The 72,089-nt window shown below is 44.4% G+C and overlaps 1 long non-coding RNA gene across 3 annotated transcripts; it reads right to left on the bottom strand.

Moving 5' to 3' along the window:
* Positions 1-11,936: 11,936 nt before the first annotated feature.
* Positions 11,937-59,445, bottom strand: LOC140487217 (uncharacterized). Of its 3 annotated transcripts, XR_011962781.1 has the most exons (6): positions 59,380-59,445; positions 57,417-57,523; positions 50,998-51,086; positions 48,469-48,576; positions 27,828-28,400; positions 11,937-12,315 (listed from the first exon to the last, which is right to left on the bottom strand). It is a non-coding gene; the product is annotated as an uncharacterized lncRNA (long non-coding RNA). The 3 variants fall into 3 exon arrangements; XR_011962780.1 differs by lacking the exon at positions 11,937-12,315 and having other exon boundaries at positions 27,624-28,400; XR_011962779.1 differs by lacking the exons at positions 11,937-12,315; positions 27,828-28,400 and adding an exon at positions 47,505-48,202.
* Positions 59,446-72,089: the final 12,644 nt, after the last annotated feature.

Raw genomic sequence — 72,089 nt, forward strand, 5'->3', positions numbered from 1 at the left:
TTAAAATACCCTCATGATACCGAGCTATATGAAGTGAAATGTGGATTACTCAACCATGGAAGTGGGGTGCAAACCTTTTCAGTCATTACTTGACCCATAGCTGAGATGCTGATTTCCCCTCTGACAGTGATCCCCCTCACTGAGATTCTCTGGCTCAGTCACTCGCACAGTGTCTCAGGGGGTTATCAGTTCCTGCTACCATTGGCACAGTCTATTTAAATTAATCCACCTTCTCTCTGGAGTCAGTCAATTGGTCTATTGGATTCTGTTTAGCTGTCAGCCACTCAACTCTGTGATATTATAGGAGATAAATGATCTGGGATCATAACCAGTATCACCATGGTGCTCACAGGGTATGGCTCCCAAACAAAGACCTTTTGGTTCAGGGGAAATGTTGAAATAAAACTTCCATGTTCTGTCTATGTCTCCTCATGCTGTCTCCTGATCTACCTAATTTCATCCCCATTTCACACCCCTTCATTTCTCACTCACTCTGTCACTCCGTTTTCTCTCCTCTCTGTTCATCTCCCTTCACATTCTTTCTTTCTATTTCATTCTCTCTCTCTCTCTCTCTCTCTCTCTCTCTCTCTCTCTCTCTCTCTCTATCTATCTATCTCCAATAACTCTCTCTGCTTTCTGATTGCATAGTTGGAGAGCTCGTGAATGTACGAAGGACTGAATGGCTTCCGTCTGTGCTCTATTAATTCTGTGGTGCTCTGACCCACAATAAAAATATTAGTTGCCTGTAGAGACAATCTGATTCAGTGAAGGACACAGGTCACAATCATCCATTATCTCTTTCTGTTCTCTGGTATACAGCGACTTCGAAATATCTGTTCAAATAAAATAGATTGAAATTCGAACAGTCAAGAGGATGTTCGCCAGATGATATTGCAATCAGGGTTTAATAAACAGTTGCCACATACAAAATGTGGATTTGTCTGATAGTTACTCCTCCCAATTAACACTCCCTAGCTCCTGCCTGATACTGACATAACTTGCCTTACTCCAATTCCATAGCTTCTCAAAAGGTCCTGACTTATCCATGTTCTTAGCTATCTTAAAACTGAAGGAGTTTCCAAAATGATTCCACAATGCTGTCCCTGAAATGTCAGTCAACTGTCCAGGCTCATTAGCCAATACGAGGTCCAGTACGGCCCTTCCTGGAGTGGACTACCCACATACCGATTCAAGTAACCCGCTTGGATGCACCAAATTCTGCCCCGTCTAAGCCAATTGCTCTAAGGGAGTCCCAGTTCATATTGGGGATTTTGAAGTCACTCAAAATGACAACTCTGTTTTTATTACACCTTTCCATTACTGGTCCACACATTTGTTCTCAAAGCCTCGGTGGCTGTTGAACGGACTATAGTATCATCCGAACACAGTAATTGCATCAATCTTATTTATGTACTCTCCTCATATTGCATCAGTGGATGAGCCCTCCAGTACGACCTCTCTGAGAGCAAATGCAACATGATCCCTGATTAGTAATACAGCTCCTCCACCTCTTTTACCTTCCTTTATATCTCATCTAACACAACAATACCCTGGAATGTTGAACGCCCAGTCCTGTCCCTCTCCAAACTAAATGCCTGTAATAACTGCAACATCATGGTTCCATGTTTTGAATCAGGCTGTAAGCTCATCTGCCTTACCCATAATAATTATTGCATTGACATAAACACACTTCAGCCCAATGCCATCAGATCCTGAGTCGATAGGATATACACAAGAAGGACAGGATGGACCTTAATTGGCAGCAATCTCCGATATGGGGGATCATTGGGATTTTCAGGTCGGTAGGATGTTCGCAAGAAGAACGGGATGCACTGAACTGACAGCAATCTCCTGGCAGGCAGGTTTGCTGTTGTCAAACAGGAGGGTTTAAGCTAGTGTGGTCGTTGGGGGGAGGGGGGAACAGTGGGAACCAGAGCAGTAGGTCCACAAGTACACGACTGAGGCGGGGTTGGTGACTAGTCCCAGTACAACTAAGACCAACAACAAACAGACAGAGGTTACTGAACACAATGATCCTGGCAGTCTGAAGTGCACTGATTATAATGTGAGGAGTATGACAGGCAAGACGCATGAACGTGGAGCTTGGGTGAGTATATATCACTGCTATGTTAACATTATAGAGATTTGTTTGAGAGAGGGACTTGGGAAACACAATGATACACATATTGGAAGTGCTGCCTCCTCTACCAGTTCTTTGCCCATGTATTTAACTCTACCTCCATCCTATTCCTAACCTCATTGGCGCATTGAATAATCTTGTCGCATGAAAATGTAAATATCACTTCAGCACAACTCCGGCAATTACGTTGTCTTTAAAATGGACAGACTTGACAATAAATACTTAAGAGTGAGTTCATTAACTGGGAAAGAGGAGTCCTCTGAATCAGTCCAGTGATTACAGGATCTGATATCTATCACCTCCACCAAACCTGCTTGACAACAACCTCCATTTTTCCAGAGCGGCGGGGAGAGGAGGAGGAGTGAAGCGAGGGCTGATGGGAAGGTTAGGGCTTAATTTATATCTGGGCTGTGGCTATACCGAGATACCACACGTATATCTCCCTAACGCCCCGCTCAACTAACCAGAAGAAAATGATCCTGTATGGTAAGGCTTTTATATCTTATCCATCCTTTTCATTTATTTAAGTGCATTGTTTGGTTTTAGTTAGTTCATATAAAGTTAAGCTTACAATGGCAGGGGACCTCAGACACGTGCCATGTGACTATTGCTTGATGTGGGAGCTTAGGAACGTGTCTGTCGTTCCTGACTCTTACACTTGCAAGAAATGTGTCCAGCCGCAGCTGTTGTATGACCGCATGATGGCTCTGGAGCTGCGGATGGACTCACTGTGGAGCGTCCGCGATGCTGAGGAGGGAGTGGATAGCACATTTCGTGAACTGGTCACTCGGCAGGTTAGGATTGCTGAGCGAGACAGCGAATGTCTCCAGCTACCACATGATGCAGAAATAACACATCCCCCGACCCACCATCGTTATTGTATTGAATTTGTGGTGTTTTTATTTTTAAATGTTTTTATATCTCTACTTATGCAACTTGTAACCAATAGATGAACAAAATTCAATTTAAGGCAGATTCATATTTCGCAGAGTCCCAATTAGCCAATCAAATCACATCCTTTCTTGTCAAACTTGCACATTCTCATCTGAAATAATTCTGCCAGACTGGTCAGCGAGACCTCTCCTTGATGAAGTCATGCTGACTCAGCCCTATTTTACTACGCACCTCCAAGTACTGCATTCCAAGGGCCCAGTTCTGCAGCGAAATATCCCATGCCAAGCCATATCCAGCTGCTTCATCAATGTCCTTCCCTCCATCATAAGTCCAAAAGTGGGAACGTACAATGACAAATGTGCAATTAATACCACCCACAACTCCTCAGTTTAAATTTAACATAGCACAATCCATTAGAGATTGGGCAACTTTAGATTTAGTCCTAGCAATGAGAAATTCTAATTGCCAGGCCCCAAGGGATCTTTCCATATCGCCACAAATTCACCTGCACTCCACACATATCATTTACTGCATCCGCTGCACCCGATGTGGCCTCCTCTATATTGGGGAGACAGGCCGCCTACTTGACGAACGTTTCAGAGAACACCTCTGGGACACCCGGATCAACCAACCCAACCACCCCGTGGCAAAACACTTCAAATACCCCCCCCCCAACTCCACCAATGACATGCAGGTCCTTGGACTCCTCCATCGCCAGACCATAGCAACATGACGGCTGGAGGAAGAGCGCCTCACCTTCCACATAGGAACCCTCCAACCACAAGGGATGAACTCAGATTTCTCCAGTTTCCTCATTTCTCCTCACCCCACCTTGTTTCAGTCCCAACCCTCGAACTCAGCACCACCTTCCTAACCTGCAATCTTCTTCCTGTCCTCTCCGCCCCCACCCCCACTCTGGCCTATCACCCTCACCTTAACCTCGTTCCACCTATCGCATTTCCAACGCCCCTCCCGCAAGTCCCTCCTTCCTACTTTTTATCTGAGCCTGCTTGGCACACTTTCCTCATTCCTGAAGAAGGGTTTATGCCCGAAACGTCGATTCTCCTGCTCCTTGGATGCTGCCTGACCTGCTGCGCTTTTTCAGCAACACATTTTCATCCTAAATTATTCACAAGGTTTATAAATAAAACATGCAGAGCTGGCAGAGCGTACGTAAAACGAAAGTTCAGCTCTGTGTTCAAAATGCTACTTCAGGCTCCCTCAGAAATGACCTTAACTCCATCACTCTGTACATTCCCCCCAAAATAAGAACAGCAAGAGATTGTCCCACTATTTCCATCGCTGTGACCTTCATGTGGTGAGGAATACAATCTCCAAGGTTACACAGCATCCTGGCTTGAATCAATATCATTGTCCCTTAAATGTCACTTGTTTAGAATTCTGTGGCTCTCTTTGAAACATATCAGTTAGTGCCCCTGCACCACGAGGATCACTGGGGTTCACCACCATATTCTGAATGGAAATTAGACATGGGCAATAAATGCTCGTCTTGCTAACGGAATTCACCTTACAAGAACAACTGACAGGAATCTGCTCAATTAACGGCATCCATTCTAAACTATCTGATTTCTAACGCAGTTTTAATGAGGCTTTTACTTTGACCTAAGCATCTGATCTTTCTGTAACTCCATGAAACTTCCACGAGTGCTTTCGCAATGCTGATTAAAAATCACATTTGCGAGTTGTGCTCATCATTCTGAAAGGGAGAGCCTTTTTGCATTTGAGAATGCTTTCATTATTTTTTCAGTATCTAACGGCAATAGCAACAAAGAAACTAAGATCAGGAGTAAGTGATTGGACAACTTGAACCAAGTCTGCAATGTGATAAGATCATGGATGATCTGATTGTGGCTATGCCCTATAACTTTAATTCATAATTCATAGCCAATAAACTGTCTGACTGTGTCTTAGAATATTCATTGTCTTACCTTTCATCACTCTCTGGGAGGGAAGTTCCCACAGACAAAGTACCCTTTGAGATGGTTAAAACAATCACCAACTCCTTCACTGGGATATTCTCCAGTTTCCAGGAGTCCATCCATTTCTGGAAATCTCTCGCACAAATTGAAATATTGTTTCAGCATTCAACTTGAATAGACTACTCAGAATATTATGGGTTTAAAAGGGATCATGCGTCATTTGCCTAAACCCCAACTGATCCAAGGCCAATCTGACAATGTTCGTCCAGAGATAAATGCTCCTCACAGGAATCAGTTGAGTGAATCTTCTCTGGACTGCTTTTTATGTCATTGGGCCCTCAGCTCTCCTAATGTGGTCTCACCATACCCTACAAAACTATAGGATATCTTCCCTACTCCTGAATGTATTCTCTTTCAAAAGGTTTGAAAATTTATATCGCCTCCCTATGATGTGCACGCACTGTGATTTTTTTTGTTATCCAAATGTCTGATTCCTCTGTGCCTCAGCTTTGCGATCTCTCCATTCGATTAATGCACTTTTTTAAATTCAAATCACCAATCTATTCAAACACAGACACATGTTTCCTGCTATGCCCCATATACCAATATATCATTCACTCTCTATAATATAACGAAGTGGAGGTCAACATCCATCTGATAATTAAAAGCAATGCACCCAGCGAAGAGAGTGTGACAAGTGATGTAACCCACCTCCTTTTTGACAACCCAGTTTGTTATAAAGGAATGGTTCAATGAAATGGAATCCTTTCACGCATTCTGTAATTAACAAGTACTATTTGCTTGTCTAGGGGTGACACCGTGGCTCAGGGGCTAGCACTGCTGCCTCATAGTGCCAAAGACCCAGGCTTGATTCCAACCTCGGGCAACTGTCTATGTGGAGTTATCACAGTCTACTCATGTCTGCGTGGGCTCAAACACGTGCTCCTGTTTCCTCTCACAATCCAATGATGTGCAGGTTACTTAAATTGGGCATGCCAAATTGCCCATAGTGTTCATGGATGTGTAAGTTAGGTGCGTTAGTCAGGGGTAAATATAGTCAATAGTGTAGAGGAATGCATCTGAGTGGTTTACTCTTTGGAGGGTCAGTGTGATCCTTGTACGTCCGAAGGACCTGTTTCCCTACCTACATATTCTATGATTCTAACTTTAACACTGAACAAATCACTTACAAACTGAACAATCTCTCTGTAACTAATTACGTTTTCCGGAAAAAAATCAAGATTTTCCTGATATGCTGTTTCACTAATGCAGATTCCACTCATAAATCCATGATTACTAAGAGTAAAATTAAAACTTAGTCTCTCAAAGTTCATCCAGTATGGACTGTCTTCAAATTTCTGTATCTTATTCCCTCGTCTTTCTCTGTCTGAAATGCCTTCTCAGTTGTTTTCTGGTTTCAAGAATATTTGCTCAGCGTGTTGTGTACCTTTATTGATGGATAGAGCTTTTTAGGCAGAGCATGGAGATTTTTTGTGAGACCCCAATATTTCTTTCACAGATGACACTTCCCTGTCATCGTTTTTTCAGCTTGCAGTGGACTCTTCCCCTCGTCCAATTGCCTCTCTGTTATATATATCTCCTTGACACAAGAAATTCTTAGTATATGATTGGTTTCATATTGTTAATGCTAAAATGGATCCTTAATCTCCAAGTGCCTTTTTAAGTTAATTGGCAGCATTTGAACTGTTGCCTGGATAAAAATGCTGCTTGGGCCTGATAACTGAACGGGTTTGATCCATTCTGTCAATTTGGGCACCTGGAAACTGCTTACCCACAGACATTTGTTCTTCTGTTTAATCACCGAAAAGCACCTTACCTTTTCAAAGGTCATCATGGTATTGCCCAAAATTTTGCAAGTTTGCCGCTTTTACGCACCAATAGACTGATATGCACACGGATACCTCCACCTCGATAATAATAGTCCGATCAAAAAATCCTGATGAAGATTTTTTAAAAACTCTTATTTCAAAACCAGACAGCTGTCGATTCTTCTCCATATTCCTGTCTTCTTTTCTTATTCTTGGGGATTCTGCTTCCCAGGTCTTTGGTTGATAAAGGTCCCTGTCAGAGAGCAGATCTTTCTGCTGCCAGGCTGGACTTGTTAGCGGCTTGCTGCTCTTTGCCGCTCTGGCCAACTGTTCAAAATGTTTGATATTTATGCCCTAAAAGATTGGATTGTTTCATAGGTTTTAATACTTTAAAAACACTAAATACAAACTTGATTAGCATTTGGCATCTTGGCACATTATTTAAACTGATTGGCTGAATCTGAATTTGAATTTGTCTCATAGCAACCAAGATCCTGCTAGCTGTTTGACCAAATATTACATTTTTAATTGTTCCAGTACTCTGGCCAGCCTTTCAACTCTCTTGAAGGTATAGTACACTTAAAAATTCATAAAACTGTCCACCCTATCTAACCCTCTGATTATCTAATGTAGATCAATTCAGACAGCTCTCATCCTTCTTCTCTCGAATGAAACCAGCGACAATGACCTCAGACTTTCCTTATAAGACCTTCTCTCAAAATCAGGCAACATTCTTGTAAATCTCTTTTGATCCCTTTCCAAACGTTCTACGTCCTTCCTGTAATGCAGCAAGCAGAAATATACAGTACTCCAAGTGCAGCCACATCGGAGTTTTGTGCAACTGCAGTATGATCATGTGGTTCCAAAATTCTATCCCTCTTCCAATAAAAGCTAACATACTGTACGCCTTCTTAACAAGCCTATTAAACAGATTGGCAACATTGAGTGATCTTCGTACATTGACACTGAGATCTCTCTTCTCATGGACACTGCCAAGAATCTTACCATTGGCCCAGTACTCTTTATTCATTTTGTTACTTCCAAAATGAATCACCTCACACTCTTGCACATTAAACTGAAGTTGCCAACTCTCAGCCCAGCTCTGTAGCTTACCTATGTCCCTCTGTAACCTGCAACATCCTTCACCACTATCCACACTTCACCAACCTTAGTATCATCATTAAATTTACTACCACATCATTTTATGCCCTCATATAGGTAATTTATTAAAATGACAAACAGCAGTAATCCCAACAAGTTCCTCTGTAGGAACTACAGTTTTTAGTGTAGTCTGTGAAAACAGAAAACATTGCTTTTGTGCCTCTGCCATTTTTGAGTTTTTCATCGTTATCTTGTCAGTTTCATCCTGCAAAGAGCCATCACTTAGTTTCACTCTGCGATTCTTTTTTATCTACTAGTGAAAGCTAATGGTATCAGTATTTATGTATCTGTTCATTTCTTGTCATAGCTTCTTTTAATGTTGTGTGTTAACCCTTTGCTGATTTTTTTTGTTTGTTTTCATTAATTCACAGGAAGAGGGCATTGCTGCGTGGGCCGGTATTTATTGCCCATCCTTGATTTCCCAGAGGACAGTTTGGAGTTATCTACATTGATGTGGGTCTGGAGTCACATATCGGCCAGACCAGAGAAGGATGGCAGTTTCCTTCCCCATAGGACATTAGTGAAACAGACATTAGCTTCTCCTGACAATCTAGTCATGTTCACCATCAGTTTGTTAATCCCAAATTTGAATTCAAATTCCACCATCTGCCATAGCAAGATGCGAACCCAGCTCCCCAGAACATTATCTGGGTCTCTCGATGAGCAGTTTAGCTGTAATGCACTAGGCCACCGCCTTACCCAATCCCCCGGAGCATGACTAACTTGTGCAGTATGATTTGCCCTAGTTTTTGCCCTCATGCTGTCATTGAATTCCTTATCTAGACATGGATAAATTTTCTCTGTCATGCAATTCCTCTTCTCTCACAAATATACTTTACTTGAGACGTATTTAGTATCCCCTTAGGTATTTGCCAAATTTCTTCATCTGTCCTGCCTTTGACTGTTCCACACCTCCACACCTCCCCCCCCACCAACACCTTCCTTAGGCCACTGTAAGTATTATTACCCAGCACTAAGGCTCTCGTATGTGACTCTGTTCTCACCAGTATGTTGTGGTCATTCTTTCCAAGAGGATTCTTTCCTGCAAGATCCTTTTTCATTCCTTGCTTATATCAAATCTAAAGTACCCTGCTCTCTGGTTGGCTCCATGACATGTGTTCTTAGAAACAATCCTTCATATACTCTATGATTTGTACTTGCCAAGTTGATTAATTGATTCAATATGCACATTTATCCCACCGTTGTTCCCTTGTCACGAACCCTCATCATTTCCGAACTCAGAAGTACTTTGGGGAGACGGTGGCTGAAAATTACTCTTCCAAAGAGGTTTCTTCAGTTGCTTTTTATTTGCACCTGGACTGATATTAATTTTGTTCCCTCGTGCCAATATCATTTCTTAATATAGCCTTGATATCATCCTTCACCAACACACCAATTCCCCCTCCTTTACCTTCATGTCTATCCTTTCGGAATCCCGAGTACCCATGGGCAGTTCACTGTCCAGTCCTGATCATCCTGTAACCATGTTACAATCATCCTTACCAGGTCATACCCATTTATCTCAGTACCTACTGCCAGCTCATCAATCTTGTTCCAAATACTGTGTGCTTTTAGGCCTAAGGATTTTAAATAAGTCTTTTTTGATTTATTTTTCCCCGTTGTTTGAGTACGAGCTTCCTGATCTCAAACACCTCACTCCTTCATGAACCCCATACATTCCATCTTCATTTGTAAATCACTGACATACATCTCTATCATTTATTCCAATCTCCAACTCACATTTTGGACTGATTTGATTCCTTCTCGCAGCATGGTCATGAGACTGGCCGTGCCTGATGTCCTACTCACCTCGACATTCTGCTCCGTTCCTGACCTGCTGCTTTGTTTCCCAGCCTCCTGGTTTATTAGTTTAAATCCACCTAATTTGCACGAGAAAACCTCCCCACTAGGTTGTTGGTGCTCATCCAGTTAAGATGCAATCTCTCCATTTCTTAAAGCCCCCACCTGTCCTGGAAGAGGGTCCAATGATCCAGAAATCTGAAACCGTCGCCCCTGAACTAGCTCTTTTACCATATGTTAATCGTTACTTAATCCTTACCTCTTTTACACGAGGCACTGGGTGTAATTCATACATTACAGAGAATTGTTTTTTTTTTTGTCTCTCTCTCTCTCTCACATACACAAACACACACACCCTTCATTACTTTCAAGAAGAATACCTGGAACCTTATAAATAATCGTAATGATAAGTGGAATGAAGAAATTAGTTAAAGGTAGGATGCGAGAAATTAGAGTAATGAAATTACTCCTGATTGATCAGAACAGACGAAGATGTGAACTTATTGCAGTGATCAAAATTATGAAAAAAAGGGTAAAATAAGAATACTTCGTTTCTCTTAGCTGGCATTACAGCATCCCATTTTCAAGATCATCGGCACAAGACCTTGAGTGAGATAAGGCAAAAGCTGTTTACTGAGAGAGTTGTTAGGATTTGGAATGCCCTACCTGGGAGATTTTTAAAGAAGACTCAAGAGGGAACTGGATATATATTTGAACGTTCCGAAATTAAAGGGCAACAGTGATAGAGGTGGCAAATGGGAGGATTTGGGAGACATTTCACAAGCTGATGCATACACAGTGGCCAAATAGCCTCCTTGTGTACATTAAAGTTCTGTACTCTACCATGTACAGATGCAAGTCAAAGCCAGTATCAGATTATTTCCAGCTGTAAATGTTGGCAAATATCTGATCATTTTGCTGCAGCATAACCATTTATAATGCAAGTATTGCAAGTTCAGCTTGATGATGAAGTCTAATTAGTACTCAGCACACGAATATTTTAAATTTTGTATCCCAACAGATAAAACAAATATTTCCTTTGCTTTGCCACAAAACTCTTTCGAAAATGTCTGACTGTTCACTCACATGGATATGTTCTTCATTCTTTTTCACATTTCACATTAATACCATTCATTCTGAAAATTGCAAGGTTTCAAATTGTTGTTCACTTCAATTTAATAACACAAATCATTTATTTAATCTAATATTCTCTGTTCATACTGAATTATTGTCATTTTTCAATTGTTGGAAAAGAACTGAAGCTCGCACATTCAGTGAGAAATTAAACTGATCGATTATGTATAAATATGTAAGAACGCAATTTCTATATGACTGTTCAATCGTTTTCTCACTCGAAAAATACAATCATTCAGATGCCAACGACTTTCCAAATGTTGGAGCAACGATGTATTCATTTGAATACTGACAATGACTATGTAATTGTAGCGAGTTTTGAGAAGATTTGTAGCTCAGGTTGAAGTTTTGGGTGTAGGCTTCTTTGCTGAGCTGGGAGGTTCATTTCGAGATGTTTTACCATCTTCATCTTCAGTGGGCCTCAGGGGAACCAACGCTGAATATTCCTGCTTTCTATTTATATGTTTGAGTTTCTTTGGGTTGGTCATGTCATTTCCTGTGGTGAAGTCACATCCTGCTCCTTTTCTCAGGGGTGATAGTTGAGGTCTAACTCGGTGTTTTTGTTGATAGACTTCAGGTTGAAATGTCATGCTTCTAGGAATTCTCGTGCGTGCCTCTATTTGGTTTGTCCTAGGATGGATGTGTTGTCCCAGTTGAAGTGATGTTCTTACTCATCCGTTTGTGAGAATACTAGAGAGAGGATGATGTATTTTTGTGGTTACTTGATGTTCATGTATGCAAAAGCATGTAATTGTGATCAGCACTATAGTCAGATAACATGTTCTTTGTTTGGTATTAAATAAAACATACAATCTTTATTTTTGTATCATAAAATGTTGGCATGAAAGTATATTTTAGGTTGGTGTTATATTTATGGTACTAATTGTTTTCAGAGGTGATGCAATTATTGTTTGGTTGAATAATAATATTTCACACTTTTGTGAATCACAATTCACGAACATAGCAAATATCTGATTTTTTCAGATCAGATTGCAATCATAACCTACATTGAAAAAAGACTTTATAAAATTTGAATTCAGTCACAGCTGCCTGTGATACTGGGTAAGACATTTGTCTGCTCTTAAATGAATCCAGAGAGCTTCCACCTGGGTCACGGCAGTCATTCAAACATTATTTCACAACAAATTATTTCGACTCCATCTTCGGTCTGAGCCTTGACTGCGGGCAGATGAATGGACATGGAGTGTCAGAATCACATCGCACAAGTTAATTATGGTGATGATATCTGGCCTGCCTCCCAGACTCCAAGCTATCTGGACCAGACACTGGGTAAAGATGTTAACAAGGTGACAGTATTCTGCAGCACATTGTGTCTCTCAAAGAAAGCTCCAAAACCGTGTCCAATAAATGTCACCTTCACATTCACCAGTATACAATTGTACAAAATTGTACATCTCTGTTGATGGAGAAAAATTAATACATGGGTCAACCAACAAAATCTATCTGAAGAACACAGCAGCAAATGACAGGTCCAGAATCACCTTAATAACAGAACTTGACGGATTCTGTCTGGTGTAGGTCATCACACACATATTGCACTAGTACTCAGGTGACTGTAAGAATGAACCCCAGAAGTGGACGTCTTGGCCTAACGCCCCTACAGAGCGTCCTGATCTCACACACATCACTCCCTCACACATTCAACAATTGAAAAGAATCCACATGCTGAGTGAAACATAGAACAGTACAGTGTAGACCCTTTGGCCTTGACGTCCTGCCGACTCTTTAGCCTACTCTAACATCAGACTAACCGACATACCCTTCATTATGCTATCATTCAATTGCCTATCCAATGATCTCTTAATATATCCCCAATGCAGCTGACTCTACTACAGTTGCCAGCAGTACATTCCAACCATCCACCATTCTCTGTGAAAGGAACCTACCTCTGACATCTCCATTCAACCTTCCTCCACTTACCTTTAGGTTTTTCTCCCTCATGATAGATATTTGCACCATGGGAAAAAGTATCTGGCTATCCACTCTATCTTTGCCTCTCGTCATCTTATACACCTCTATCAAGTCATCTCTCATCCTCCTTTGAATTCATCAAATGCAACTTTCGTGAACTAAGTCATGGAGAAAGTGAGAACTGCAGATCCTGATGAACTGCTGATGCCCAAAGCTTTGACTCTCCTGTTCCTCAGATGCTGCCCCACTGGCTGTGCTTTGCCAGCGCCACACGTTTCGACTCTGATCCCCAGTACCTGCAGTTCTAACTTTCTCCATTACTTAGAGCTCTCCCCTCTGCACACTGCACAGGGAATTAATCAGCAGAAACCCATTGCATGTGAAGCTGACTGTTTAGTTCTGGGAAGTTGCATTTGATGAATACATTTATTAAAAGACAAATTACAATTCATTCCCAGAGTTACAGTTTTTGTTCATGAATTGGGCAGCGTGAGAACAAACAATGAATGACTAAAGAACTCCGCATTATAGAGTATTCTAGGTGTTATATTCCAGGCTGGATGTCGTTTACTTTAATGCTGGGAATATCGGATAAACAGATGTGATAACAGAATGAGGTGAAATCGGGAAGTGTGACATTTTTGCCTTCACAGAGATGTGTTTGAGGGAGGTCAGAGCTGACAACTCAATATCCTGTGGTACAAGATCTATAGGCACGACAGGAGAGGTGGTAAAAGAGGAAGTGGGGTTGCATTACTAATTGTGGAGTTAGTTACTGCAGTAAGAAGGATCTAATGAGGCTTGGTGGTTAGAGCTCAGGATCAAAACCATGAAGACACACCGCTGGGGATATATTATAGACTCCCAAACAAAAGAAAGTACAGGAGCTGATATAGAACCAATTTACTGAGGTGTGCTAATACAACAATAGGATCATTATATTCAGGCATTTCACTTCCAAACATTCATTCGGACAGTGATAACATTTTTAAGATGGGATAGATGCCTTGAAATTTATTCCTGGGAGCTTGTTATGTCAACGTGTAGCAGATACAACAATGGACGGGGCTGTGCTGGGCCTCACCGTGGGGAACGAAGCCAGTCAGATGTTGCAGGCAGGATTGGGTTGAGCATGAAAGGACCAGTGACCGTGTCTCCCATGTCTTGAGTTTGCGAAGGAAAAGACCCAGAAATGTTTGAAAAATAAAAGCTTTATGCATTTGGGAGACTGATTTTATGAAAAAATATGACAGGATCTGGCCAAAGTGCAGATGCTTCTAGGTGCAACTGTAGCAGAACAGCGTGGGGCACGATTTAGGGGGTCACTTGAGCAAAATGTAATTGATGACAGTGTCGGCCCAGCATGTTACACCGAAGATGAATTTTAGGAATACAAGCCCAGAGAACCTCGGGTGTCGACACATTTCCGAACAGAATTAAAAAGGAAAAAGAAGCTTAAAGCAGTTACAAAGTGAGCAGGTCAACGGAGGTCCGAAAAGAATATAGAAAGTGTCGGGCTAAACTTAAAAAGTCAGTAGAAGAGCAGAAGTGGTGGCGGGGAGCTAAAACATTCGAGGGTAGAGATTAGCAACAATTCAAAGACATTCTTTCGGGTTATTAAGGGGAAGAGGATAACGCGGGAGGGAATGGGGAGTATTCGGGACCAAGGGGGCAGTCTGTGCACGGAGCCAGAGAATATGTTAAACACGGACTTTCTTCCGATCTTCAGTTTGAAGAAGGAGTTCCTGGATTCAAGGAGAGTGACCGTGTGATCCTTGAGTGAATTGATACAGAAGCTGACAATGAATTGGAAGTTTTTGCGGGATAGAGAGTAGGCAAATACACAGACCAGGATGAGCTGTATCTTAGGGTGACGTGAGGATATTACAGTCTCTTAACTTTTCATTTCTGTTTTGCCTCTGGCCACAGAGAAGGTGTGATAGGACAGGATAATATCTAATATTGGATACAACTTTCAAACAGAGTGCTAGAAATACCGCATGGGTTTAAAGACCACCAAGTCTCACATCAGTGAGAGGGAAATCATTTTCGAAAATTCTTCGGGCTGTTGAGGCTGGCTCATTAAATTTCTTTAGGATTGAGGCAGACTGATTTTCATACAAGGTTTATGGGGAAAATATAGACAAGTGGAATGGGGGATTATCAAAATCGATCTCACCTAATTGAGTGGAAAAGCAGACTCAGTGAGCGAATAGACATATTGTTGTCCCTATGTCGAATTGTATCATTTTTACAATAGCCTTGTATTGACTGGAACATCTACCTCTCTCGCTGTGGAGTGGGACACAGTTTGGAATGCAGTCGACGGATTCAAGGAATTAATAAATGCAGTACTCTTAAACAGAAAGGACCAAGGGACTGTGACAACGCAGATTGGCTGTCGGGGTGAAGATTATCATCAGCGCAGTTAGCACTACCAGAAGGAAAATCTCCGTAACACATATTCCAAGACCAGTGATCTTGGATGGAGAGCAGGTAGTCAGTGGCCAGGTGTCAAGGAGTGCTTAATGCCCAAGTGCTACATCACTGCAGTGTCTCCCTCCTTCCCAAACCAAAACTAAATGTGAAGGGGTAGAGAGACATGCGGTTGGTAGCAGAGTCAGTCGTAATGTTTGGCTCAAGAGGTTTTGGACAGCAGCAGCTCAGCGAAAACTACAGGCAAGCTCAAATGAAGTCCTTTCAACTTAGTCTTGCAGCAATGGAGATGGCAGTTAGGACTGTTGAACGTTCCTCCTACGGGATGTGGGGAGCTCAGAGAAATTCCCACAATCCCTGGTAACTACACGTGTGGAAAATGCACCCAGCTGCAACTCCTGAGAGACCGTGTTTGGGAGCTGGAGCTGGATGCACTCAGGATCATCTGAGATATTGAGAACTTCATAGATAAGAGCTTTCGTGTTGTGGTCACACCCAAGACTCGCCCCAATCATGCTTCTGAAATGACTATAATATCCCAGTCCCGCGTTAAGATCCATGCTATGTGTACATCAGGCTTACCTATCTGTCCTGTTGCATTTAAATAAGGGCAATTTAATCCAACAGGAGTCCTTGCTCCCTGTTGTGTTCAAGACAGAGAGGAAGTTGGCGACCACCTGGAATGGCGAACGGAGTAGGCAGAGAATGCAGGAATCCCCTGTGACAATTCCCCATGAAAACAAGTACACCGTTTTGGATACTGTTCAGGGGAAATACATTCCAGGGGAAAGCAGCAGTAGCCAGGTTGGTGGCACTACCATTGACTCTGGGGCACAGTGGGAAAGGGTAACAGTTAACAGGACCTTAGAGATAGAAGTCGATTGTTAGAGGAACAGATCGGAGATTCTGTGGCCTCAAATGGGAATCCAGAATGTTGAGTTACCACCCAGGTGCCAGGATCCAGGATGTTTCCGAGCGGCTGCAGAACATTCTCAAGGGGGAGGAGGAGCAGCCAGAAATCATTATGCACGTTGGCACAAATGACACGGGTAGATGTAGGAATGAGGTCGTACAGAGTGATTAGTGAGAGCTGGGAGAAAAGTTAAAAACCAGGACCTTGACGGTGGTCATCTCCTGATTACTTCCATTGTAATGAGCAAATGAAAGTAAGAACAGGAGGATATGGCAGATAAATAAGTAACTAAAGAATTGGTGTGGGGGAGGGGGGGGGGGCAGAGAGATTCAGATTTTTACATCATTGTTGTCTTTTCTGTGACAGAGTTGACCTGATCGGGAGGGACAGGTGGTGCATGCACTGGGAAGGGGACCAGTATCTTGTTGGCGAATTTTGTTCATGCTACAAGGGAGGATTTAAACTATATTGGCGAGGAGCAATACCGTCATGATCAGGGAGGCAAGAACGAGGCTGGTAGGAGATACAGTAATCAGAAACAATAAAGTGAAGAGACAGGTCAGGCTGGAACATGATAAGGAGTAAGGAATGCCTGTTGGATTAAACTACTTTCATTTCTGTGCAAGAGGGTTGGCAGGTAAGACCAATAAACTAATGGCGTGGATAGGAACATGGGATTGGGATAATATAGCCTTTATAGAAACATGGCTAAGCGAGGGTCAGGACTGACAGCCTCACGCTTCAGGTACAAGTACTTTAGGCGGGACAGCGATGGTGGAAGGAGGGGAGGAGGAGTTGAATTTCTGATTAAGGGGATTATCACAGCAGTAATCAGAGATAAAATAACTGACCAATCATCCAGTGAGGCTTCGCGGGTGGAGCTAAGAAGTAGGAAGTGGATGATGATGTCACCGGGGTTGTACTGTAGGCCTCCAAATAGTCAACGTGAATTTGAGTAACAAATATGCAGGGAGAAGGGAGACATGCAGGAGCAATATGGTTGTCATAAGAGTGGATTTTAATTTTTGTAACAGACTGAGACTGCCAGAGCGTGAAGGGATTTGATGGAGTGGAATCCGATAAGTTAATTCAGGAAAGTTTCCTCCAGCAGTATGTAGAGGGTCCTACTTGGGAAGAGGCAAAACTCGAACAACTCTTGGGAAGCAGAGCAGGACAGGTGACTGAGGTGACAGTGGGGGAGCACTTTGGGACCAGTGACCATCGTCCTATTAATTTTCAAATGGCTATGGAGAGGGACAAAGCTGGTCCACAGGTTCAAGTTCTAAATTGGGACAAGGGGAATGTTGATGGGATTGGACAGGATCTTGCAGGGGTCGACTGGAGTAATTTGTTTGCAGGTAAATGACCCGCTGGCTAGTGTGAAGCCTTTAAACGTGAGATAGCTAGAGTTCAAGGTCTATATGTTTCTGTGACGGTGAAGGGCAAGGTTGGCAGGAATGGGGAACCCAGGATGACAAGAGATATTTAGGCATTGACTGGAATAAAGAGGGATGCGTGGCTCAGGCACAGGCAACTGGGATCAAGGGAGTCCCTGGCGCACAATAAGGGATATAGGAGTTTACCTTTGATGGAAATCAGGCGGGCGACAAAGTGGACATGAAAGAACCTTGGCTGAGAAGATCAGGATGAATCCAAAGAGGCACTTTAAGAATATGTGAGAAGTCTGGTTGAATTTATAACACAGATGGCAAGCTGGAAGATTAAGTCCAATCCCAAGATCCTGTGCTTAAACAAAGTAGACTACAACAGGATGAGGCAGTAATTTTTCAAAGTGTACAGCAAAATTATATATATATTAGTGAAATGGAAGGACTGTAGGAAAAGGTATAATCTGCCATTGGTGTCTAAGGAAATAATGGAGTCTATCAAATTGAAATAGAAGGCATACAAATTGGCAAACACCAAGGAGAAACCAGGAGATTCGAAAAACTTTAAAGATCAACAAAAAGCTTGATGGGATTTTGACTGGGTCTACAAATGAGTAGCTATCCCCAGGGCAAGAATAGCAGTTTACACTGCTCGAGGAAACCTATTGCGTGGGGAACATATGGCCTATTTAATTGTTGAAGTACTTATCTGAAGAAGTCTGTCAGCATAGAGATGAACCTGATAAAGTTAAAAATTACATCGTGCTTGGAAAGCTCGTGCTTCCGAATAAACCTGTTGGACTATAACCTAATGTCGTGTGATTTTTAACTTTGTCCACCCCATTCCAACACCGGCTCCTCCACATGAGAATCCTGACAGACAACCCCGCCGAAACTGAAGCACCTCTCAAGTACTTGACTGAGCCACGGAGGTGTTGGGGAGGGGTGTGTTGTTTAAACACAAAGTGCTGAATTGAACGAGACTTTTTAAACTGCCGTTGCCACGGAGATAATCCTGACAACCAGCCTCCATTCAAAGCGACAAAGCACGTTAACATGGACTTGGCTGTGTCTCAGTACTTTTCCAGTCACACTGACATTTGAAATATTCGCCCACGGACAGAATGCACACCTTTCCTTCCAGATGAAAAGGCCAATGATATTCAGATCGGCACGGATCAAGTAACTATCAGATCTGAACATGAAGTTCAATTTGAATTTCTCAACTGCAAATCCCCCCTTTCCGTACCCTACAACAGAGAAAACAAGTCACCATTGTTAATACAGGATGGAACTTTATAAAACAATGATAGTATTAAATTGTAGTTTCCTTGTTCCCCCAAAGCTTTAAATCTCAGTCTCACAATTTCTCTCTTTTGTTAACTGAAATACAAACCAATCTCATCCCTCCTTTCCTCCACACCCAGTTCTCACAATCTCTCTCCTCGCCTTGAATTCAGTTTCCGAGCTGCTGTCTGCAGACTAAGAATCAAATCAATGAGTTTGACTTGGAGCCTCCAGGGTGTTGGTGAATCCTCCCCCCCATCTCCCAGAACCCCCATTCTCTGATGAGAACCATTCTGCACACACTGGACAAATCTTATCTGGTTGAACTAAAATTAACCAAATTAGAACTCCAATTAGAGGCCCATCCTTGTCATTTTCCATAAGAATCTTGACTATTCATAAGAGTTCTGACAACTTGCTGCAAAATGCTCCCCAATTGATACGTTGACCACTCGTCAGGACACCGGGCAAAGAGCTATTCCCCTGGTTCGGGCTCTCAGAGGAAAGAAGGAAGGGAGCTGCTAATGATAGATTAATCCCCCACATCCACAGCCTCCCTCCCTGGCACTGACCCGCCCTGCACATACGCCAACAACTGGCCAGCACTGTGCCCATGCACTGATCTCCCTTCCTACGGAACATGCTCTAGATCACACAGGAGCCTGGAGGATTGATATCAGCTGCTGCCCAATAGAATGGAGGGGGCGGGGCTGGAGGACGGGAAATAATGGGATTGGAAACAATGAATGAATGTGGCGGACACTGGGGGATGGACAGGTCAGTGAGGGACAGGAGCAGTGCAGCAGCAGGAGGGGATCCTGGACAAACTGAGTAATGGGAGAGTCTGACAGGAGAGAAACTACAGGAAGGTTCTGTTTGGAGACTCAGGCAGGGACAGTTGGGAGACAGTATGGCCTGGTGGCTTGGGCATGTTTTCTAATCATCCTCTTCAAAGCCGCTGTTACCAAACCCTGATCCCGATCCTCTTGGTCCAGAGGAAAGGACACTACCACCATTTCATGGTGGGCTAGTGGAAAGAAAGGAAGATTTTCTCAGCCTCACTCACATGGAGACTCCATGAGCTCCTCGTACTTACTGTCTACGGTGGGGATGGAGGAGACAGAGCAGGTGGGAGGGGGTAGGGATATAGGGACTGCCTTTCAAAAGGAACTCACCTGTGTTGGTGTTATTAACAAGACTCAATACACAGTCACTAACACAAAGCTGGTGTACGTGAACGTTATCCAGAATATTTACTCCTATAACTGGGCGACACAGACCCCAATGTACAGAGTTAAGTCCTGGATATCATTAACAGACTTGTGCGTGGGAAATCATGTCTCATGAACTGGACTGAGTTTACTGAAGAAGTAACAAAGCGGATTGATGAGGGCAGAGCGGTGAACATGATCTTCATTGACTTCAGTAAGGCGTTCAACAAGGTTCCTCATGGGAGATTGGTTCCCAAGGTTAGATCTCATGGAATACTGGGAGAACTAACCATTTGAATATCGAACTGGCTCAAAGGTCGAAGACAGAGAGTGGTGGTGGAGTGATGCTTTTCAGGCTGGCTGCCTGTGACCAATGGAATGTCACAAAGATCGGTGCTGAATCCACTACTGTTTGCCATTTATATCAATGATTTGGATGAGAACATAAGATGTATTAGCATGTTTGCAGATGACACCAAAATTGGCAATGTAGTGGACAGTGAAAAAGATTACCTCGGTGTACAACAGGATCTGGATCAGATGGGCGAATGGGCTGAGGCATTCAGTTTAGAAAAATGTGAGATGCTGCATTTTAGGAAAGCAAACCTTAGCAGGACTTTTGCAGTTAATAGTAAGTTCCTGGGGAGTGTTGCGAAACAAAGAGACCTTGGATTGCAGTTTCATAGTTCCTCGAAAGCAGAGTCACAGGTGGATAGGATAGTGAAGAAGGCAGTTGGTATGCTTTCCTTTATTGGTCAGAGAATGTAGTATAGGTGTTGGGATTTCATATTGTGGCTGTACAGGACATTGATTAGGCAACTTTTGAAATATTCCAGTAATTCTGGTCTCCTTCTTATCGAAAGGTTGTTCTCAAACTTGAAAGGGGTCAGAAAAGAATTACAAGGATGTTGCCAGCGTTGGATAGGGTGTTTTCCCTGCAGCGTCAGAGGCTGAGGGGTGAGCCGATAGAGATTTATAAAATCAGCCGGTCATGGGTAGGGCAAATAGACAAGGTCCTTCCCCTGTGGTTGGGGTATACAGAACTAGGTGAGAGGGAGGGGAGAGTAGGCAGAGAGGTTGGGCTGAGGGTGGGGGGGAAAGAGAAGATGTGGGGATTGAGAGGGGTGGCACAGGTGAGGACAGAGATGGGGGCAGGGGAGGACAGGCAGAGTTGGGGAGAATCAGAGAACGGGGAGTGGAACAGAGGGGGAGGGAAACAGAGAGGGGGGAACAGAGAGTTATTTTATAGATCTGCAACTCAACCCTGCTCCTGTTTTCTACTTCTCACTTTCAATCCCTCTGAAGAGTTCAGAACTGCATAGTTCCTGGAAAGTCGAGTTTCAGGGAGACTGGGTACTGAAGACTGCATTTGGGACGCTGACCTTTATTGGTCTGTGCACTCATCAATAAAGGGACCACTCTGTGTCGTGTTGGCACATTCTCCCTCTGTGTGTTTGCACGGGCATCCTCTGGGCGCTCTGGTTTCCTCAAAAAATCCAAAGAGGTGCAGGTTAGGTGGATTAACTGTGGGTAATGCTGGGTCACATGGTTCAGGTGGGATGCTATTCAGATGGTTGGTAAGGTCTCATGGGCTGAATGGGCTGCTTCCACACTGTATGGATTCTGTCACTGAGTATAAGAGTCAGGAGGTCACGTTGTGGCTGTACAGGGCATTGGTGAGGCCAGTTTTAGAATACTACATTCAATTCTAGTCTCCCTGATTTCAGGAAGATAGGAAACAGCGCCATAATAACAAGTTCCTGGGAAGTGTTGCTGAACAAATAAACTGTGGAGAGTAGTTTGATAGTGCCTTGAAAGTGGGGCTGAAGGTAGACAGGTCAGTGAAGGTGGTGTTTGGTATGCTAACTGTTATTGGGCATTGCATTGAGTATAGGAGTTGGGAGATCATGGTTCGGTTGTACAGTTTATCAGCTCAGCCACTTTTGGAATGCCCAGACTGCTTTACATTCTAGTCTCCCTGCTATAGGAAAGATGTTGGGAAACCTGAAAAAGTCCAGAAAAGATTTATAAGGGTGCTGCCAGTATTGAAACATGTGACCCATAAGGAGGGGCAGAGGACATTTTGCCTGGAGTAGTGGACGTTATGGGATGATATTACACAACGTCTTCAAAACTGCAATGTTTCCTGCAACTGTCACCATTTCAGATGCTGCCAGACCTGCTGAGGATCTCCAGCAATTTTTTTTTGTTTTTATTGCAGATTTCCACGATTTTGCTGAGGCACTCAGAGTCATCGACATTTAAAAGGTTTTATTTTTTTTTACTCTCACCCCTGGGATGGCAGGACTGATGGATGAAGAGGACTCAATCCTCGTTTAATTCTCCTTTCCTTTGTCTTTCTGAGCTGTTGCCTGCATCACGAATACTCTATCTCCCATTCCCTGACCTGAATCTGGCCCATCTAAGCCACTCTTTAGCTCCCAACCCCCTGCCAGACTAGTTACAATCTCACCAATGGAACTGGCAATCACCCCACCAGGAGATTTCTCCCAGCCCTGCCCAGGGGTAACCAGTCAGGCTGCTACAAGTCTCACCTAACCCAGAAATGGTCACAGTGCCTGGAAAATCTAAACCCTTCTCTGGTACACCATTTCTCCAGCCACACATCCAGCTGATCTATCCTCTTGTTCCTGGTCTCACTAGCACATGGCACTGGGTGTAAGTCTGACATTATTACTTTTCATTTTAATATATCTCTGATTTTCCTTTATACATATTTCAGGCCCTCATCCCTCTGTTTCGCGATGTCGTTGATTTCTGTGTGTTCCACAACCATTAGTTATTTACCCTCCAGCTGCAGAACTCACTGTAGCCACTCCATGTTATTACAGATCCTAGCACCAGGGAGGTAACATACAATCCTTGATTCATGTCTGTGGCCACAGAAGTACCTGCCCTTACTCTGACGATTGATCCCATGTCACTATACTCCTGCAACTGTCTTTCCTCCTGTTCGGTGCAGCAGAGCTATCTGTGGTGTCATGACCCTGGTTGTTGCTGATTTCCCCGAGAGGACACCCCACTCATTCACCCCCAACAGAATTCCAACCGGTATACAGTATCTGTTTGACACTCCCTTGCTGAGCCTTTAACTTGATGTGATGGTCACCCATTCCCTTTGTGCCTGTGTAACCCTCACCCGCAGTGTGACGAACTCACGAAACGTGCTGTCCATAATATTCCCAGTGTCATAGATGGTCCACAGTGAGTCCACTCACAGCTCCAGGTCTGAAAAGCAGTTTCCCAGGAGCGCAGATGGACACACTTCCTACACACATAGCCGTCAGGGACACTGGAAGCGTCCCTTATTTCCCACATTGTACAAGAGGAGCCCACCACGGGTCTGAGGGTTCCTGTCTCAATGTCTCTCTAGATTCAGATAGTTACTCCCATTAAGAGAATTTAAAACAGCTTTCAACCTTCCTTCACTTCAAACATGTCCATTTTAATCAATAGCCCCAATCTTTACTTAAGCTGATATATTATACGTTAAAAACTGTTAACAAATACTCCGCAGTATCACTTACAAATTGGCTGTTCCCATTGGGACCATGCGAAGTTCTGAATGGCCTGAACTAAAACTAAGTTTCAGCTTCACGTTCTCCCTGTCTCATCTCCCTCTGTTTCCTCTGTGACTCCCTCATTAGATCCATGCTCCCCACCAACCCACCCTCCACTCCCAGCACCTTTGATTGCCAGTTCAAGAGGTGTAAAACCTGTGCCCACACCTTCCCCTCACGTCAATCCACGGCACCAAAGGATCCTCCCACATCCAGCAGAGATTTCCCTGCACGTCCAGATACCTCACCTATTTTATCCTTTGCTCTCGATGTGGTCTCTTCTTCATTGGGGAATCAGGACGCCAACTTGATTCAGAACATTTCTGGAACACATGCACCAAACAACTCCACCACCCTGTGGCCGACCACTTCAACGCCCTCTCCCACTCCACCAAGGACATGCAGGTTCTGGGCTGCCTCCATTGCCAAATCCCAGCCGCTCGACGCCTGGAGGAATAACACCTTATCTTCCATCTTGGGACCCTTCAACCACATGGCATCAAGGTTTGCTCATCTCCCCTCCCCCCACCTTATCTCAGATCCAACCCTCCAACTCGACACTGGCCTCTTGAACTGTCCCACTTGTCCATCTTCCTTCCCAATTATCCACTCCAACCTCTCATCATTACCTCCCATCTACATCTACCTATTGCCTTCCGAGTTCCCATCCCACCAACCCCACACACCCCTCTTATTTACCTCTCAGCCCTCTTACCTTTGGAGAGCTGATGAGTGAAGCAGCCTCCTTTCTGCATTAACAATTCTGTGAACATTTTATTCTGAGCCGTCTAAGGAAATATCAGGGCAGGGTTTGTAAAGAGGTCAGATTGAATGAGGGTCTCAGTGAACAAAAGTGAGACACAGATACAGAGAGGTTTTGGTATGGATTGAATCAAATGTTATCAATTTGCACGGCTGCCAACATTACAGAAGTTACAAAGGGGAGTGATCAATTGAGTGGAATTAGAGCAGCAAATAAATCTTAAACATTTATGCAGCTAAAGGGGATACTGGGTAAAGATACCACAGTTAGTGCTGATTTCATGCCAGACACACCAGCCAGGACACACATCCGTGCTGTGTCTACCAGATTGATCTCTTTAAGATTTTTGTTCATTTGAAGTGTTTCATGTTTAGATAGTCCAGAGAAGACAGCTTCATTCTACTTAATCTCTTCTGCCAAGGCAATGTTGCTGTTAGAATTCAAGTCACGATGGCATGTTACTGGCTGCTTCAAGGACTGGAACTGGCAATTGAGACTAAAAGGCTACTGTACAAAATATCTTCAATTGTATTGCCAGATTGCCAGACACGAGGGGCTTTAAGAAAAAGAACTTAAATGATGGGCACTGAGTGTCAGAGCTCCTATTGTTGTGGGGACATTCTGTTTAGATACAATCTATTGGTAATTGTTAGAAATGACTTATCCTGGCTCCAGAGAAGTGCGCAGAGCATTATAACGGTCATTGAAGATGGTAAAAAATTTCCCAGAGGTTACAAATCGTAAATGACAGAGTAGGCATGAGTTCTGCTGGTAAAGTGTATTAATTTATTCAAAATAGCTCCAATGTACTTTCAGAAACAAGTGAGAGAAAAGCACATTCCTGAGGTCTTTACATTAGTCCAAATTTAGACATTCAGCAGAGCTGAAGGGAGAGCTGGTGTTGGCAGTTGTAGTAATGATAGGGAAAAACTTGTTTCACAGAGAGAGAGAGTTCACAGATGGAAAACTCAGCTTTAACATCACATCAACTGCAGAGTCGTCCAATTCTGCAGGTCCTGATCCTTCTCAGTAATATAAAAGGGGAAAGGAGTATTCCTAGCTCAGAGAAATCATTCCCATGTTAGGCAAGTTGTCGAATATTTAACTGGTCATGTGATCTGGAAAGACACCAATGTAACGGGACAAGGGCGAAGCTGTGTAAATGTGGGGACTGTGGGAAGAAATTTACTTACCCCTCCCAGTGGGACACTCACTGACACAGTCACACTGGGGAGAGGCTGTTCACCTGCCTCACGTATGGGAAGGGATTTACTCGATCTTACAATCTGCTGAGGCACCAGAGGGGGCACAATGGATTAGATCCTTCACCTGCTCCATGTGTGGGAAAGGATTCACTCAGTCCTCTGATCTGCTGAAACACCAGCGAGCTCACTCTGGAGAATGACCATTCACTTGCTCCCGATGTGGGGAGAGATTCACTCAAATGCACCACCTGCTGAGACCCCAGTGAGCCCACACAGGGGGAGAGGTCATGGTCAGTGTGTGAGAGGGGATTCAGTGATTCATCCTGACCCCCTGAGACCCCAGTGAGCCCACACAGGGGAGAGGCCATTCAGATGGTCAGTGTGTGAGAGGGGATTCAGTGATTCATCCTGACTCCCTGAGACCCCAGTGAGCCCACACAGGGGAGAGGCCATTCAGATGGTCAGTGTGTGAGAGGGGATTCAGTGATTCATCCTGACCCCCTGAGACCCCAGTGAGCCCACACAGGGGGAGAGGCCATTCAGATGGTCAGTGTGCGAGAGGGGATTCAGTGATTCATCCTGACTCCCTGAGACCCCAGTGAGCCCACACAGGGGAGAGGCCATTCAGATGCTCAGTGTGCGAGAGGGGATTCAGTGATTCATCCTGACTCCCTGAGACCCCAGTGAGCCCACACAGGGGAGAGGCCATTCAGATGCTCAGGGTGTGAGAGGGGATTCAGTGATTCATCCTGACCCCCTGAGACACCAGCGGGTTCACACTGGGTAGGAGCTGTTTCCCTCTCTGTGTGACAAGGGATTTGCTGAGACTCAACACGACTGAGAGCCCAGTGAGTGCACACAGGGAAGTGGTCATCCCCCTGCTCCGTGTGGTGTAGAGTTCACACATCACTGCAGGATTCTGATTCTGCAGTTACTTTTCATCAGAGTGAGGAGTGGACCTTGTTCATGACGACACTGTTGGAGTATTGATGTTGTTGTTGTTAACCACATTAACTGGGCTGGAGTTGACTGAATTTATATTGCCACTTTCTGAACCTCAGGATGCCTCTCTGGGCAGTAAGTCTCCACAAACAGCAATGTGACAAGAAGCAGGGTTCATCTGTATTGATTTAAATTGTGATCAGAGCACTGCTGTCTCACAGCACCAGGTAAAAGGTTGCAGTCCAGCCTTGGTCAACGGGGCCTATGTGGGGTATCCACATTCTCCCCATAATAGTGGGGGTCCCCTCCATGTGCGCTGGTTTTCTCCCACAATTCAAAGATATGCAGGTTAGGTGGATCGGTCGTCATAAATTGCCCACAGTGTTCAGAATTTGCAGACTAAGTGGATCAGCCATCGGAAATGCAGTGTTACAGGGATGGAGTGCTCTGGGCGGGATGTTCTTCAGATGGTTGGTGGGATTTGATGGGCCAATGCTCTCCTTCCACACTGTAGGGATTATATTCTATGATTGAGGATAAATAATATTCTCAGGGTCTCCTTGGAAGAGGAGCATGTGGTGTGTTTCAATGCTCTCTATGCCATTAGATAGAGGTGGGCACCGCAGGAGATACAGTGCTTTCTCTCCACTGCCACCGCCACCCCCTCACCCCCAACTCTACTTTGATTTAGCCCCTTCCCACCCTGTCACTTGTAATGGTTTGCTTTGCCCATAATGGGCTTTGTTTGTAAATATTCAACTGATGACACTGGTGTGCTACTCCTGGTGATTATATGTTAACAAAAAGCAAAATAATGGAATAATGATGTTGATGGTGGGAAGGTTGCTCAGCTGGGTGAGATAACACTTCAGGGTAGGAGAAATGGGAGAAATATGCTTCACGGCTCACAGAATGAGAACTGAAAGTAGTTAAATCAAACCAAAGGTTCAGAGAGGGAGGGAATATTTCCCTGGAGTTTGAATAACTGAAAAGTGATGGGGTCCGGGACTAGACAGAATTTTGTTTAAAGGGCATTTAAAATTTTAAAAACTGTTATATGCAGATAGTTTCCATTCTTAACGTTTTATTTATTGTGGAATAAACTTGTACTTTTCAAAAAAAACAAATTCACAAACTTTGCATTAAAGACAAATGTTAAATAAAATCCATCAAACCATCCCTCACTGAAAACTGAGGTGGAAGTGTAATCTCCTGCAAAATCCCTGCCCTGACTACTTCTTCCTACCCGGGCTCCATGGCTATATACATACCTGGGAGATAGCAGCAGGAGAAGGCCATTCGACCTTTGAATCTGGCTCCACCATTCAATGGGAAACAGCTGACCATCCAGCTCAGTCTCCTGTTCCTGCTCTGTTCCAATCCGCTTTCATGACTTTACCACGAAGAACTATATTTCAGTCCTCCTTGGGCTTCACTGCCTTTTATACCAGTGATGTTGCTGTGTTATTACGTGGGTGTAGGCAGGGGTAATGTGATGATGCTGCCTCCTGGAGGATGCACTCAGCCTCCCTCATCATCTTGCAGTAACATCAACCGGGTTTCAGCAAATAAAGATAGAACCCATTTCCAGGATATGGGCATCACGGTCTCAGCCAGCATTTATTCCCCATCTCTCGTTACCCTTGAGAAGATGGTCGGGAGCTGCTGTCTTGTACCATTCACAGTCCATTTGGCGCAGAGAGACCGACAATGCTGTGAGGAGAGTGTTGCAGGATTTTGTCTGAGTGATTCTCCATCTTTGGTTCTTCAAATGCTGGTTAACTTAATCACGATCTACACATGATTTTGAGATTTCAGTCTGCAAATCTTCCCCATCTAGCACCCTGTGTAAAGGAATATGCACAGATTAGAAATTCAGAACAGACTATTCTAGTTTCTCTGGAATATCTTTTTCCCCTTTCTTCCCCCAAAGCTGTAACCCTCCAGCCCACTTACTGTCTCCCACCATTCTGACTCTACTACCCCCTAATGTACACCCTCCTCATTCTCATGGAGTTACTGATAAACAGATCCATGACACCACTTCCCGTCCCTGGTTAGACTCTGCACCCTTTCTGGGTTCACTTCCTTTCCCTTCTGTTGCTGCAAGTCAATCATGTAACAGCAGAATGAAACAGACGGAAACAGAAAGGGAGGTGGCAGATCCTGGACAGAAGAGGAACCTTCAGTCTGGGAGAATGGATCAGATTCTTCCTTGTTTCCCATTAGTTTACTCCCGGCATTACAATGAACTGGGGATGGAGAGTGGTCCCACGAGGGTGTAGTGACACTTTGACCCCCCCAACTGATCAATACTACAAGCAGATACGTTCCTCCTCTGGCCAATCACAGTGTGAAATACTTTCCCCTAATTACCCTAAAGCACGTGCTCCAAAACCCGCCCAAATTCTGTACATGTACAGTGCCGGGTTTCCCAATACACCTGTGGTTCCTGCCTCAGGAATTATGGAAGTTACAGTCCCCATGAAGTCACTGGAGCCCTGTCTTTGAAAAGTGAATGAAACGTGTGGGATGGAAGGATGTTGTGTATAGGATCCCCATTCAGACAGATAGGACATATGGCTTGTCACTGGGTTTTACTGAGACATCTGGTTAGACAACCCAATTTCTGACGTAAGGAATATAGATTCAGTCAATTGCAGGGTGGAGGGGTCAAGAAGGGGAAGCAGTTTTAGGTAGAGGTGGCTCAGTGGCTAGCACCTCTGCCTCACAGCTTCAGAGACCCTGGTTTGATTCAAGCCTTAGGTGACTGTGTGGAGTTTACACGTTCTCCCAGTGGCTGCATGGTTTGGTTCGGTGCTCCAGTTTCTTCCCAAAGTGCAAAGATGTGTAGGTTAGGTGGATTCGCCGTGCTAAACCACAGTGTCCATGCATGTGCAGATTAAGCCATTAACCATGGGAAATACTGGGAATGGGTGAGTCTGAATTATAGGATTGGTGTGGACTCGATGGATGAATACCCTGCTTCTGCACTGTAGGGATTCTATTGTATTCTCATGAAGAAGAATGTACCTATCTCGATGTGTTGAGAATCTGTGGAATTCCCTATTCAAAACGCAGTGGATGCCAAGACAATGAGCAAATTTAATGGACAGATACAGATTTTTAATTTGCAATGAGCTGAAGGGTGAGAGAGAGAGAGCAGGCGGGAAAATCCAGCTGAGACCGAGGTGAGCTCAATCATCATGGTATTAAATGGTGGAGCTGGTTCGAAGGGCTGCATTGCATCTCCTGTGCCCAGGACTTATCTTCTTACAGTAATAACTGGAAAGCGGAATACAAAACTCACCACCTTCACCAAAGGAGATTTTCGGAAAATGTAGGATAGTCAAGTGGAATAGCATTCAAAACTGAGATAGTGAGGAAGCGTGTAGAAGATAACGATTTTGCAATTTTAAACTGAGGGGTAACAGTGATTTATGGTTATAGACTGTGTGGTACATTCACACCGTCCAGAATACTCTGTTGTGAATATCTAGTCTGTAATTTATTACAAAGCCAAGGTCACTGATAATGAAAACCAAAACACCCAGGAAACATCGTCTCACCTCGTAATCTGACAAAAGCCGCGTGATAAATCTGGTTGAATTTAGAACACAGATGGAAAGCGGATAGATTAAATCCAGTCCGAAGATCCTGTGCTTAATCAAAGGAGACTACAATAGTATAAGGCAGGAGTTGGTAATGTAGACTGGGAGCAAAGTCTTTAAGGTGGGACAGTTGACAGACAGTGGAGGAATATCAAAGCAATTTTTCGAAGTGCTCAGCAAAAGTATATATCAGTGAAAAGGAAGGACTGTCGGAAAAGGAGTAATCTGCCGGGGGTGGCTCAGGAAATAAGGGAGTCTATCAAATTGAAATAGAAGGCATACAAATTGGCAAAGACCAAAGGAGAAACGAGGAGATTAGAAAAACTTTAAAGGTCAACTGAAAGCTTGATGGGATTGGGTATAAAAAGTGATGAGTAGCTATCCCCAGGGCTGGAATAGCAGTTTACACTGCTAGAGGGAAACCTATTGTTTGGGGAACATATGGCCTCTGTAATTGTTGAAGCATTTAACAGTTACCAGAGAGATAATCCTGATCAAGTTCAAAATCACAGCACACTCCAAAAGCTTGTACTTCCAAATAAACCTGTCGAACTATAACCTGGTGATGTGTGGTTTTAAACTTTGTCCACCCCACCCCAACCCCGGCTCCTCCACATCAGCATCCCAATAGACAGCCCCACTGAAACTGAAGTGCCTGTCAGATACTTGAGGGAGTCATGGGGGTGTGGGGGAGGTGTGTGTGGTTTAACCAGAGTTGAACTGAACTAGACTTTTTAACTGTTGTTGCCATGGAGATCATCCTGAGAGACAGTCTCTATGTAAAGTCACAAATCACAAAGGTAGAAGAATGGCAGCCGTACATCGGACCTAATGCTGCCTAAAGGCGTTTTGCACGTAAAATACGCAGGTAACTGCCATGTCTCATCAATAAAGACTCAAAGAAGACCTCTCAGAGTTCTGTGCCTAGTTATTCCTATCCAGCAGGGTTCAGGAATATGAGCACACAGCAGTCAGTCTTCTCAGTGGAGGATACGAAGAACATGGCAGTAATTGATAAGGAGACTGAGGAAGGTGAGGACCTAGATAATAACCATGATCGTGAAAGAGTTAGAGCTGGGCAAGCTAATGGCGCTAAAGGTAGACAAGTCTCCTTCCCCTGATGGAATACATCGCAGGAAACCAACAGAGTTCGTGGGAGAAATAGCAAATGCACTTAGTTACAGCATCCTACAGCAGAGACAGGCCCTTTGGCCCATTCTGGCCCATGCCGATCAGAATGTCCATCCATGCTAAGCCCATTTCCCTGCACTTGGCCCATCTGCTTCTGAAACTTTGCTATCCATGTATTTGTCCAAATGCCTTTTACATGTTGTTAGTGTACCCGCCTCAACCACTTCCACTGGCAGCTCATTCCATATACGTACCACCCTCTGTGGAAAACAGTTGCCCCTCAGCTCCCCTTTTATACTTTCTCCTTTATCCTTAAACTGATGCCCTCCAGTCCTTGGTTCCCTGGGAAAAAGACTGAGTGCATTCACCTTACCCACGCCTCTCATGACCTAATAAACTTCTATAAAATATTCCCCCTCGGTTTCCTCTGCTCTAAACATAAAAGCCCTCCCTTGTCCAACCTCTCCCTGTAACTCAGACCCCTGAGCCCTGGCATCATCCTTGGAAATTTCTTCTGCACCTTTTCCAGTTTAATAACTGAAACCTACACTGCATTCATCACATTTCCAGTGTCTCCCCACGGCGTTGGAACAGACATGACAATGGATTACAATCCATGATCGATAATTCAATCCATTACAACAATCCCATTTTCATAGCTTTTTCCATGATGCAGGAATCCTTTTGTCTTTCTGGTTTCATGGTTAATTGCCCTCATACAAAACCAGTGGCTTAACTGCTCCTGGGAAATGTGCCAAGATTTTTTAGACTTTCAAGAACCAATGAAATCTCTCTCCACAGTCCCCACACTAACATGGACTTCACTGTCTCAGTACTTTTTTCCCAGTCACACTGACATTTGAAATATTCACCCACGGACAGAATGCACCACCTTTCCATCCAGATGAAAAGGTCAATGATATTCAGATCGGCACGGATCAAGTAACTATCAAAACTGAACATGAAGTTCAATTTGAATTTCTCAACTGCAAATCCCCCCTTTCAGTCCTGCACAACAGAGAAAACAGAAAGTGCTGGAGATCCTCAGCAGGTCTGGCAGTATCTGAAATGGTGACAGATGCAGGAAACATTGCAGCCTTGAAGAAATGGTTAGATTATCACACCAGGCACGTGCGCTTGATGGCCAGTATGTAGAAGATGGGGGCATTGTGTTCAACAGTTTTATATCAGAAACTCTGACCTCATTTGATTCCATGTTGCTCTGCGATTCCCTCTTTTTCGGAAGCAGGCAGGAGTGGGAAGCAGTGGAGAATGTAAATGATGAGTGACCTTCCTAGTGAGAGGATTCGTGTACAGTAGCAGGGATCCCTTTCTGGAAGGGCCTTGGTGAGACCACACCTGGAGTACTGTGTATACCTTTGTTCCCCTTTCCCAAGGAAGGCTCTCCTGGTTATTGAGAGAGTAAAGGAGGGTCACCAGCCTGAGTCCTGGGATGTGGAGATAGTTATGGGCTGCAGATGCGAGAAGTCAGAGTCCATACAATGTGGATCTGGGGAGGTACAGCAGGTCAGGCTGCATCACGGGAGCAGGAAGGTTGATGTTTTGGGTCGGAACCCTTCGTCAGCCCTGATGAATAGTCCTGACCCGAAATGTCACCTTTCTAGCCCCATCGTATTAATGCTGGTCATCAAGCACCTATTAATTCTAGTCCCCCGTTCTGGCACTCAGCGTGTAACCGATATTGTAGTACCTGGTGTGATCATCTCAACACTTCTTCAAGGCTGCAATGTTTCCTGCATCTGTTACCATTTCAGATGCTGCCCGACCTGCTGAGGATCTCCAGCACTTTTTTGTTTTTATTGTGGATTTCCCCCATTTTGCTGAAGCACTTAGAGTCAGAGAGTGTACAGCTCCATATTTTGCTGACTATAATTCCTGGGATGAATGGATGAAGAGGGACGCAATCTTCCTTTAATCCTCCTTTCCTGTGGCTTTCTGAGCCACTGACTACATCACTAATATTCTACCTCCCATTCCCTGTCCTGAATCTGACCCATCTAAGCCTACACTTTAGTTCCCATCCCCCTGTTAGACTAGTTAAAACCGCACCAATGGGACTGGCAAAAGCCTCCACCAGGAGATTTCTCCCAGCTCTGCCCAGGGGTAACCGGTCAGGCTGGTACAGGACCCACCCAGAAACGGTCCCAGTGCCTGAAGAATCTAAACCCTTCTCTGGTCCACCATTTCGCCAGTCACACGTCCAGCTGATCTATCCTCTTATTCCTGCTCTCACTAGCACATGGCACTGAGTAAGTCTGACATTATTTTATTTCAGGAGCTACATTTTACTGTATCCCTGATCTCCCTATATCCAGCTTTCAGGACCTCATCCCTTTGTTTAGTGATGTCATTGGTATCGGTGTGTTCCACAACCACTGGCTTTACCCTCCAGCTCCAGAATGTCTTGCAGCTGCTCCATGATAATCGCGGATCCTGGCACCAGGGAGATAACATACCATCCTGGATTCATGTCTGTGACCACAGAAGTGCCTGCCTGTACCCCTGACCATTGCTTCCCCTGTCACTATAGCCCTACCACTGTCTTTCCTCCGGTTCTGTATAGCAGAGCTATTTGTTGTATCATGAACCTGGCTGTTGCTGATTTCCCGAGAAGCCACTCCACATATTCACCCCCAACAGAATCCCAAGCAGGATTCAGTATCTTTTTGAGAAGTGGATGATCATTGGGGATTCCTGCACTGCCTTCCTGAGCCTTTTATTTGGTTTGATGGTCACCCATTCCCTTTCTGCCTGTGTAACCCTCACCTGCAGTGTGACGAACTCACTAAATGTGCTGTCCATAACATTCTCAGATGCTCCACAGTGAGTCCACTCATAACTCCAGGTCTGAAAAGCAGTTTCCCAGCAGATGCAGGTGGGCCCACTTCCTGCACACATAGCCGTCAGGGACACTGAAAGTATCCCTTATTTCCCACATTGTACAAGAGGAGCACACTACGGGTCTGAGGGCTCCTGTCACAACGTCTCTCTAGATTCAGCTAATTACTCCCATTAAGAGAATTTAAAATAGCTTTCAACCTTCCTTCACTTCAAACATTTCCATTACATATCAAAAGCCGCAATCTTTACTTAAGCTGATACATTATATTTTAAAAACTTAACAAATACTCTGCAGGTATCACTTACAAATTGACTGTTCCCATTGGGACCATGTGAATTTTTCAATGGCCTGAACTAAACCAGAGTTTCAGCTTCAACTTCTCCCGATCTCACCTTTCTCTGTTTTCACCCAACTGCAAAACACACTCATTGAGTCAAGCAACACTCAGTGCAGCCCTGTCATTTTCATTGTCTGTTCACACCTACACTGCCCTCAGCCTCCTGTACTGTTCCAATGCATCGCAATGGGAGCTCAGGAACTGTATCTCATCTTTCAGCTCAGCCCTTTGTAACCCCAGAGTCAACATGGACCTCAGCAGTTTCTGGATGAACAGACAGTTGTCAGAACCTGGAACATTCCACCTGAAAATGTGCTGGAATTTGAGTTCACAAAGAATTTTAATGAAAATTTTGCAGGGAGTTGAAAATTAGGAGTTTACAGGTTAACATTATGAAGTGAGTGACTGGGACTAAATCTGACAGTTCCTGCAAACAGACTAGGTATAATCTGGATAAATCTGTGCTCCCACTCAGGCCAAATCACCCATGGGGAATTCAACCACAAATTTGAACATCTTTCTGCATTTTGCTTTACAAAAGTATTGGAGATATTTTCCCAGAGACAGAACAGACAGCCCTTTCTCCTTCCACAGTAAAATGCTAATGATATTCAGATCCTGATGACTCCGCTGAGTGCAGAAATCTGCTTTTTTGAGATCCCGTCCTCAATTATTCTCATTTAATATCCTATAAAAAGAATTCACAAAACAAGTGCAGGATGAATTGGAAAGACAAATATTTCTCTGGTATGTGTCTGATGTGTAAATGCTCCTCTTTCAAATCACCCCTCCCCCACCCAGGAAGAGGACATGTCCATGCACCTTGCTGTACCGTGCCCCCAGTAAAAATGGTGGCCATAACCCAGGACCCATCACTGACTGAGGCCCACAGCCGTTTTCCCATTTGCTGTAAACATGGGACCAAGAGTTTCTAATTCAGGACTAACATCCTGTACAGACGTGTAAATAAAACCTCCTAGTCTAAACTGAATCATTTTCCCCCGGTTTCCGCTGCCACTCCCTCTTCCCAGTTTCCAGCTCCTGCACACACCAAGGGCCATTCCGGGTCCATTGACCCTTCCCCAGAACCGATGGCAGCTGGGAAAATTAGACTCCCGACAGTGTGGAACCAGGCCATTTGGTCCAACAAACCCACACTGATCCTTCGAAGATTATCCCACCCAGACCCATTCCGCAACTCTGTTATTCTAAATTTCTCCTGAACAACCCACCTCACCTACACATCCCTGAACACGACGGGAAATTTAGCTTGGCCAATTCACCTAACCTACACACCTTTGGACTGCAGGAGATAGGGGTAAAAGAGTAAATAATAGGTGGGATGGAGCGACCCTTCAACAACATGGCAACATTTACTCATTTCCTCTCCCCGACCTTATCTCAGATCCAACCCTCCAACTCAGCACCGTCCTCAAACTGTCCCACTTGTCCATCTTCTTTCCCAATTATCCACTCCACCCTCTCACCATTACCCCCACCTGCATTTTCCTATCGCCTTCCTAACTACCTTCCCACCAGCCCTACACACCCATCCTATTATCTGTCCTCTTCCCCACCCTCACATTCCTGAAGAAGTGCTTAGGCCCAATATGTCAATTCGCCTGCTCCTTGCATACTACCTGACCTGCTGTGCACATCCAGCGCCACACTTTAACACAAGTTGGAAGAACATCACCTCATCTTGTACCTGGGGACCCTTCAGCCCTCTGGCCTCAATATTGGATTCCATAATATTAGGTCCTAAGTCTCCTACGTACGAGTGTCCTAGCCCCCATCCCATAGACCAGGCCCTGTTATTACATTGCCTGCAATTACACACTACCTATGGTTAGTCACTAACAGTCTCCATAAACAGCTATTCACCCTCCCCCAGCCAGATCGTTATCCACTCCTTTGTCCAACTGCTCCCATCGCGTTCTTTGGAATCTATCACCACCTATCATTTACTCCTTAACCCCTACCTTCTGCATATAAACCAACATTGTTTCTCAGGAACATCAGTTCTGACGAAGGGTCATTGGATCAGAAATATTCACTTTGACTTCTCTTCACAGATGCTGCCAGACCTGCTGAGCATTTTCAGGATCTTCTGGTTGTTGTTTGTGATTTACAGCATCTGCAATTCCTTTGGTTTTCATTTACTGGGAGTTTATAATTCAGGTCTAGCAGCCTACATCGTGTGTTTATCAACCCACCCAGTACACAAACTCAATTTCTCTCCCAGTCTCTGCTGTCTCTCCCACTCCCTTCACACTCACTGGGTCCCCCCTCACAGTGACATTGCACCTGCACAGCTCATGGTCACGTGTGGGCCTGCTGGCCACACCCCTCATTCACTCCCATTGGCGGGAGGATTACACCAGCTCCCCTATTGGTCTGAAGCTGCCATCAATCAGCCAGGTCCCATTGTGACTTGAGTGGTAGGAGGCTGAGGGGTCACCTCAGATGTTTATAAAATCATGAGGGGCCTGGATGGGATACAGAGACAAGGCCTTTTCCCTGGGGTTAGGAAGGCCAGAACGAGGGGCCATAGGTTTAAGGTGAGGGGAGAATGACATAAAAGAGACCCAAGGGTCAACTATTTTCATGTGCGTGTATGGAATCTACTGTCAGGGAAGTGGTGTAACTATACAAGCTGTCACCATTTGAAAGGCAGCTGGATGGGTATATGAATGGGAAGGGCGTAGAGTGATATGGGCCAACTGCTGTCATATAGGACTAGATTAGGTTGGGATATCTGGTCGGTGTGGACGAGTTTGACTAAAGGGTCTGTTTCCTTGCTGTACATGACTGTGGCTCTGCCCTGGGATGAGCTTCATCATTCATCATCACAGAGCACAGGGGCTGGGGGCTATTCAGCCCATTGGGGCTGTACTTTCTTCCTCTGGAGATGCTGCCAATCTGCCCTTACTCCACTCCCATTTACCAGTAGCCCTTCACATTTATCCTCAAATAGTTAAATTCCAAATCTGTTTTGACAATAACAAAAGCTGCATCCAGCTGTGGTTCAAACTGTTCCAGATGCTCAGAACTTACTGAGTAAAATAACCTTCACATTTTTAAAATTTGTGACAATAATTTCTCTCAGTGTCTCTGTAAATTAAATATCCTGGAAACAAATCAGTTTCTGGTTGAAATCACTGATTAACCTTCTCAGCTACAAGGAGAATTGTCAGCTCTTTTGCTAACTCTCCATAAAAGAGAAATCTATCTTAATTTGAATTTATTAGTGTCATTAGAGATGCACAGCACAGAAACAGACACTTCGGTCCAAATCGTCAATGCCGCCCAGATATCCTAAATTAATCTTGTCCCATTTGCCAACACTTTGCCCATATCCTTCTAAGTTTCCTAAACACGTACCCAATCAGATGCCTTTTAAATGTAATCGTACCAGCCTCCACACTTCCTCAGGCAGCTCATTCCATACCATATTCAGCTTGAAAACATTGCTCTTTAGATCGCCTTTCTATCTTTTCCCTCACACCTCACGTCTGTGCTCTCTGGTTTTGGACTCCCCTAACCTGGGAATAAGACCCTGGCTGTTCACCCTAACCATGTTCTTCACGATTTATCAACCTCGAAGGTCACCTCTCAGCATCCGATGCTCCAGTGAAAACAGCCCGAGCCTATTCAGCCTCTCTGTATGGGTCAAACCCTCAACCCTGGAAACATCTTTGCACATCTTTTCTGAATCATTTCAAGTTTTATAATATCATTCCGATAGCAGGGAGACCAGGACTGAAAGCAGAATTCTAGAAATGGCTGAATCAATGTCCTGTACAGCTGCAAAATAATGTCGCAACTCCTATACTCAGTGCACAGACCAATAAAGACAAGTATACCAAACGCCTTCTTCACCACCCTGCCTATTTCACTTTCAAAGAACCATGAACCTGTACCTCAACGTCTCTTTGTTCAGCAACACTCCCCAGGCCCTTCCCTGATTTGTTTTTCCAAAACGCAGCACCTCACATTTATCTGAATTCCACTCCATCTGCCACTCCTCAGCCCAGTTGTTTGAAGTCTCATTGTACTCTGAGGTAACTTTCTTCCCTGTCCACTGCATCTCCAATTTTGGTGTCTACGTAAACTCACTAATCATAGCTCCTATATTCACATAGAAATCATTAATATAAATGATGAAAAGCAGTGGACCCACCCCCAATCCTTACACCATATTGCTCAGCACAGGCCTCCAGTCCGAAAAGCAAACCTTCACCACTATCCTCTGTCTCCAATTTTCCAGCCAATTTTGTATAATTTGTGAACCAGTCTGTTATGTTGAACCTTGTTGAACGTCTTTCTGAACTCCAAGTTAGTGATTTCCATGAACAAAGCCATGCTGACTATCCCTAATTATTTCTTGCCTTTCCAATTCCATCCAAATCCTGTCCCTGAGAACCCTTCCAGCAACTTGCCTGACTTCAGGCTCACCGGTGTATTGTTCCCTGGACTTTCCTCACCACCTTTCTCAAATAATGGCACCCGTCTTACAGCACCTCACCTGTGGCTATTGGCGATACAATCACTTCCCTAACTTCCCACAAAGTTCTGGGACACACCTGATCAGGTCCCAGGGATTTATTCAGCTTTATGTATTCTAAGATATCCAGTACCACATTCTCTGTAATATGAACACTTGTCAAGCTTTCCCTATTTATTTTTCCAAACTGTCTCACTTCCACATCCTCTAAGTAAAAGCTGACATGAAATCCTCCCACCCCCGATGGTTCCACAGACAGCCTTGCTGATCTTTGAGGGTCCCTAATCTCTGCCTGGTTACTCTTTTGTCCTCGGTGTATTTGTCGAATCTCTTTGGGTTCTCCCTAAACCTATTTCCCAAAGCTATCTCATGTCCCCTTTTAGCCCTCATGGTTTCCCCCGACTATACTCCTACTGCCCTTTTACTCCTGGAGGGATTCACGCAAACCCTGTACCTGCCATATCCCTCCTTCATTTTCTTGACCAGGCCCTCAATTTCTCTCGACAGGCAGCATTCCCTACACCTCCCAGCCTTGGCCTTAACAGGAACATACTCTCTGTGTACTCTCGTTGTTGCAGGCCTATGGATGCAATGGCAGATGAGGACAGAGAAGCAATCATTCTCAGTAAAGAGGTGGTGTTGGGAAAGATAACAGCCTAAAGGGTCGTCTGGCCGTGATGGAGTGCATCCCAGGGGACTATAACAGATGGCAGAGGCTAAATAGCAAACGCACTCGTGATAATTCACTAAAATGTGCTGGACTCTGGGACGGTTCTGACAGATTAGGTAGCTGCAAATGTGATGCCAATATTTTAAAATGGACCTGTTAGCATAACTTCTGTAGTGGGGGAAATGCTCGATCGCTCAAGGAAGAAATAGTGAGCTAGCTGGATAGAAATGGTCTCAGCTCAGACACAGCATTAATTCATGAAAGGTAGATAACACTAAGCTGAGAGGTAGAGCAATGTGCGCCGAGGCCAATGTAAGTCTGCAGAGGGATACGCATAGGTTAAGTGAGTGGGTAAGGGTCGAGCAGATGGAGGACAATGTTGGGAAATGTGAGGTCATCCATTTTGGTCGGACTAACAGCTAACTGATGAAATGGTGAAAACTTGCAGCACGCTGCTGTACAGAGGGAGCTGGGTTTCCTTGTACATGATTCACAGGAAGGTGGTTTGCTGGTGCAGCAGGTAAATAAGACAGTGAAGGGAATATTGTCCTTCATTGCTAGAGGGATAGTTATGCTGCAGCTGTACAGGGTGCTGGAGAGGCCATACCTGGAGTACTGTGTACAGGTTTGGTCTCCTTACTTCAGGAAGGATGTACTGGCACTGGAGAGGGTGCAGTGGAGGATCACTAGTTTGAGTCAGGATTTCAGAGGGTTGATGTATGCGGAGAGATTGAGAAAACTAGTTCTATACTCATTGGAATTTCGAAGTATGGGGGTTGGATAGGAAAAAAATTGCAATTATGAAGGGAGTAGATAAACTAGAAGCAGGGAGGTGATTTCCACTGGGGACGGAGCAAACTAGGGAGCAGAGAGTCAAAATAAGGGGATATCAGATTTAGGACTGAGTTCAGGATGGACTTCTTCAGATAAATCTGTGAATCTGTGGAATTTGCTGCTGAGTGCAGCAGTTGACGTTATCGACTTGACTATCGTTAGGTCAAAAGGTAGATTTGTGAACAGGAAAGGAATTAAGGGTTATAGTGAGAGAACAGGACAGTGGAGCTGAGACCATGAAAAGATCAGCCCTGACCTTATTGAAAGGCAGAGCAGGCTTGAGGGGCCATGTAGCCTACTCCTGTTCCTCTTCCTTCTGTTCTTATGTTCCCACTTTCCAGCTGTCCCTTTACCTGGGAATAGCAAAGAAATATTGAAAGTTCTCGCCTTGTACCGTCAAAATTCACCTTTGTCCAATTTAGAACACCGTTTAGATCTGGTTTATTATTTTCTGTAACTATTTTTAAACTAGTGGAATTATCAGAGAATCCTGAGAGTGTGGAAGCAGGCCATTCGGCCCATCACATCCACACTGACCCTCAAAGCCTCCTACCTTAAACCTGTAACGCTGCATTTCCCACGGCTAATCCACCTAGCCTGCCCATCCCTGAACAATATGGGCAATTCAGCCTAGAATATCCACCCAACCTGCATATCTTTAGACAGTGGGAGGAAACCACAGCAAACAGATGAAACCCATGCAGGTAATAACAACAAGGTGATCATCCCTTTCTTATTTCCCAGGTCAACCTAAGTAACTTCGCTGGACGTAATCTCAGAATGTCCTCCCTCAGCACAACTGTAATGCTACCCCTAATCAAAAAGGCCACTTCGCCTCCTCTCATGTCCCCCTTTCTATCCTTCCTCTTGCATCGATACCCTGGAACATTACGTTGCCAGTCCTACCCATCTCTGAGCAACGTTTCTGTAATACTCATGATATCCCAGTGCCACATTCAAAACCATACCCTGAGCCCATCTGCCTTCCCTGTCAGGCCTCTTGCATTGAAGTAAATGCAGTGAAACTTGTCAGTTCTACCTGGTTCTGTGCCTTGCCCTTGCCTGCCTTGACTGTCTGACTTCTGAACTGTACCAGCCTCAGACTTACCACTTTTCTCACTATCTCTTTGAGTTTACCCACACTCCCTCACTGGTTTAATGACTCCTGAGTAGCACGAGCAAATCTCCCTGCCTGGATATCAGACACCTTCCAATTCAGGTACAATCCATCCTTCTTATGCACTTCAACTCTACTCAAGAGGAGATTACAATGATCAAAAGATGTGAATCCTTCTGCCCTACACCAGCTCCTTAGCCAATCATTCATCTCCTCTATCCTGCTATTCCTAGTCTCACAAGCATGTAGCACCTGGAGTAATCCACATATTATGACCGAGGACCTGGTTTATTATATTCCAGGCTAATCTGCTATATTCTCTCATCAGGACTTCATCTTTGCCCCTTCCTATGTCATTGGTACCAATGTACAATGACCTCCCACTGGTCATTCTTTCCTTTGAGAATATTCTGCTACCTGTCCGAAACATCCTTGACCCGAGCACCAGGGAGGTACCACCCCATTCTGATGTCTCACTATCAGCTGCAGAAACAGCAGTCTGTGCCAGACTAGAAAGTCCCTGATCATCCTTGAGCGTTTGGAATCTGATAGACCTCTCATTATAGTGGAGCCAATCTCAGTACCAGTAACTTGGCTGTCAGTGTAACATTCCCTGAAAGTCTATGACAACCTACATTATCCAAAATAGTAAACTTGTTTGAGATGGGGATAGCCACAGGAGACTCATGGCTGAAAAAATGTGTTGCTGGAAAAGCATTAAAGGAGCAGAATCGACGTTTCGGGCATAAGCCCTTCTTATGTCCAAAACGTCGATTCTCCTGCTCCTTTGATGCTGCCTGACCTGCTGCGCTTTTCTAGCAACACACTTTTCAGCTCTGATCTCCAGCATGTGCAGTCCTCACATTCTCCACAGGAGACTCATGCTCTACCTACCTCCCTCTCCTACCTTTCCGAGAGGTAACCCATCTACCTGACTGTATCTGCAGTTTTCCGGCCTGAAACTGCCACCTATCACACACCCTGACTCTTGTAAATTCTTCATTATCATTAAGCACTACTCAATCTGATCCATGTGATCCAAGAGGATTTGCATCACTTCCTGCAGGCTATCATCAGGATCATCAAACTCCCCCTACTCTCCTCCAGGAAGTGCACATCACTGTACAAATGGCCATTTCTGCACCTTCATCTGCAGATCCAGAAAAAGGCAGAGTCTTACAGCTTTACAAAAGACTACTCTTGAATACATTGGTACCTATATTTTACATTTAAAACATTCAACCAAAATATCATAACAGAGGCACTTAAACTAGTAAACCCTCACCCTACTGAATGTTGCGGATTTTAAAAAGTAAAGCAGAGTAAGATTTACCTTTGAAGAGACTGAAACCCACTGAGCTGAACCCCAACTGTGAGTCACAGACATACAGCACGGAAACAGACCCTTCAGTCAAACTCGTCCATGCTGACCAGATATCCGAACCTAATCTCGTCCCATTTGCCAGCACTTGGTCGATATCCCTCTAAACCCTTCCTATTCATATACCCATCCAGATGCCTAATAAATGTTGCAATTGTTCCAGCCTTCACAACTCCCTCTGGCAGCTCATTCCATAAACGCAACACCGTCGCATGAAAAAGTTGCCCCTTAGGCCCCTTTTACATCTTTCCCCTCTCATGCTAAATCTATACCCTCTAGTTCTAGACTCCCTCACTCCAGTGAAAATACCTTGTCTATCTATCTGATCCATGCTCATGATTTTATAAACCTCTGAGACCACTCGTTAGCCTCTGACACTCCAGGGAAAACAGCCCCATCTTGTACAGCCTCTCCCTATATCTCAAACCCTCCAACCCTGGCAATATCCTTATAAATCTTTTGTGAACCTTTCAAGTTACATAACATCCTTGTGATAGGTGGAGAACAGAATTGCGCACAATATTGCAAGAGTGGCCAAACCAATGTCCTCAACAGCTGCCACATGACCTCCCAACTCTCTTCCTCAATACTCTGACCAATAAAGGAAATCATATCAAACACCTTCACTATCCTATCTACTTGCGCCTTTACTTTCAAGGAGCTGTGAACCTGCACAGCAAGGTCTCTTTGTTCAGCAACACTCCCCAAGACCTGACCATAATGTGTATCAGTCCTGCTAAGCTTTGCTTTTCCAAAATGCAGCACCTCGCACTTATCTGAATTGAACTCCATCTGCCACTCCTCAGCCCATTTGCCCATCTGATCAAAGTCCCATTGAAATCTGAGGTAACCGTCTTCACTGTCCACTACACCTCCAATTTGGTGCCATCTACAAACTTACTAACTATACCTCCTGTGTTCACATCCAAATCATTTATATAAATGATGAGAAGTAGTGGACCCAGCACCAATCCTTGTGGCACTCCACTAGTCACAGGCCTCCAGTCTGAAAAATAATCATCCATCACCACCACCCTCTGTCTTCTGCCTTATAGCCAGTTCTATATCCAGATGGCTACTTCCGTGAGATCTTACCTTGCTAACCAGTCTCCCATGGGGAACCTTGTCGAACACCTTACTGAAGTCCATATAGATCACATCTACTACTCTTCTCTCATCAATCCTCTTTGTTACTTCTTAAAAACCAGATCAAGTACGTGACATGATTTCCCATACAGAAAGTTATGCTGACTACCCCTAATCAGTCCGTGCTTTTCCAAATACACGCAAATCCTGTCGCTCAGGGCTCCCTCCAACACCTAGTCTAGCACAGCATCTGTAGCTCCCGAGCTTGTCCAAACCACCTTTGTTAAATAGTAGCACCATATTGACCAACTCGCAGTCTTCTTGCATCTCAGCTGTGACTATCAATAATACAAAAATCTCAGCAAGAGGCCCAGAAATCACTTCCCTCGCTTCCTACAGAATCTTTGGATATACCTGATCAAAGCCTGGGGATTGATCCACCTTTATGCGTTTCCAATATCCAGTACTCTGTATTATGGACAATTTTCAAGATGTCACCATTTATTTCCCCACATTGTACATCTCCCGTGTCCTTCTCCACAGTAAATACTGATGCAAAATATTGCATTTTGATAAAACAAACGAGGGCAGGACTTACACTAATTAAAAGTAAGGCTTTGAGTAGTGATATGGAACAAAGAGACCGAGGAGTTCAGGTCTTCCTAGTCTGTGTCACATGTAGACAGGGTGGTTAAAAAGGTGGTTAGCACACTTACCTTCATTGCTCAGACCTCTGAGTACCGGAGTTGGGAATTTAGGTTGAGGCTGTACAGGATGTTGGGGAGGCCTCTTCTGGATTACTGTGTCCAGTTCTGGTTGTGCTGTTATAGGAAGGATATTATTAAATTGGAGCGGATTCGGAAGAGACTAACCGGGATGTTCCCATGAATAGAGGGATTGTGTCACAAGGAGAAGCTGAATAGGCTGGGATGCTTTTTCACTACAGCGTAGGAGGTTGAGGGATGACCTTAGAGGTTTAGAAAACCATGAAGCGTGTAGACAAGGTGAATGGCCGGGGGTGGGGTGGGGTGGGGTGGGGCGGGGGGCGGGGGGGGGGGAGGAATTCAAGACCTGGGTGCATACAATTTGAAAATAGATGAGAAAGGTTTAAAAAGTAAATTGGGGATTTGTTTTTACTTTTACATATGTGAAGTGAACTCCCAGAAAAAGAGGCAGCTGTGAATACAATTACAATGTTTAAAAGACATTTAGACAAGTACATAAATAGGAAATGTTTGGATGAATGTGGACCAAGCAGAGGGAGGGGCGATTAGATTAGTTGGGAATTATGGTCGACACGGACTGGTTTAACCACAGGGTCTGTCTCTGTTCTGTATCACTTTATGACTTTAACTCTCGCTATCTTTGTGAATTCCTCCATGCTCACAACTCCCCATATCACTATCACCTCATCCAGACTAAACTCTTCCTTATCTCTAGAAATCCTCTCTAGCCTCAGAACCATCACTATCTCTGGTATCACAAACATCTCAATCTCTGTAACATCCTCCAATCTCCTCCTGTCTCATCACCCTCACGATCTCTAATCTTGACAACCCCCACAAATCTGTCCTTCTCCACAGTAAACACTGATGCCACACGTTTAGTATCCCCCCCAACAACCCCATCTCCTGCGTCTTCACACATAGGCTGCCTTGCTGATCTTTGAGGTGGTCCATTCTCTCTCTAGTGACCCATTTGCTCTTAAATGTATTTGTAAAAACCCTTTCCCTATTCGCCAAAGCGGTCTCCTGTCCCCTTTTTGCCTTACTGATTTTACTCTTAAGTATACTCCTCTTGCCTTTATACTCAAAGGATGTTTGTGATTTTTGGATTGGAATAAATGCGAAATATTACATCTTGATAAAACAAACGAAGGCTGGACTTACACTGATTAAAAGTTGGGCCTCGGATACTGATATGGAACAAAGAGACCGAGGGGTTCAGGTCTTTGAACTATGTGTCACATGCAGACAGGGTGGTTCAGAAGGGCTTTAGCACATTTGCCTTCATTGCTCAGATCTTTGAATATAGGAGTTGGGACGTTATGTTGAGGTTGTATAGGATGTTGGGGAGGCCTCTTCTGGAATACTGTGTCTAGTTCTGGTTGTGCTGTTATAGGAAGGATATTATTAAATTGGAGCAGGTTCAGAATAGATTTACCAGGATGGTGATCGGAATGGAGAGATTGAATTATAAGCAGAGTCTGGATAGGCTGGGTCCTTTTTCACTGGAGCACAGGAGGCTGAGGGGTGACCTTATTAGAGGTTTATAAAATCCTGAAGAGTTTCAGTAATGTGAACAGCAGGTGCCCTTTCCAGGAGGGGGTGCGATTCAAGATTGGGGACATACGTTTCTCACGTTAAAAAGTAAGGCTTTAAAAAGAAGTTCGGGATTTTATTTTTTTGTTTCTGCACAGGGAGTGGTTCACATGTGGAATAAACTTGCAGAGGACATGGTAGATGTGAATGCAATTACAATTGCAGGGTGGCACAGTGGCTCAACGGTTAGCACTGCTACCTCTCAGCGCCAGGGACACAGGCTCAATTCCTGTATTGGGTGACTGTCCATGTGGAGTTTGCATATTCTTCCCCATGTCAGAGTGGGTTCCTCCAGGTGCTGCCGTTTCCTCCCACAATCCACAGATGTACGGGGAGGTGAACTGGCCGTGCTCAATTGCCCATAGTGTTCAGGAATGATTGGGTTGAGTGAATTAGTCGGGGGTAAATACAGAGCAAAAGGGTAGGGGAATGGGATTCTAATAGGAAAACAACATTTGGACCCGTATATCAACAGGGAATGCTCGGATGGACTTGGACCAAGTGGAGGCAGGTGCGATTAGTTCAGTTCGAATTTATGGTCGACACGGACTGGTTGGACCACATGTTCTGTGTCGATGCTGTGTAACTTTATGACTCGTTACCTCTGTAAATTCCTCTATGTTTGGAACTCTCCCTATCAGTGCCATCTCATCCAGCCTTACAAATCCTCCTCATCTCTATAATTCCACTCCAGCCTCAAAATTCAAAAACCTCTATCACAAATATCTCTATCTCTGTAACATCCTCCATCCTCACAATCCTTTCCAACTTGCATCTCCTCCAGCTTCATTATCCTCCCCATGTCTAATCCCCTCCAGTCTCTCAAAGCTCTGCTATATGTGCCTTTCTTTATTTCCAGCTTTCAGGATGCCCAATGTTTATTTCTCACTTGATAATGGCCCTTTACAATTCCTGCGCTGAGCTTCTGAATTTCCTCTTAAATCTCTGCGTCTCACTTTCCTCCCAAGAAAATCGACCAATCATGTGTCATCTATTCTAGTATCACCGTTTCTGACCTGATGTCCAATGGAGCCTGTCATATTCCTATAATAAACATCTCAGCGGTAAACAGAACAGAAAAACGCTCTGGTGGTCCATCGAATCTGAGAGAAAGAAAACTACGACTGAAAACTACCACCATACTATTATCCTCCTCTATTTTCCAGTACATGTGGAAAAGTGTCATCTATCATGGCATAGCAAGTGCACACTAAATACATCTCAAATGATTTCGGGATTTGTGTCTCCCACCCTCACAGACAGTGAGGTTTAGTGCAAGTGTTGCTCGATGATGACATCACCCACAGGAACACAGAGCAGCTGGGTCTGTGCAAACCAGAGTTTGCCCACACATTGGGAAGGATGGCAGGGTCCCTGAGAGGGGGCACAGGAGAGTTACCAGGATGGTTCAAGGAATGGGGGATTTTAGTTGCAGGGACATGGGTGTTGTTAATACATATCAAGAATATCCATCTACAATAGATGGACTCTTGTTCTCAACCTCTCCCCTTGCCTGGGCTGTGGTAACCTTCAGGTTAAACCACCACCAGACATCTCTCCCTAATGAGAGAGCAGCCCTATGGTCTGGTAGGACAATGCTGACTTTACCTTTTACACAGTGATGCCACTGTGCATCGGAGGTGGAGAGAGGGAATGCTGAAGGTGGTGGATGGGACACCACTCAGGCACAGTGCTTTGTCCTGGAGGATGTTCGCTTTCTTTAATACTGTTGAGGGCTGCACTGATGAAGGCAAGTGGAGAATGTTCCAACACGATCCTGATGTGTACCTTATAGAGAGCAAACAGACACTGGGGAATCAGGGGTTTGGGGAAACTGAGGTGTTCTCATTGTAGCAAAGGAAATTGAGGGGAGCTGAGAGACAAGTGCTTGCAAAACATATACAACAGGATGTTAAACCTTGCACTCATCAACCCATCATAAAAGGATTACTGGACACATATTGAAGATTTTGGGGAGATCTATTGAGGGACGGTTTGATTCAAAGGAGAATTTTTATGCAGAAAATGGAATTGAGCTGGAACAAAATACTCACACACAGTGCAAATATCCAGGTCCTGAGGTCCTGATGAATGGAGTAATTCAATCAGAGTTTGGCATTACAGTTACTGAGATTGCCATCTGAATATCCACCTGTAGTATCCTGTAATACAAATTTATAAAATCTGTCACTGTCAGTTCAGGTTAGAAACTCACACCATCCCCTCCTCCTGGTCCAGGATGACTGTACATATTACCCCTTGTGGAGGTCAGTAGTCAGTTCAGGGGGAAATCTGTGTGGGTTTCTATGATTTTCCAACTTGGGACTTCATGTGACTGAACAGGGCAGATCTTTGACACATGGGACAGAATGTTCCAAGAGTCAGTGAGATTTGGAGAGTAGGATTTCCTTCCTTTTCTTTCCTTCCGTTCTGCCGCTGTGCCTCATCAATAAGACATGGGGGGGGGGTGTGTGAAAGGCTCATGCAGCTCGATGGGCAAGTTGTCTCCATTCTGACCAAAGGGCAGCAAGATCCTCCCAGTCATTCCAAAGAGTCTCTCTGAAAAGACAGCAACTCAGCATGCTTCCCACTGCCTGGTGCTCCCTGGAAAGATTTAGAAGAATGAGGGGGGAGTCTCCTAGAAAATGTAGAACAGTAAAATTCCAAAAGGATTATAAACAGTTTACAGAGATGGATTCGGAGAAGTGGACAAGTTGGTAAATGAAGCATAACTTGGGATAATGTGAAGTTGTTCATTTTGGAGGAGGTAATAAAAGAACAGAGGACTATTTAAATGGTGGAAACTGTAGAAAGCTGCAACACAAAAGGGACCAGGGGGTAACTGTGCAGGAAACACAGAAAGCTAGCACACAGTTACAACAGGTCATCAGGAAGGGGAATGGAATATTATTCCTGATTTCAGGGGATTTGCAGTATAAGAGTTTGGAGGAAATACCTGAGAGCCACTTTATATATGCGAGTGAGACCACATATGGAGTAATGAGAGAAATTTTGGTCCCTTTATTTAAGGAAATACATCACTTCATCGGAAGCATTCAGAGAAGATTTACTGGGATGATCCCTGGTTTGCAGGGACTATCTTTTAAGAAAAGGCTGAAGAAGTTGGGACTGGACTCATTGGATTTGGGGGAGAATGAGAGGCGATCTTATTGAAACATAGGCTTATTAAGGGGTATGTCAGGGTAAATACTGAGAGGATGTGTCCCATCATGAGGGAACCTAGAACCAGATTCTGGGTCAGTTGCAGAATCAAGGGTTCTGTTTTAGATTTGTCAACTTTAATGCAACACAGACATGGGTAAGGGGTTTCAGTAGCAATGGAGCTGGGGTGAGGTGGAGAAAAGCAACATTTTAGAGATCGGAATTCCAGGTGTTTGCAATTGTGTAGATGTCTGATCAGAAGGTTACCTTGGGGTCAGAACATGAGAGCAATATTGTTAAGTTCTGCCTCAGGCATTTCCCAGTAAGAGGGAGGGGCTGAGCAGTAAGGGAAAGTAATTTGTAATAGCAACTGAAGGCAATGGGTTTAACCATTGCAGTGTTTCATTGGAGGAAATTGCAGCCAATCGAGTGGTAAGCAGTTTGAAAAATGAGTAACAGTGGAGCAATGGAGAGGGATGATAGGGAGAGAGAGCTGGGCATCGTCAGTGTACATGTGAAACCAATACGATGTCACCTCCTGGCAGTGTGTAGGTGAGATACAGGAGGGGACAAAGATAGATCCTGGATGGACACCACATCTGAGGAATTCAGAAAGGAAAGGGAGAGTGGAGATGGAGCAGGATTTTCCAACAACCTTGAGGTCAAATATTAGTTCTTAGCAGAATTGGAGAGAAGGACATAACCAGAAAAGACAGACAGAACAACGAACAATATTTGTGAATTGGGGAGGGGGAGTGATGAGGAGGGGCCCGACTCCAAAACTGCTATTTCTACATCAGTGACATCACCCAACTCCACCCTAGACTCAGCCCATTTACTGAAATACTCGTCCATCCCTGTGTTATCTCCAGACTACGTTACCCAAACACACTCCTGGCCAGCCTCCCACATTCAACTTACATATAATCCCAAGAGTATCGAAAACCCTCCTGCCCGAGTGCTCACTTGCACCAAAACTTGTTGATTCATCAAAAGGCTCCTTCCAAGCAACAATTTAAAATTCTCTCCCTTGATGTAATTCCTGGCTGTGAACATCCCTGTCTCCCTGAACCACACAACCTGAGAGACCTCGACAACTCATTTTCTTTCAGACTCCCAAAGATGCATTTATGTATTGCTTCACCAGTCTGGCTGTTTCGACACGGTCAAGGGAACAAAGTCTGGAATTCGCACCCTGACCCTCTCAGACTTGCTTTCCTCCTTTAATGTATTCCTGAAAACCTGCTTATTTGGCAATACTTTTGATCACCTGACCTAATATCCCCATCTGTGGCCTTATGTCAGAAATTCTCAATTTCTGTGAAATTATAAAAATGATAAAAATACAAACCGTTGTTGATTTGCACACACATTGTCAACTCTTCACTGTCACTGAGTGAATAATCTGTAACATCTCTTACCCAAGTCACCACACCAACTGCAGCTGTACAAGGAAGTCAAACATCACCCTCTCCACAGGCAATGGGGCTTTGGCATTAATCACTGGTGTCTGTGGAGAGAGAAACACACAGTTGATATTTCAGGGAGTGCAAAATGCATTACAGGAAGTGAGAATGTTGCAGAATTTGATGGTCAGAAATGGAAGGAAAATGCACTCTTTTGTTGAAAAAAAGATTTATTCACTGGCAAAGATACTGTGGAAAATTTAGTCCGTTGAGAGAGCAGCACATTGTCAGGGGTTGGGCAGCAGAGGAAAATTAACTTACAAAAGGTCTGTGAAAGTAACAGTAAAACACTAAACAAGCCAAACAGCCTGTGCCCAAAGACTTTAACTCCCCTTCCCGCTCCACCAAAGATATGCAGGTCCTGGGCCACCTCCACCGCCAAATCCCAGGCATCTGATGGCTGGATGAAGAACGCCTCATCATCTGTGTTCAGATCCTCCAATCACATGGGATCAATGTGGATTTCACCACTTTCCTCATTTCCACTCCCCCCACCTTATCCCAGATCCAGCCTTCCAACTCGGCACTGCCCTTTTGACCTGTCCTACGTTTCCATCTTCCTTCCCACCAATCAGCTGCTGCCTGACCTGCTGTGCTTTTCTAGCATCACACTCTTTGACATTGAAAACATCCTGACTCTGACACTGTGTAAATCCTGCCCTATCACTCCCTGCCAAGGAAGGCTGTGCATGCGTCCCCCTACAGCTTGCCCCTCTCAAAGTTGGCAGCCACACACATGTCCCGTGGATCACTGCCCCCAATAAAGATGGCGGCGATCACTCACACCTTTCACCATTTGAAGCATTTTCCCGTTTGCCACAAACACAGGCCTGGGATTTTCAAATTTGTGTTTTCCGATGTGCACTAAGTTCTGTAAAACATCTCAGCCCGTTCCATTAAAATTTCCTTCTCTTCCTGATCAATATGTCTTTCCTTAACCATGCCCTGCACCTTCACACATTTCCAATGGCTTGGTCACAACATCACAGTGCTGCCAGTGAAGCTTATCACGTGGTATCACTTTATTCCTGATGAAGGGCTTTTGCCCGAAACGTCGATTTTGCTGCTCCTTGGATGCTGCCTGAACTGCTGTGCTCTTCCAGCACCACTAATCGAGAGGCTTATCACGTGGTTGAGTGTAGCCACGCCCCTCATTCACTCAGACCAACCGGCACTACCTTGTCTTTCAGCCCCGTCCCCATCCTTTTATTGGTCCTGCACTGAGATCAATCACCAGAGGCCCTTTGTGGGCTGGAGCATGCTCAGTGCTTCCTGCTTTTGCTGCTGTTTATCAGCTATAAGAGAGAGAGTGTTCATTCCTGTTTCTCCTAATGTCAGACATTAACAACAACGACCTGCATTGTATGGAGCCTTTCACACTGACAAATCTCCTAAAGTGCTTCACGAATGCTGGAAATGTTGATTAAAGAGAACAACTTTAAGATACATCTTTGAGGAGTATAGAGGGGGTTGGGAAGGATATTTAAGAGATTTTTAGATCAGACAAACCGTCTAAAGAGCAACCCACCCAGACCAATTCCCCTACATCTAACACGACGGGCAATTTAGCATGGCCAATTCACCTAACCTGTACATTTTTGGACTGTGGGAGGAAACCGGAGCACCCGGAGGAAACCCACGCAGACACTGGGAGAATGTGCAAACTCGACACAGACAGTTGCCTGAGGTGGGAATAGAACCCGGGTATCTGGCGCTGTGAGGCAGCAGTGCTAACCACAATGCCACCGTGCCGCCCATCTGCAACTCTGTCCTCTGCAGCTCCAATCATGGAGTGATGTCTGTGGAGAACAGCTTACGACGGAGACAGTTAGTGGCTAACCGTAGTTTAGCAACCCCATGTCCTAGCCCCCCTACCCCACACACCAGTCCTTGTTCTCACAGCCTGTCATTACACACTACCTATGGTTAGCCACTAACAGTTTCCACTAACAGCTAGTAGCCCTCCCCCAGCTAGATCGTTATCCACTCCTTTATCCAACCCTTCTTCTCGCTCTATTCCCACCTATCCTTTAATCCTTACATCCTCCCCTAAACCCTTCCCTCTGCATATAAACCAACATTTTTTTCTCTCAGTATCAGTTCTGAGGAAGGGACACCGGATCTGAAATGTTAACTCTGATTTCTCATCACAGATACTGCCAGACCTGCTGAGCTTTTCCAGAACCTCCTGGTTGTTTTTTCTGATTTACATCTTCCACAGTTTTTTGGTTCTAATTTACCAGGAGTTTGTAATTCAGGTCCAACAGCCTCTGTCCCAGTCTCTGCTGTCTCTCCCAACCCCACTCAGTGACACGGCACCTGCACAGCTCATGGACCTGTGTCATCTTGCTGGCCACACCCCTCATTCACTCCCATTGGCTGCAGGACCACACAGACTCTCCTCCCATTGGTCTGGAGCTGCCGTCAATCAGCCAGGCCCCATTGTGATGAGAGTGGAGGGCTAATCCCTCGCTCTGCCCTGGGATGAGCTTCATCATTCACAGTGAATGGGGCAGTACCACAGAGCACAGGGCCTGGGGGCTATTCAGCCCATTGGGGCTGTACTCTCTCCCTCTGGAGATGCTGCAAATCTGTCCCAAATCCCCTCCTATTTGCCCACAGCCCCCCAAATCTTTCCTTAAAAATTAAAATTCCAAGTCTCTTTCAGAATACCTGCTGAATCTGTGTCATTCAGACTGTTCCAGATGCTCAGAACTTACTGAGTACAATAATGTTCACATTTTCACTTTGTATTATTTGCCAATTACTTGAAAGTAGTTACTAAAAGTTATGACAGTGTTAACAATTCCTCTCTCTCCTCAAATTCAAGACCTTGGAACCAAATCTGCACCAGGTCAAAATCACTGCTTCACCTTCTCAGCTCCAAGGACAATTATCTGTGCTTCAGCTTGCTCTCCACAAAAGAGGAATGCATCTTAGTTTATTAACGTCATAGACATATACAGCACAGAAACAGAACTTCGGTCCAATTCATCCATGCCAACTAGGAATCCTAAACTACTGGAGTCCCATTTGCCAGCTATTGGCCTGTATCCATCAAAACCCTTCCTGTTCACGTACCCAATCGGATGCCTTTTAAATGTTGTGATTTTATCAGCCTCCACTACTTCATCTGGCAGCTCATTCCATACACACACCACACTCAGCTTGAAAACGTTGCCCTTAGATTCCTTTTAATCGTTGCCCTCTCAACCATGTGCTCCAGTTTTGGACCCATCTAACCTCAGGAAAAAGAACCCCGTCTGCTCACCTTATCCATGCCCCTCGTGATTTTATAAATCTCCATGAAGTCACCTCTCAGTCTTGGACTCTCCAGGGAAATTAACCCCAACCTATTCAGCCTCTCCCTGTAGCCCAAATCCTCCAAACCTGGCAACGTTTTTGTAAATCTTGTCCGAACCTTTTCACGTTTCACAACATCCTTCCCAGAACAGGGAAAATCAAACTGAAAACAGAATTCGAGAAGTGGCTTAATCAATGTATTTTAAATGTTGTAATTGTACTCTCCTTCACCCCTTCCCTTGGCAGCTCACTCCAAACATGCACTGCCCTCAAACTGTCCAACTCTGGCAAAGTCCTTGCAAACATTTTCTGAAATGTTTCAAGTTTCACAACATCATTCCTGGAACAGGGAGATTGGAACTGAAAACAGAATTCCAGAAGAGCCTTAATCAATGTCCTGTACAGCAACAACATTACGGAGAGCATAACAAACGCTGCATTCACTCCCTTACCTACCTGTGACTCTACTTTCAAGGAACTATGAACCTGCACTCCAAGGTCTCTTTGTTCAGCAACACTTCCCAGGACCTTACCAGTAAGTGTGTAAGTCCTGCCCTGATTTGTCTTTCCAAAATCCAACAGCTAACATTTATCTCAATTGAACTCTATCTGCCATTCCTTGCTCCACTGGCCCATCTGATCAAGATCCTGTTGTATTCTGAACTAACCTTCTTCGCTGTCCACTACACCTCCAATTTTGGTGTCTTGTGTAAAGCTACTAACCATATCTCATATATTCACATCCAAGTCATTTATATAAGGACCCAATAATTGATCCTTGTAGCACACTGCTGCTCACAGTCCTCCAGTCCACAAAGCAAATCTCCATCATCACCCTCTGTCTCCTACCATTAAGACAGTTTCGTACCCAAATGGCTTGTTCCCCTTCATTCCATGTTATGTAACCCTGCTAACCAGTCTGCTTTGTGGAATCTTGTCGAATGTCCATATAAACAACGTTCACAGCCTGGTTTAATCAATTTTCTTTGTCACTTCAAAACATTCAGTCAAGTTAGTGAGACACTATTGTGCACGTACAAAGCCACATTGAGAACAGTCAATAATTATTCCTTACTTTTCCAAATAGATGGATATCCTGTCCCTCAGAATCCTTTCCAACAACTTGCCTGCCACTGACTTCAGGCTCACTATTTTCTTGTTCCATGGCCTCTCCTTACCACCTTTTTAAAATAATGGCACCTCATCTGTCGCTATCAATGATACAAATACCTCAGGAGAGGCCCAACAATCACTTCCCTAGATTTCCAGAAAGTTCCGGGATACATCTGATCAGGTCCCAGGGCTTTATTCAACTTGATGCAATTCAAGACATCCAGTAACACCTCCACTGTAACATGGATACTTTTCAAGTTCTCTCTGTTTATTTCTCCAAACTCTCGAGCTTCCATATCTTTCTCCAGTAAAAATGACGTGAAATATTTCCATATCTTTCCCACCCCTGGTGGTTCCATAGACAGCCTCGTTAATCTTTAAGGGGTCCTATTCTCTGGTCCAGTTAATCTTTTGTCTGTGATATATTTGTTTGATCTCTTTGGATTCTACTTAAACCATTTCCTGAAGCTATTTCATGTCAAACAGCATCAGCAGCAAGCAACAGAGCTAAACGATCCCACAACCAATAGATCAGATCGGAGCTCTGCAGTTCTGCCACACCCAGTTGTGAACGGTGATGGACAATTAAACAACTCACTGGAGGAAACATCACAGATATCCCCACCCTTACCGGTGAAGGGGTCTCACACGCCCACGCACCAGATAAGATGACAGCATTTGCAGCAATCTTCAGCCAGAAGTGCAAAGTGGGATGATCCATCTCAGCCTTCTCCAGTGATTTCCAACATCACAGATGTGAGTTTTAAGCCAGTTTGATTCAGTGTGAATAACATCAAGAAATGGTTAAGTAGTGCAAAGGCTACGGGCCCTACCAATATTCTGGCAATAATACTGATGGTTTGAGCTCCAGAACTTGCCACCCACCAAGCTAAGGACCGCTCCAGCCCTGGCATCTAGCGACAATGTGGAACCTTGCCCAGGGATGTTCAGCACAAAAACACAGGGCAATGCAACCCAAGCAATTTCCAACTATCAGTCCACACTCGATCAGCAGTAAAGTGATGGAAGATGTCATCAACAGGGGTATCAAGCAGCATCTGCACAGCAATAGCCAGCTGAGTGACACTCATTTTAGGCTCCACCAGGGTCACTCAGCTCCCGATTGTGTTACGGCCCTGATTCACAACCTGACAACCAGCTGAATCCCAGAGGTGAGGTGAGGGTGACAGCCCAGTCCCACTCCAAGATCACTATTTCTAGCTGATTCTACCCTTGTCTCAGCTCATATACTGTCATCCACCTTGTGTTATCTCCAGACGTCAGTATCCAAACACACTCCTGGCCAGCTTCCCACATTCAATCTCCCTGTAATCTTAAGAAAAACTAAATCTCTGCTGCCCAAGTACTCCCTCGTACCAAAACTTGTTGATCCATCACAAGGCTCCTATTCATAATCAACAACATAGAGCCACAGAGATGTACAGAATGGAATCAGACCCTTCAATCCAACCCGTCCATGCCAACCAGATATTCCAACCCAATTCCGTCCCACCTGCCAGCATCCGGCCCACATCCCTCAATTTAAAATTCTGACCCTTGATTTAATTCCTGGTTGTGATCATCCCTAGCTTGCCGCATCAGACCTCCGTGAAGACCTCGACAACCCATTCTGTTCGAGACTCCCAATGATCTATTAATTCATTACTTCACCTGTGTGGCTGCTTTTACAGTTGCCAAAGCATCATTTTCTGAAATTCGCAGCCAAAACCTCACAGGTCTGCTTTCCTCCTTTAAGACATTCCTCAAAGCCTGCTTATTTGGCAATGCTTTTGGTCACCTGACCTAATACCATCAGTCTCTGACCTTATGTCTAAAGTTCCCAATAATATTTTTGTGAAATTATAAGCATGATGATAAAACTACAAACTGTTCTTGATTTGGACATTACCTTCAAATCATCACTGTTGCTGTAATGAATACTCTGTAATATCTCTTACCTAACCACATTGTGGGAGTACCTTCACCACACAAACTGCAGCTGTACAAGAAAGTCAAACATCACCCTCTCCACAAGCAACAGGACTTTGGCATTAATCACTGGTATCTGTGGAAGGAGAAACACAGTTGATGTTTCAGGGAGTGCAAAACAGATTACAGGGAATGGAAATGGTGCAGAATTTGATAGTCCGAAATGGAAGGAAAATACACTTGCTTATTGGAAAAAAGAATTCTTGAGTGTCAAAGATTTTCCAGAAAGAAAATTAATAAGCAGCACATGGTCAGGGGCTGGGCGGCAGAGAAAAATTAACTTACAAAAATGTCTGTAAAAGTAATCGTAAAATACGAAACAGACCAAAAATACACCCATTGTTTGATACTGAGCAAGCTAGATATTGACAAAGTGCTCATAAGGGAGCCCAGAGATGAAGTAGAGCTGTAGAAGCTGTTATGATCCCACAGTCATAGAGACGTATTGCACCGACACAGACCCTTCGGTTTAACTCATCCATGCCAACCCGGTATCCGAACCTAGTCTATTCCCATTTGCCAGCACTTGGCCCATATCCCTGTAAACGCTTCCTAATCATATCATGTGTCTATTTAGATGCCTTCAACAAGTTTTAATTGTACTAGCCTCCACCACTTCCTCTGGCAGCTCATTCCACCCACTGCATGAAAGAGTTGTTCTTTAGCCCCATTGAATTTTTGCCCCGTTAACCCTAAAGCAATGTCCTCTACTTTTGGACACCACTACTCCAGGGAAAACACCTTGTTCATTTACCCTGTTCATGCTCCTCATGATTGTATAAATCTCCATAACATCACCGCTCAGCCTATGGCACTCCAGGGAAAACAGCCCCAGCCTTTTATGCCTCATCCTGTAGCTCAAATCCTCCAACCCTAACAACATCCTTGTAAGTCTTTTTTGAAACCTTTCAAGTTTCACAGCACCCTTCTGATAGGAGGCAGGCCAGAATTGCACACAATATTCCAAAAGTGGCCTAATGAATGTCCTGTACAGCAACATGACCTCCCACATCCTATATTCAATGCTCTAGCCAATAAAGGAAAATACACTGAACACCTTCTTCATCATCCTATCTACCTGCAACTTGACTTGGAAGTACTGTGAACCTGCAGTCCAAGGTCTCTTTGTTCTGCAAACGTCTCCAGGGCCTTTCCATTCAGTGCATAAGTCCTGGGCTGAAAAACGTATTGCTGGAAAAGCACAGCAGGTCAGGTAGCATCCAAAGATCGGGATAATCGACATTTCGGGCATGAGCCCTTCTTCAGGAATCCTGAAGAAGGGCTCATGCCCGCAATGTCGATTCTCCTGATCTTTAGATGCTGCTTGACCTGCTGTGATTTTCCAGCAACACATTTTTGAGCTCTGATCTCCAGCATCTGCAGTCTTCACTTTCCCCTAGAGTATAAGTCCTGCCTTGACTTGCTTTTCCAAAATGCAGCACCTCACATTTATCTAAATTAATCCGTATCTGATCAATATTTCACTGTAACCTGAGGTAACCTTCTTCCCTATGCACAATACCTCCAATTTTGATTGACCTGCAAACTCAGTTACGATAGCAAGTCATTGAAATGAATGACGAAACAAATCCAGAAATAAACATTCATTTCTCTGAGTTTGAATGTACTCTGTGTAAATCCTGCCCAATGACTCTGTACCAGAGAAAGGCTGCACATGCGCCTGGCTGCACCTTGCCCCCTACAAAGATGGCGGCTGCGCACGTGTCCAGTGAATCGTTGCCCCGAATAAAGATGGCGGTGCTCACTCAGGCCTGCAGCCGCGCTGAGGCAATTTCCCTTTTACTACAAACACGGGACTGGGAAGTTCAAATTTGTGTTTTCCGACGTGCACAACATGGTTGTAAAACCTCTCCCCTCATAGCAATACAGTTTTTCTCCCGTTTCCCTCTGTTTATTTGTTTCTTTCCTTACCGTATCCTTTCGCTCCATAACTTCCGGAAAATTCATTACAGCGACTCGCCGCTGTGGGCGAGGGTGATCACGTGGTTTAGTCTAGTTCTGCCCCTAGTTCACTTTGATTGGTTGGAGGACCAACCTCCCCTGGTCCTCCAGTTCCGCCCACCGTCCTTTCATTGGTCCGGTGCTGACATCAATCACCCCTGGTCCCTTTGTTGGCTCGAGCATGCACTGTGCGTCCTGCTTTCGCTGATATGTTGGATAATGTGATGGGAGAGTTCACTGAGGGGAAGGATCCCTTTGTGTGAGCTCTGCAGTAGATTTCCTTTATTCATGGAGGGAATTGACTTCCTACTCATGACTGTATAGCTGTGATTGATGAATCAATGCCATCTGAACCAGTACATAAACACACCATTTTTACAACATCTGAGATCTTCAGCACATTGTATCACACTCTTCTTTGGAGATAAAAAAAGCATGAAATGGAGCCTCAAGGAATCAGAACAGGAGTAGGGCATTCATTCCCTTCGGCTTGTTCCCCCATTCTATCAGATCATGGCTGGGCCAACCCAGACCTCAACACCTCTTTTATGCTTGATCCGCATAGCCCTCAACTGCTCAATATTTCAAAAATCTATCTGGCCTCTTTTAGAATAATTTGAGACAGAATCATAAATTCCCTACTGTGTGGAAACAGGCCCTTCAGCCCAACAAGTCACACTGACCCTCTGATGACTAACCCAACCAGATCCATTCCCCTTCCACATTTAACTTTCACAATTTTTTGGGCTAGAAAATTCTAGCCATTCACTGAGAGAAAAAAATTCTTTACATTTTTTACAAAATGAATGTTCCCTTATGTAATGTTTAGTTTGAGACTTCATTGGTGCTAGAAGATCGAGTCAACATCTACCCTGTCAAGCTCCTCAGAACCTTGTTTCCATAAGATCACCCCTTATATTATGTGGGTGGCACAGTGGTTAGCACTGATATCTCACAATGCCAAAGACCTGGGTTTAATTCCTGCCTCAGGTGACTCTCTGTGTGGAGTTTGCACGTTGTCTGCGTGGGTTTCCTCCGGGTGCTCCGGTATCCTCCCACAATCCAAAAAAAGTGCAGGTTAGGTGAATTGGCAATGCTAAATTGCCTGTAGTGTTAGGTGAAGGGGTGAATGTTGGGGAATGGATCTGGGTGGGTTGTGCTTCGTCAGATCGGTGTGGACTTGTTGGGCCAAAGTGCCTGTTTCCACACTGTATGTAATCTGTTTGTCGAGATTCTATTGAATAATGACCTAACCTGTTTAGCTATTCTTGATAGGTCAACCTTTTCATCCTTGAAGCGGCTAGCTGAATTTTTTTTGAATTGTCTCCAATACTGGTTTATCCCTTATTAAATATGGGAACTAACATTGTGTACAGTACTCCAAGTGAGGTCTCAGCAACAGCCAGTGTGGTTAACCAATCCTCACTCCATGCAAATAGGTTACCCCTGACACAGTGAGCTCCTGTATTATGCAATTAACTTTTCTATAGCACCTTATCATATGCATTTTTTAAAACCCAAATACAGAACATCATTGGATTTCCCTTTATCAGCCCTGCTTGTTATCTCCTAAATGAACTGTTGCAAATTTGTCATAGTGTCTCTTTCACAAAACCCAGTCTACAATGTTAAATGATAAGCTTTTCTAAATGTCCTGCTATTTATTACTTTAATATTCGACTCTGCCATATTACAAACACAGACATTAAACTAACTATAGTTTCCTGATTTCTGTCTCCCTTCCCTTCTTGAACAGGTGCATCAATCCACTGGATTTTTCCTGTATCCCCTGATTCTGGAATATTCCAATTGATGCCTTGAATATCTCTGCAGTCAGTTGCCCTAAAAGTGTTTGATCCAGGCCATTAGGTCCTGTCTGCCATTAGTCCTATTAGTTGGTCAATACTTTGTCCCTTGTGACAAAACTGTTATAACATTTTTCTACCCATGATTAACTTGCTTATTTGCTACCTTTAGGATGATAACGGTATCCTCCTTCATGAAGATCAATGTAAAATATCGGTTTAAATTATCTGTTGTTTCCTTGTACCCATTGTCAATTCCACAGTCAGACCCTCCAAGGGTTCGATGCTGACGTTAGATACTCCATTTTTATATATCTGTACAACTCTTGTCATTCATTTTTGTTTCTTGTCAATTTAATTACATGATCAGTTTTCTCCCTTTTTAGTCATCCGCGGCTATGTCATTCTTTTCCTTGTGGGTACTGCTCTTGACTGCCTTTGTTACCCACGGGCGGTTCACCTTTCTCTTCGCGTTCTCCTTTTTGCTTCAAATTAACTTTTGCTAAGAATTATGTAAAACAAAACTCATCATATTACAGTGACTGAGCATGTGATTTTTTTTAAACATTGGATGCCTTAATGTTCTCATTGGGTTTTGCTGTTTCAAAGAAGATCTGAGATCAGCTGCAAAGGAAGTGACAGCTGATTCGCTGTTAATTTCCAAAATTAATTTGAATACTTGCAAAAAGAAATTGTTTGTATTACTGTGAGAGCAGGGATCTAGCCAAATACCTATTTTAAAAAGGTAGCACAGTTGTGATGGGTTGAAGAGGGACCTCCGATTTCAAAAGCACAATGTGATCCAAGTTGTCTTCTAATCTGTGCTGTACTAATTCTTTCTGATTGAGATGACTGGGTTGGCATGTGCGCAGGTTGTAGCAGGATCTCTGACTGCCACAAACCGATCTGGGGGAACAGCTCCTGTGTCAGTGACAGTGCTGTTGGACTAATAGAGGCAACAACATTCAGACTTCACGAAGCAACTGCGAACCAGGGCTGCAAACCCACAATTCAAAGAACTGCAGGTTAGGTGAATTGGTCATGCTAAATTGCCATAGTGTCCAGCGATGCACAGTTTCAGCGCATTAATCAGGGGTAAACATTGAGGAATAGGTTTGGTTGGGATACTCTTTGCAGGGTTGGTGTGGATTTGTTGGGCTGAAGGGCGTGTTTCCACAACGTAGGGATTCCTTGCTATGAGTAATTTTGGGGATCTAACAGAATCCTGGAATTCAGAGGGTTCACTGTTAGTTAAAATAGTATTGTGCACTCAGCTTATGCTACCTTCTGAAGCAGTTTGAGGTAGACTGCTCTGTGCAATTTTACAGAACAGATGCTCTGGAACCAATCATGGAACAGCTATTTTAGACCTGATAATATGATTGAATAATGAGCTCAAAGTAAAAGACCCTTTTGGTAAGATGCAATGCAGCATGATAGAATTTAGCTTTAGGGTGAGGAATTTGACTCTTCAACTAGTATCTAAACTTAAAGGCAGTGACAAGGGGATGAGGTAGTAGTTCGCTAAACTGGAATGGGACTCTAGTTAGAATGTCAAAGCAGAAGAATATATTCAGTTATTTTATTATTCTCAACAATATATATTAACTTGTAAAAGAAATGCACGATGAACAGCGGTGCATAGCTGAGGGAATTATGAGTGACATCAAATTGAAAGAAAAGATGTACAAAACTGCAAAGATGATGGTAGACAAGAAAGTTTAAAAATTTCAAACTATCGAAGGATGAACAAAACAACAGATGGAAGATATTTTGTCCCTTGTCAGAGAGACTGTTGTAACATCTTTGCTCCCCTTAATACCTTGCTTATTTCCCAGCATTAGGATGGTAACAGCATCTTCCGGATTAGTAAAATAATTGGGCAAATTAACCCACCAGTCACTCAGCCTAAAACACAGTGCTCTTGTGATTCTGTGGTAGTGTCTCCAACTTTGAGCCAGAAGGCCTGGAACTGTCCCACCTCCAGAGGTGTCATAATGCATTGAAATAGTTTGATTGGGAAAGCAATACTGAGACAAACTTCAGTAATTGAATGGACAATCTTGATGGTCTCTGAAAAATCCAAACTTGACTGATTTGTATCCTCACCTGAGGCCTGATCTCAATTAATCTGCCTCATTTAAATGGAATTGCCTTTTCTTGTGTTGAATATAATTGAAGTTTGCCCTGTCTGCATGCCCCCTTGTGCAAAACATGTTGCAATCTGTCAAAGAATAAGATTGAAAACTCAGATCAGCTGATAACCTGTTCAAGGGCTTAAACCAGTGGCCTTTTCCACTGGGACAGTAGGCGCTACAAAATTGATCCCATTTCCCATTAAACTGAGACAGGTGGTGGTGAGCTTCCTGGAATGTCTTTCACTGAAACATTTTTGAATTAAAATAAATTACTTTGGTTGCGGTGCAATTGAATTTAGAGATTTAGTGGGGAGTATCGACTGTCATTTCTTCATTTCATCGCAGAAGGAATGAGAGCAGCCCAACGCCAGCCGAAACTGCCAGATATTAAAATGCGTAACTCCACCTCATTAGCCAGTCTGACTGAGTCATCCAGACTCAAACATCATGACTGGAGGTGGGTTTTTGTGTTCACTGTGGATGCTTTTACAGAGTTCAAAATTAATGCAGAACATATTTCTTGAGAACTGAAAACAACAAATAATGAATATCACAGGAGGGAGCTGATGGCCGAGTGGTATTACTGCGAGGTAAAAACATTGACTGCAGATGCTGAAAACCAAATACTAGATTAGTGGTGCTGGAAGAGCACAGCAGTTCAGGCAGCATCCAACGAGCAGCGAAATCGACATTTCGGACAAATGCTCTTCATCGGGAATAAAGGCAGTGAACCTGAAGCGTGGAGAGATAAACTAGAGGAGGGTGGGGGTGGGGAGAGAGTAGCACAGAGTACAATGGGTGAGTGGGAGAGGAGATGAAGGTGATAGGTCAAGGAGGAGGGGATGGAGTGGTTAGGTGGAAAAGAAGATAGGCAGGTAGGACAAGTCCGGGCAAGTCAAGGGGACAGTTACTGAGCTAGAAGTTTAGAACTAAGGTGAGGTGGGGGAAGGGGAAATGAGGAAACTGTTGAAGTCCACATTGATGCCCTGGGGTTGAAGTGTTCCGAGGCGGAAGATGAGGCGTTCTTCCTCCAGGCGTCTGGTGGTGAGGGAGCGGTGGTGAAGGAGGCCCAGGATCTCAATGTCCTCAGCAGAGTGGGAGGGGGAGTTGAAATGTTGGGCCACGGGGCGGTTTGGTTGATTGGTGCGGGTGTCCTGGAGATGTTCCCTAAACTGCTCTGCTAGGAGGCGCCCAGTCTCCCCAATGTAGAGGAGACCGCATCGGGAGCAACGGATGCTATAAATGATATTAGTGGATGTGCAAGTAAAACTTTCATGGATGTGGAAGGCTCCTTTAAGGCCTTGGATGGAGGTGAGGGAGGAGGTGTGGGCGCAGGTTTTACAGTTCCTGCGGTAGCAGGGGTAAGTGCCAGGATTGGAGGGTGGGTTGATTGGGGGCGTGGACCTGACGAGGTAGTTGCAGAGGGAACGGTTTTTGCGGAAAGGGGTGGAGAGGGAAATATATCCCTGGTAGTGGGGTCTGTTTGGAGGTGGCAGAAATGTCGGTGGCTGATTTGGTTTATGCGTAGGTTGTTAGGGTGGAAGGTGAGCACCAGGGGCGTTCTGTCCTTGTTACGGTTGGAGGGGTGGGGTCTGAGGGCAGAGGTGCGGGATGTGGATGCGATGCATTGGAGGGCATCTTTAACCACGTGGGAAGGGAAATTGCGGTCTCTAAAGAAGGAGGCCATCTGGTGTGTTCTGTGGTGGAACTGGTCCTCCTGGGAACAGATTCGGCGGAGGCGGAGGAATTGGGAATACGGGATGGCATTTTTGCAAGAGGTAGGGTGGGAAGAGGTGTAATCCAGGTAGCTGTGGGAGTCGGTGGGTTTGTAAAAAATGTCAGTGTCAAGTCGGTCATCATTAATGGAGATGGAGAGGTCCAGGAAGGGGAGAGAGGTGTCAGAGATGGTCCAGGTAACTTTAATTTCAGGGTGGAATGTGTTGGTGAAGTTGATGAATTGCTCAACCTCCTCGCGGGAGCACAAGGTGGCGCCAATGCAGTCATCAATGTAGCGGAGGAAGAGGTGGGGAGTGGTGCCGGTGTAATTACGGAAGATCAACTGCTCTACGTAGCCAACAAAGAGACAGGCATAGTTGGAACCCATACGTGTGCCCATGGCTACCTCTTTGGTCTGGAGGAAGTGGGAGGATTCAAAGGAGAAATTGTTAAGGATGAGGACCAATTCAGCCAAACGAATGAGAGTATCGGTTGAAGGTTACTGTTGGGGACGTCTGGAGAGGAACAAACAGAGGGCTTGGAGGCCCAAGTCATGGCGGATGGAGGTGCACAGGGATTGGATATCCATGGTTAAGATAAGGCGTTGGGGGCCAGGAAAACGGAAGTCTTTGAGATGGTGTAGGGCGTGGGTGGTGTCTCGAACGTATGTGAGGAGTTCCTGGACTGGAGGGATAGGATAGTGTCGAGGTAGGTAGAGATGAGTTCAGTGGGGCAGGAGCATGCTGAGACAATGAGTCGGCCAGGGTGGTCAGGCTTGTGGATCTTGGGAAGGAGGTAGAACCGGGCAGTGCAGAGTTCCCGGACTATGAAGTTGGAAGCTGTGGGTGTGATATGTCCTGAGGTGATGAGGTTCTGTATGGTCTGGGAGTGGGGACACTGCTGGGCAAGGAACAGCTATATTCGAGGCTTCAATCCCACTATCTTGTGAGGACATTTCTTTCCCCTCTGATGTATGGTCCTCACTGAGACAACCCAGGTGGTCCCAGGTATCAATCTTGACCCATGCTGTATTAGTGATCCCTGTAATATCCTCCATTCCCGATCATCTTTCCTCTGTTTGGAATCTCTTCTAGTCCCCACAATGCTCTCTATCTCTGTCAGGTTCTCCAATCCCTAACAACATAATCCCTATACATCTCCAGTAGAAACTAAATTCCTTCATCCTGGTTAACCCCGAGAGTCCTGTTTATCCCTGTAAGCCCCTCCTACCAATACTGCCCTCCATGTAAATGTATTTGCCTTTAACCTCTCCATCCTTTCCTATCTGGGTAAACGTCTCCAGCTCCTCCAAGTCTTCCTTGTCTGTGAAAAATTATTCACTCCATTGAGCTGTCCCGATCTGTGTAATCCCTTCCAGATCTAAATACCTCCCTGTCTTTGAAACTATGTCAGGCTCCTACCTGAGAATCTCACTATCCGTGTAATCTCCCAAGGAACCCCTGACTTCAGGAACCCCTCCACCTGATAACATCCTCCATGTCTGTAGAAATCTTCCAGTTCAACCGTCCCTATCATGGAACTTTGTCTCTATAATCCTAATGATGATGATAAACTCTTCCTCTCTAAAGCGCACTCAATCTCTGTAAATTCTGCTGGTCCCTGCTCCCCTCCTTGTGCATGTAATCTGCTTCAGTCACTACATATCTTTATATCTTTAACGTCCTCCCCATGTGACTACACTATTTATTTCCGTTACCTTCATGAGCTTCCGTAATTCTCACCGACTCTCACCATGTCCCATCCCTATATCCCTCCGTTTTTCTGAAAAGTCCTCCTGATTCATAAAACCCTCCCTAAATTTGTCTCCTGTTCCAGCCTCCACATCTCTCCCTGGAGCAGTCAAAGCTGCTCCAATAACCTCAAAACCTCCTGGTGTTTCTAACTCCCTTTAGTTGTGAAACTCTCCCCATGTCTGTAATATATCCTGCAGTGTCAAAAGCTCTCCCTATATTTGTATGGTCCTCCAATCCCTACAATTGCCCCTGTTTTTGTAACATTATCCTGCACCTTGAAACCTCCTGATTGCCGAACCTTCTTCAGGCTCTGCACTTTCTCTATTTCTGCTACTTTCTCCTGCTCTTAGAACACTCTCTCTCTGTATGATCCCCTGCAGTCTCTGTAGCCATCCGTATCTCAAACCACAAGCTGCCTCCACAACCTTCCCCACACCTTTTCCTGCTTCCAGTCCCTTCAGCACCTTCTATAACTGCAAACTGCCCGTTTGCCAAGGCTACTCCAGTTCCTACAATGTCTGTCAGAATCTGATGCCCACACTCTCTCTAATCTGCAAGTGTCTCTGTAATCTGTTAATATCTGCAGCCACCACTACTGTCCGTAACTTTCTTCGGTCTTCCAGTCCCATTAAGCTTCCCATTCTTGCATTAACTAAAGCCTGTGTATCTTAGTACTGCCTAAAAACGTGCATGTCTATGTAAACTGTTCCAACCCCTCACTATCTCCATAAACACCTGCTACCCCTAAATCCATCTCTATTTGTATTCCCTCTTCTCGTCCTGTCAAAACCCCCAATCTATGGAGCCCATTTGATCTTCCCTTGTTGGGTAATCTCTTGAAGTTCCAGGTGATTTCCCAATTTTAGCAGTTTCCCCAATCTTTATGACTCTCCAATTCCGATCAGACTCACTTTCAATGCCAGTTTATCTAGTATCAAAACCTACCTATAATCTGCTTATTCTTCTCCAATTCTTAGAAATTAATCTCTTTACATTTCACCCTAGTTCTCCCCCAACCCTCCCAACCACAGGAACCTCTTTCAGTTTGAGCAACCCTCCCCATCTGTGTCATTGTCTCTAACCCAGTAACCTGGCATTCTCCATTGCCTTCCTATCTATGAGCCTTCAGAACCTAGAAGCCTTCGAATATCTGTAAACATCTTCCGTCACTACAACCTTCCATACCTCTCTTAGGACTCTTCTCTTGGAAACACCCCCTGTCTGTCCCTCTCAGTCTGCCTGCCTCACCCTACACCCATCCCAATCCCTATCTCCAGAATTAAATCCAGCTCCCTCTATCTCTGTAAATTCCTCAAATCCCCAAACACCTTTGTCCCGCTGACATTCTTGATCAGATGTACTCTGTTTAACTCTAACATCCTTGTGTCCCTGTAAGCCTCCCTATCTCTGTAACCTTTATCCATCTGTTCAAACCCCCACTACTGAGGAATGACTCCCTGTATTTGCCATAAGGGAGAAGGAAAGACAGTGAACAAATATGATGGAACTGTCATTCCGGAGATGTAGCTGCAGAATCACCATCGCTGGAAAGGGAATATTGAAGGGTTGTTGGGATCTATACAAAAAGGCAACAAGTTGTGAAGAAAGGATGAGGTTAATGCATTAATGAGAGAGTCATATGGATCTGAAGATCAAATGTTGGAGTCTGTTTGGGTGGAGCAAGCAGCAACAACCGTTAGCAGGAATTATTTTATGGGCACCAGAAAATGATGGTAATGTCAAGATGGTTATGATCAGGACACTGAATATACTTGGAGCAAGGGCAGTATAGTTACTGTGGGTGACGGTGGTCTCCATCCCGACTGGATAACTAATGAATATCAGGGCTATAATGGATGGAATCCTGGATTGATTACGAGATGGTTTTCTCTAACATCATATCAAGGAGCCATCAACAAAATTGTCTATTGTAGATCAAATACTGTGTAATAATAAATATCTAAAAATCCTAATCTAAAGGTGTTTTTTTGAGCAGAGACCCACAATGTTGTAATGTAGATGCTCAGTTTGAGCTAGGACCATGAGAAGTAGGAGTGAAATTAGACCAGATGCTCTGCCTTTCAATCTGATCATGGCTGACCTGATACTCTTCAACTCTACTTTCCTGCCTTTTCCCCAAGCCCTTGTTTCCCTGATTCATTAACATCTGACCATCTCTGCTGTAAATATTCTTAATGACCCAGCCTCGACAGCCCCCTCCAGTCAGGAATTCCCACAGAGTCACTACCCTCTGAGTGAAGACATTCCTCCTCATCTCCATCTTAAATAGGTAAGCCCTTGATGGGATTTTATGGTCTCTGGTTCCAGATTCTCACACAACTGAAACGAAGGGAAATGACAAAGATAATTATTGGAGGTGAAACGAAAATTGGTGGAGATGGGGTTAACGAACAAGAATGTCCAAGGTTGCAGAGCTTTACAGATCAGTTGGAAAGATGTGCAGAGAAATGGCAAATTGAGTTTAATCTGGACAAGTGTGAGGTGATGTCAGATTCAAGCGGAAATTAAGGACACTGAGGGAAGTTGATAAATAGAAAGATCTTGGTGCAAGACATTAACTCCCTGAAAATGACAACAGAAGTGTTTCAGACAGGAAAGAAAACAAATAGAACACTGGCCTTCATCGGTCACAACATTGGGTATAGTGGTTGGCATCTGATGTTGTAATTGTATTAAACTTCTGCTTGGCCACATTTGCAGTACTGTGTGCTGTTCTCATCTCCACACAATAGGAATTATGGGGAGACTTTGGAGAGGGTACAAAAGGTGTTTATCAGCACGTTGCCTGTGTTAGGGTTTTCATGGTGTGTTAGGTGTAAGAGGAAATTAAACAAAGTTGGATTGTTTTGCGAGAGTATCAGAGGCTGACAGGAGACCAGGTACAGAGGACGTTTAAACGAGATGTGTATGACAAGTTTTTTTTAATATAGAGAGTGGAGGTTACCGAGGGATGTCGTAGCAACAGAATGTGAATAAAGTTTCAAAGTGGCATTTAGACAGAAACATGAACAAGGATACGGGATATGGACCATGTGCAGGCAGATGGTATGTGTTAGAATAGCATCTTGCACAGCACAGCCATGGTAGGCCGAAGGGCCTGTTGCTGTGCTCTACTGTTCTATTTTCTAACTTCACAGCATCTGCCCGATCAGAGACCCTCAGAATCTTGGATGGTTCATTCCATTTCTCTCTCATTATCTAAACTTCAATGGGTTCAACCTCAATCTACTTCACCTATTCTCACTAGAAAATCCCTCCATTCCCAGGATCAGCCGAGTGACCCTTCTCTGACCTGCCTCCAATGCGACAGTATCTTTCCTTCGGGCACTCAAACTGTTCATAATATTCTAGGTATTGTCTGACTTGAACCATGCCTAATTTTAGCTAGATCTGCCTATTTTTAGACTCCATTCCCTTTGTAATAAATGCCAGCATTTGATTTGACTTCTCTATTACCTGCTGACCTTGGAAGCTAACCTTTTTAGATTGATGAACAAGAACTCCCATAACCCTTTCTCCTGCCAGTCTGAAACCAAATAGTGTTAGCCTGACATTAAGTCGGGAGCATATTAAAATTGTTCGAAAGGATATTTTAAAATAAAATAACTGGCCACTTAGAAACACATTTTATAAAAAAGACTTTGTTTTTGAGCCTGTTGGATTTAATTGGTGTGTGTGAATATAAATGGCTGAATTGAATGGGTATAGAAGGGGTGTAGTGGTACAGGGGAAATGGTGTCTTTGAATTATCAGAAGCCTTTACACAAATTTCAATAAGGGCTAATGAGTAACTTGGTAGAGAATAGGGCCTCTGAAATATGAATAAGTTCGCCTATGTGTGGAACCAGAGGAGGTGGGTGAGATATTAGACAAAATAGTGTTGTCAGTATTTACTGTGGCGAAAGACATGGAAGTTAGGGAAAATGGGGAAGTAAATAGTGATGTCTTAGAAAGAATCCTCAACAGAGAAGAGAAAGTGCTGGAATCTTAAAACAAATAAAGTTAGATCAATCCTCAGTAGCTCATTAGGTGCATCCTAGAATATTGTGGAAATCTAGGGAAGAAATTGCACTGCCCCTAATAGAAATATTTATATTATCAACAGATGCAGTGCGGTGCCGGAAGACTGGAGGGAGGATAATGCTATTCCATCACTTAAGAGCTGCAGGGAAAAGCCAGGAAATTACAGCCCAGTGAGCCCAGTGGTAGGGAAGTTGTTGGAGGAGATTATGAGAAAACGGTACCACATATATTAACAAAGGCAAGGGCTGATTAGAGATAGTCAGCATGGCTTTGTGAGTGGAAAACCGTGTTTCACAAATCGGATTCACTCTTTGAGGAGGTAGACAAGAGATCGATGAAGGCAGACCAGTGAACATTGTCCACATGGACAGCAAAGCATTTAACATTGTTCGAAGGGATTTCGAACATCTTGTCAAGAGGAAGAAGGAAGCTTATTTTAGATTGAGGAAGCAAGGGTCAGAAAGCTTTTTCGAGGGTAACATAGAGCAGAACGATGGCTCAGTGGTTAGCACTGCTACCTCATAGCACCACGGACTCCATTTTGATTCCAGCCTCAGGCGACTGTCTGTGTGGAGTTTGCACATTCTTCACGTGTCTGCGTGGGTTTCCTCCAGGTGCTCCGGTTTCCCCCCACATCCCAAGGATGTGCATGTCAGGTGACTCAGCCAAGATAAATTACCCATAGTATTCAGGGATGTGTAGGTGTGGCGCATTAGTCAGGGCAATTGGGGAGTAATAGGGTGGGGGAATGAGTCTGGGTGGGATACTGTTTACAGGGTTGATATGGAGGTGTTGGACCAAATGGCCTGTTTCTATACTGTAGGGATTCTCGAAAGTACCAGGAAGGAATTTAGGAGTGGACTTAGGACAGCTAGAAGGAGACATGAAAAATCATTGTTGGGAAGGATTAAGGAAAACCGTAAGGCAGTCTCCACTTAAGTGAGGAACAAGAGGATGGCCAGAGTGAGAGTAGGGCCTGTCAGGGATAATGGAGGGAACTAGTGCCTGAAGTCGGAGGAGGTTGGGAAGGACCTCAATGAATCCTATGCCTCAGTATTCACTGCTGAGAGGGACATTTGTGAGGACAGCCTGAAACAGGCTGATATACGTGAACAGATTGATGTTAAGAATGAGGATATGCTGAGAATTTTGTAAAAGATAAGGATAGATAAGTCCGCTGAACCAGATTCGATGTGCCCAAAGTTACTGCACGAAGCGAGGGA

This window comes from Chiloscyllium punctatum, chromosome 16, assembly GCF_047496795.1.
Source record: "Chiloscyllium punctatum isolate Juve2018m chromosome 16, sChiPun1.3, whole genome shotgun sequence".
NCBI lineage: Eukaryota > Metazoa > Chordata > Chondrichthyes > Orectolobiformes > Hemiscylliidae > Chiloscyllium > Chiloscyllium punctatum.